Below are 72,089 nucleotides of genomic sequence, written 5' to 3'. Positions count from 1 at the left end.
TTATTTTTTATCCCTTTAAGGATTGGGATGAACTAGGTATTAAGTGTTTTTGGGACTTGTTTATCTCAGGATCTCTTGCGTCATTTGACCAATTGTCAAATAAATTAGCACTCCCAAAATCATATTTTTACAGATACCTTCAAGTTAGAGATTTTCTACATTTCCAATTAGCTACTTTTCCTATAGGTCCTGATAAAAATTTACTGGACGATCTTTTAAATTTAAAACCTTTTCTTAAAGGTTCTATTACCGGTATCTATAACTTGTTGATTGATTCTAGGCAAGACTTTTAAAATAAACTTAAAAAAGCTTGGGAGAATGACCTATAATGTCAGATTACTGATGATAGATGGAATAAAATTCTTAAATGGGTAAATAAATCATCTTTCTGTGCTCATCATTCTCTTCTACAATTTAAAGTGGTTCATAGAGCTTACATTTCTGAACAGAAGCTCTCCGGTTTTTACCCGAATGTTTCTCCACTTTGTAATAAATGCAACTCTGCTGATGCCTCTTTAATTCATATGTTTTGGTTTTGCCCTAGAATTGAAAAGTTTTGGCGGGTAGTATTTCATACCTTCTCTCAACTTTTTAGGGTCCAATTTGACCCAAATCCGCTTACTACCTTGTGTGGTATTATTGCAAATGGAGATATAACTTTAAATACTCCTAACCTACAGGTTTTAGTTTTTACCTCCCTTTTAGCAAGAAGAGCATTCTTGCTTAAATGTAAGGAGTCTACCCCTCCTACACATCTTCAATAGCTACATGATATTATGTAGTATTTAAATTTAGAAAAGATCTGCTGCTCAGTCTGAAATTTGAAACAATCTTTTAATGATATTTGGGGACCTTTCCTAAATTACTTTTTCCAATTTATAAATATACTTTTACGTATATTTTTCTCTTCTTAAGTGAATATGTTTTTTTTCTAATTATCCATTGTCATCCATCAGCTTTTTTCTTTGGTAGTTGGTAGGGGGTTGATTTTTTTTATATATATAAAAAATTTCTTTTATGATGTATGACCTATTTTTAAGTTTTTGATTACAGAGTGGTATACCTTTATGTATTATGCTATAACAATTTTATTACAAGATATAAATGTATACAAGTTATGTTGAAATGTATCCATGTGTTGCACTCTGTAAATTTTTTTTCCTCTGAATAAAAACATTGTAAAAAGAAAGAAGGACCTGTTGGTTGAGTGTAATAACTGTTCCTGAACCTGGGGTTGAGGCTCCTGAGGCTCATGCACCTTCTTCCTGATGGCAGCATTGAGAAGAGAGCATGGCCTGGGTGGTGGGGGTCCTTGATGACGGATGCTGATTTCCTGCGACAGCACTCCGCAGAGATGTGCTCGGTTGTGAGGGGAGTTTTACCCGTGATGTGCTGGGCCATATCCACTATGATGTGCTGGGCCATACTACTGAGGACAGAGAGTTCCTGCTTTCTTGTAATTGCACTTGTGTCCCGGGCTCGGGACAGATCCTCTGAAATGTTCACACTGTGGAATTTAAAGTTGCTGAACGTCTCCACCTTTGAGCCCCGATGAGGATTGCCTCATGGGTTCCTGTTTCCTCCTCCAAAGTCCAGAAGCAGTTCATTGCTCTTGCTCTCATTGAATGAGAGGCTGCTCTTGGACCATAAGACCATGAGGGACAGAAGCAGAATTAGGCCATTTGGCCCATCAAAACTGCTCTGCCACTTCATCATGGTAAATCCATTTTTCCTCCCGGCCCCATTTTCCTGCCTTCACTGCGTATCCTTTCATGCCCTGACCGATCGAAAGTCCATCAACGTCTGCCTTAGCAAAAGGAAAAGCAGCATCCGTCATCAGGGCAAGATGAGGTGAGGCACCACCCATCCATTTCTGTCCCTCCCCCTCTCCCCACTCTCTAGCCTACAAACCTCACTTTCACTGCTTACCATTCTCTTCTCTCTCTCCCTCCCTCCCCTTCCTCAACTCTCTCCCTATCTCTCACACTCTCCTCCCCTCTTCCACACTCTCTCCCCACACTTCCCACTCTCCCAACTCTCTGCTTCACTCTTTCCTCCCCAGTATACCCCATTCTCCTACTCTTGAACCCTCTCTTGCCACATTCTTTCTTTCACTCTCTTCCCTCCCTCTCCCCCTTCCCTTTTCCCCTTTCTCCACCCCTCTCCAGTCTCCCCCACTCTCCCTCTCACCCCCTATCTCCCCCTCTACACCCCCTCTCACAGATAAATGATTCTGTGCTCTGTTTACACTTGTTTAGTAGATTGTTCGTATTGATTGTATCGGCATTGGCTTCGTTCAGTGACCCCAGCTTTCCCCCAGACTGCATATCCTTCATCCATGCCTTTATAGTACACTGAGAGAGAAAGAGAGAGAGGAGGGAGAGAGACAAAGAGAGGGAGAGAAAGAGAGAGAGTGAGAGGGAGAGAGAAACAGAAAGAGAGGGAGGGAGAGTGAGAGACAGAGAGACAGGCAGAAAGAAGGAGAGGGAGAGATGGAGAAAGGGAAACAGACAGGCAGAGAGAGAGGGAGAGGGAGAGATGGAGAGAGACAGGCAGAGAGAGGAACAGAGGGAGAGACAGAGAGAGAGGCAGACTGAGGGAGAGAGACAGAGACAGAAAGACAGAGAGAGAGGCAGACTGAGGGAGAGAGACAGAGACAGAAAGAGAGAGTGCAAGAGAGACAGACAGAGAGTGGGAAAGAGACAGAGACACGCAGAGGGAGAGAATGAGACAGAGACAGAGAGGGTGGGGAGAGAGTGAGGGAGGGAGGGAGAGAGAGAGAGAGAGGAACAGAGAGTGAGAGGGACAGACAGAGACAGAGAGAGAGGGGAAGATGGAGAGAGACAGGCAGAGAGAAGAACAGAGAGTGAGAGACAGACAGAGGGTGGGGAGAGAGTGAGAGGGAGAGACAGAGAGAGAGGGAGAGAGACAGAGAGAGAGGCAGAGGGTGGGGAGAGAGTGAGAGGGAGAGACAGAGAGAGAGGGAGAAAGACAGAGAGAGAGGCAGACAGAGGGAGAGAGACAGAGACAGAGAGGGAGAGAGACAGAGAGAGAGAGAGGGTGGGGAGAGTGAGCGAGAGGAGGGAAAGAGAGACAGGGAGAGACAGACAGAGAGAAAGAGAGGGAGAGAGGGAGTGAGAGATTGAGATAGAGGAAGAGGGAGACAGACAGAGAAGGGAAGAGAGAGAGGTTGTGGAGAGTGAGAGACAGACAGACAGAGAGAAAGAGAGAGAGAGTGAGAGAGAGCATGAGAGGGAGACAGAGAGGGGGAGAGAGAGAGAGTGAGAGGGAGAGAGAAAGAGAGAGGAGTGGGACGGATAGGGAGAGGGAGATGGAGAGGGTGAGAGTGAAATTCCTCTCCTGTCTGGTTCCATTTAGTCTTGTTTTTCCATCTTCCCGGTATCTCCTGCTTCTCAACTTCCACCGAGCTCATTATCTGTTCTATCTCTCCTTCTACACACTTATTTCTCCCCACATCTTATTATCCCTTAGTCTCCCTCCTCCCCACCCCCTCCATTTCACCAACACAATAGAGCTGGTTACTGACAACAGGAAGTCAGCCGGGGCGATGCAGACATTCCTGTTTACATCAACGGCAGAGGATAAGGGGGTTGAGAGCTCCAATCTCCTGAGAGTGAACACCACTGACAGCCTGTCCTTGTCCAGCCACAAGGACACTATCGCCAAGAAAGCTCAGCGGCCTCTCTGCTTCTCTGAGAGGTTGAAGAAAATCGGCGCCTCCTGGACGAACATCATCTGTTTTTACAGAACACATCCTGTGTGGAAACTAGTCGTGTTGTCACGGCAACTGCGCTGTCCACCACCGGAAACACTGCAGAGAGCTGTGAACAAGTTCAGTACATCATGGAAACTATGGACTGTTTACACATCTCTCTGCCTCAATAAAACAGTCCACATTATCAAAGACCCCACACACGTTGAACATTCTGACTTCCTGAGAGATGGGCCACTAACTTCACAATCTCCCTAATGCAGTGTTGTGATTAAATGGTCTGTATGATTCGTTAAGTTAATTAATTGTCCCCTCACATTTCGCGACCCCGAACACCCAGTCTCGAGAAGATGAATTGATCTCTATGGACGGGCTGCGAATCAAAAGTTAGCTCTGTACCTTGATTAATTGAAAGCAAATGTCCCAATTTACGCTCACCTCTGCTCCCCTCTTCTCTCTCCCCCCCCCACTGCCTGTCACTGTCTCTTTCTCTCTCTTCCCCCTCTCTTTCACGTCCCTTTACCCCTCTCCTTCCCCCTCTCTTACCTCCTCACTTACCCTCTCTCTCCCCCCTTCTCCGCACTCCTCCGCCGCCTGTTCTGTAGCACACTAAACGGAAACAAACAGGCCTCTCCTGGAAACCAGAAGCCTTTATCTTCTGAGAGAACGTTGAATCTTTCCAACCGACGAGAAATTATACAACATCTGTAATCCACTGAGTTTGTAAAACCGTCATCACAGTGCGGGGTGAGGGAGGGGTGCTGGTCTGGACGGGTGGGTGGTGGAGACAGCAAGCTACAGGAAAGGGGGTATTGGGGAGAAAACGAGAGGCAAGCGAAAGGTTAGGCATAAACGGAGTAAGAGACAATAAGGGAAAGATGCAGGTTAGTGACTGTGTCGGGAAGAATGTTTGAAGGAAAGACTGGGAGGGTGCAAAAGAATAAAGAAGAGGAAAAGAGGAGATAGAGAAGTTGAGGAATTGTACATGTATAGAGAGAGTGAGAGAGACGGAGAGAGAGGGAGAAAGAGGAACAGAGAGTGAGAGAGAGAGAGACAGAGGGAGATCAAGAGACAGATACAAAGGCAGAGGGAGCGGAAGAGAGAGGGGGAGGGAGGGAGACAGAGGGAGAAAGACAGAGAGAGGGAGCAAGAGACAGAGACAGGCAGAGGGAGAGAGAGAGAGGGAGCAAGGGAGAGAGGGAGATAGAGAGAGAGACAAAGAGAGAGGGAGCAAGAGACAGACAGGCAGAGGGAGAGGGCTAGAGAGAGGGAGAGAGAGAGAGAGGGAGGGCAAGAGAGACAGAGGGAGAGGAAAAGAGAGAGGGACAGAGAGATAGACAGAGAGAGAGGGTGGCGAGAGAGTGAGAGAAAGAGGGAGACAGAGAGAGGGAGGGAGAGAGAGAGGGAGAGAAGGAAAGCAAGAGACAGGCAGAGGGAGAGGAAAAGAGACAGGCAGAGCGAGAGGGTGGGGAGGGAGAGACAGGAACAGTGAGAGAGAGACAGAGACTGAGAGAAAGAGACAGAGAGAGGCAGAGCGAGAGGGTGGGGAGAGAGGGAGATAGACAGAGCGGGGGAGAGAAACAGAGTGAGAGAGAGGGGGGAGAGAGGCAGAGAGAGAGGAAGTGAGAAAGAGAGAGGGAGGGAGAGAGAAGGGAGAGCAAGAGAGAGAGGGAGAGAGACAGAGAGAGTGGGTGGGGAGAGAGGGAGAGAGAGGGAGAGAGAGAGAGAGGAACAGAGAGAGACAAGAGGCAGACAGAGGGTGCGGAGAGAGTGCGAGACAGAGAGAGGGAGAAAGACAGCGGGAGAGAGAGAGAGACAGAGAGGGAGGAAGAGAGACAGAAAGAGAGAGAGGGATAGAGAGTGAGAGAGAGAGACAGAGGGAGAGATGGAGAGGGAGAGAGACAGAGAGAAAGGGAGAAAGAGGGAGTGTGGGAAGAGAGTGAGTGAGGGGGAGAGAGAGTGGGGAGAGTGTGAGAGAGAAAGAGAGAGTGAGAGAGATAGAGAAAGGGGGAGCGAGGCAGAGAGGAACAGACAGAGAGACAGAGAGGGTTGGAGAGGGAGAGATAGCGAGAGAGAGAAGGAGAGACAGAGACAAGCAGAGAGCGAGAGTGTGGGGAGAGTTAGACAGAGGGAGATAGACAGAGGGTTAGAGAGACCGAGTGAGAGAGAGAGAGAGAGAGACAGAAAGAGAGAGGCAGGGAGAGAGAGACAGAGACAGGCAGAGAGCGAGAGTGTGGGGAGAGAGTTGGACAGAGAAGGAGATAGACAGAGGGGTAGAGAGACCGAGTGAGAGAGAGAGATAGAAAGAGAGAGGCAGAGAGAGAGGGAGGAAGAGAGAGAGAGGGAGAGAGGGAGAGCAAGAGAGAGAGGGAGACAGAGAGAAGAACAGAGAGGGAGAGAGAGGGGGGGGAGAGACAGAGAGAGAGAGTGGGTGGGGAGAGAGGGAGGAATAGAGAGAGACAAGAGACAGAGGGAGGGTGTGGGGAGAGAGTGAGACAGAGAAAGGGGCGGAGAGGGAGAGAGAGACAGAGAGAGAGGGCGTGCAGAGAGTGAGAGAGAGAGGGAGAGAGAGAGAGAGAGAGAGGAGAGAGAGAGAGGAAGATAGACAGAAAGAAAGAGTGATACCGAGTGAGAGAGACAGAGAGAGAGGGGGAGAGAGAGAGAGAGAGAGAGACAGAGGGAGAGATGGAGAGGGGGGGGAGACAAAGAGAGAGGGAGTGTGGGAAGGGAGTGAGAGAGTGAGAGGGAGAGAGAGTGGGTGGGGAGATTGTGTGAGAGAGAGAGAGAGGGAGATAGACTGAGGGGGAGAGAGACAGAGAGAGAGTGAGAGTGAGAGAGACACAGAGGGAGAGAAGGAGAGGCAGGCGGAGAGAGAGAGAGTGTGGGGAGAGAGTGAGAGACAGAGAGGGAGATAGACCGAGAGTGAGAGAGAGATAGAAAGAGAGAGGCAGAGAGTATCAGAGTGAGAGAGAAAGAGAGAGGGAGGGAGGGAGAGGGGGGAGAGAGAGAGGGAGAGCAAGAGAGAGAGGGAGAGAGATAGTGGAACAGAGAGAGAGAGAGAAACAGACAGAGAGAGAGGGTGGGAGAGAGTGAGGGAGAAAGACAGCGGGAGAGAGAGAAAGAGAGGGAGAGATGGAGAGGGAGAGAGAGGGTGGGAAGTGAGAGAGTGAGAGGGAGAGAGAGGGTGGGGAGAGTGTGAGAGAGACAGAGAGAGGGAGCTAGACAGAAGGGGGAGAGAGGCAGAGAGAAACAGAGAGTGAGAGAGAGAGGCAGAGAGGGAGGGAGGCAGAGGGAGAGAGAGAGGAGAGTGAGAGAGAGGGAGAGAGAGAGAAACAGAGAGTGAGAGAGAAACAGAGTGAGAGAGACTGAGGGACAGCAAGAGCGGGGGAGAGAGAGAACAGAGTGAGAGAGAGGGAGAGCAAGAGAGGGGAGATGAAAGAGAAAGAGAGGGAGAGCGAGAGACAGACAGACAAGAGGGAGAGGAAAAGAGAGAGAGAGGGAGAGCGACAGACAGAGAGAGAGGGTGGGCAGAGACTGAGAGAAATGGAGGGAGAGAGAGTGACAGAAAGAGAGAGGGAGAGAGAGGAACAGAGTGAGAGAGACAGTGACTGAGAAAAAAAGTGGGAAACAGAGAGAGTGAGAGGCAGAGAGAGAGGGTGTGGTGAGAGAGTGAGACCGAGAGAGGGGGGAGCGGAGAGACAGAGGGTGAGGAGTGAGAGAGAGAGAGGGAGTGAGAGAGAGAGCAGGAGAGAGACAGAGAGAGAGTAAGAGAGTGAGAAAGAGAGAGGTGCAGAGAGTGAGAGGGTGAGACAGAGAGAGAGGGACAGAGGGAGAGAGACAGAAAGAGAGAGAGGGAGAGAGGAACAGAGAGTGAGACATAGAGGGAGAGATGGAGAGAGAGGGAGAGTGAGAGACAGAGAGAGAGAGGAGAGTCAGAGAGACAGGCAGAGAGAGAGGGTGGGGAGAGAGTGAGAGAGACAGAGAGAGAGGAAGACAGAGAGATGGTGGGGAGAGAGGGAGAGACAGAGAGAGAGAGAGAGACAGAAAGAGAGAGGAGAGAACAGAAAGTGAGAGGGGGGAGAGATGGAGAGACAGAGTGGGAGAGACAGAAAGGTAGAGAGAATGAGATGGGGAGAGTGAGTGAGTGAGAGACAGAGACAGAGAGGGGAGAGAGAGGGTGTGGAGAGAGTGAGAGAGAGCGACAGCGAGTAGAGAGAGTGTGAGAGAGAGGGAGGGCGACAGAAAGAGAGAGAGAGAAAGAGTGAGAGAGAGAGAGATGGAGACGTATAGGGAGATGGAAAGGGTGAGAGTGAAATTCCTCTCCTGTCTGGTTCCATTCAGTCCTGTTTCTCCAACTTCCCAGTAACTGCTGCCTCTCAACTTCTCCGAGCTCTTTACCTGTTCTATCTTTGACAGTAAAACAGCTGAGGGGTTTGACAGTGAATCAGAGTCACCAGAAGTTGAGTAAATCCGTGTCCTGCGGAAGCGACAGCAGATAAAGCCTTTCGGCTGGATGGGGAGGGCGCGGGAGGAATATGTTTCATATGAGTGATGTAGGATTCAGGAAGGTAGGGAGTAAGCAGAGGGTGAGGGGTCAGTGTGAGAGTGGTGTAAGGCGGAGGGAGTGGGGAGTAATGGAGGAGAATAAGGGGAGGGATAGTAGAGTTTGGGATGAGAGAGGAGAGAGAGAGGAAGGTGAGAGTGAGAAAAGTAAGAGAGAAGGACGAGTTTCGGGGAAAGCGCGGAAATAGATCCTTCAGTCCGTCTGGACAGTTCCACCCGTGTTCACAGAGCCAGTGCTGTTTGCACACGGTTGGAATTTACTCCAGTAAACCTTCTTCACCCGCGTGTCGGGTCGGAGCTGGAGAGCTTTGTGACCTGGTATCAACACTCCCCACCCCCTCCATTTCACCCACACAATAGAGCTGGTTACTGACAACAGGAAGTCAGCCGGGGCGATGCCGACATTCCTGTTTACATCAACGGCAGAGGATAAGGGGGTTGAGAGCTCCAATCTCCTGAGAGTGAACACCACTGACAGCCTGTCCTTGTCCAGCCACAAGGACACTATCGCCAAGAAAGCTCAGCGGCATCTCTGCTTCTTCCAGAGGCTGAAGAAAATCGGCGCCTCCTGGACGACCATCATCTGTTTTTACAGAACACATCCTGTGCGGAAACTAGTCGTGTTGTCATGGCAACAGCACTGGCCACCACCGGAAACACTGCAGAGAGCTGTGAACAAGTTCAGTACCTCATGGATGTATGATTCGTTAAGTTAATTAATTGGCCCTCACATTTCGCGACCCCGCACTCCCAGTCACGAGGTGAAGAATTAATCTTTATGGGCGGCTTGCGAATCAAAGGTTATCACTGTACTTTGATTCATTGAAAGCAACTGTCCTCTCCTCACCTCTCCTCTTCTCTCTCCCCCCTCTCTCATTCTTTGTGCCTATCCTCTCTCTCTTTCTCTCGCTCTCTCTCCCTCTCTCTCTTCCCTTTCTCTCTACCCCTCTCCTTTCCCCTCTTTTTCCCCCTCTCTTACGTCCTCACTTACCCTCTCTCTCCCCCCTTCTCCACACTCCTCCACCGCCTGTTCTGTAGCACACTAAACGGAAACATACAGGCCTCTCCTGGAAACCACAAGCCTTTATCTTCTGAGAGAACATTGAATCTTTCCAACCGATGAGAAATTATACAACATCTGTAATCCACTGAGTGTGTAAAACCGTCATCACAGTGCGGGGTGAGGGAGTGGTGCTGGTCTGGACAGGTGGGTGGCCGGAGACAGCAAGCTGCCAGCAAAGGGGGAATTGGGGAGAAAGATCGGCAAGCGAAAGGTTAGGCAAAAACGGAGTAAGAGACTACAAGGGAAAGATGCAGGTTAGTGACTGTGTAGGGAAGAATGTTTGGAGGAAAGAGTGGGAGGGTGTAAAAGAGTACGGATGAGGATAAGAGGAGACAGAGAAATTGAGGAATTGTATATATATATATATATAGAGAGAGAGAGAGAGAGAGAGAGAGAGAGAGAGAGAGAGAGAGAGAGAGAGAGAGAGAGAGAGAGAGAGAGAGAGAGAGAGAGAGAGAGAGAGAGAGAGAGAGAGAGAGAGAGAGAGAGAGAGGAGAGAGAGAGAGAGAGAGAGAGAGAGAGAGAGAGAGAGAGAGAGAGGAGAGAGAGAGAGAGAGAGAGAGAGAGAGAGAGAGAGAGAGGAGAGAGAGAGAGAGAGAGAGAGAGAGAGAGAGAGAGAGAGAGAGAGAGAGAAAGAGAGAAAAAGAGGGAGAAAGAGGGAGAAAGAGGACAGGACTGTGGAGCAGAGTAGAGTACCGGGACACAGGTAAACATCATCTTTGAACTGTCCCACGCTCACCTTGAAATCACATCCTCTGGTAATTGAGATGTTCACCTGGTGAACAAACAATGTTGGTTCTCTTCTCTCAGATCCCTACTCAGCGTCAATCTGCCTCTGGTCTCCCCTCAGCCCCATCGCTACAGAGCAAACAACTGAAGCCTCTCCAACCTTTCATTCCCTCTGATCCATGAGACAACCCCTCCATTTCCAGAACATTAACTCTCACCCGATCCTCCCTCCGCTGGAACATGGTTAGAGTTCCTCCTGTTGTCAACCAACGGCCAGCGGTTCTGTGCTGGCGATAGAGTCACCCCGGATGGTGAGATGTGTCCAGGTGCCAGGGACAGGGATGACTCCGATCAGGCCCCTGGCATTCTAAAGGGGGAGGGCGAGCAACCAGACTTGTTGGTAAATATTGGCACCAATGACAGTTAAAAATGTCAGCAGGCCCTAAAAAAGATATTTTGTGAGTTAGGTAGGGGGTTTGGGAACCGATGTGCTACCGCCGAGGATGAGGTCTTTGGTTTGTAGACAGAGACAGTATGTTGTGAGACTGCTGGCAATGAAAGGCTGCTGATAGGGCAACCTGGCAGTCGACAGGATGAGTTGCAATGGAAAAGACGCACAGAATCTAAAAGGCTGAACACAGGACTGAAGGTATTACATCTGAATGCGCGCATTGTACAAACTGACGTGGAGGAAGAGCTGCGGACTGGCATACATGAGGTTGTGGGCATCACTGACAGCGTGGCCCTGTTGGTAAACATAACAAAATCAAACCATCAGAAAGAGCCAGCATAGGGTCGGAAGGTGCTGAGTCGCTGTGGGGAGAGCTGAGGAACTGCAAGTGCAAAGAAACCCTGGTGGAAGGTTTGTGCAGACCCCCAAACAGTAGTAAGGACGTAGTCTACAAACTACAACGGGAAACAGAAAATGCAAGTCAGCAGGTCAACGTTACAATAGTCATGTGGGATTTCAGTACACAAATAGATTGGGAAAGCCCGGTTGGTGCTGGATGCCCCGGGGGAGAATTTCTAGAATGCCTGCGAGGTGGCTTCAGAGAGCAGCTCGTGGTTAACCCCACTATCGCCAAATCATTTCGGTTCCTCGCGGCCCGGTAGAACATGCATTGCGGCCTGGTGGCTGGGGACCACTGCACTAAGGGATCTGCTATTCTGGTTAGGGTGTGATGCAATGAACCGGGATTGAATTTGCAATTTGAGAAGGGGAAGCACAACGGAGATGCAGTGTTGAAGTGGAATGAAGGAAACTGCAGAGGCATGAGAGAGGAGCTGGCCAAAAGTGATTGGAAAAGACCTTTGGCACCGATAACGTCAAAGCAAGACTGGGTGGAATTTCGGGAAGCAATTCAGAAAGCACAGGATATACACATCCCAAAGAGACAGAAGTGTTCAAAAGGCAGAAAGTCCATAAGACCATGAGGTGCTGGAGCAGGTTAGGACATTCGGCCCATCGACTCTATTTCAATATATCAGCATATCATCCTGGTTGATCCAATTTCGTCCCAGACCCAATCTCCTGTCTTCTCCCCGTATCCTTTCACACCCTGAACAATCAGTAATATATGACCTTCTGTAGTAAATGTACAGAGAGACGGCCTCCACCGTTGCCTGTGGCAAAGAATCCCATAGATTCTCCACTCTGGCTGAAGAAACTCCTCCTCATTTCCATTCTAACAGGATGCCCTCCGTTATGGCTCATCCGGTCTTCCAGCAATCACAGGAAAAATCCTGCCCACATCCACTCTATCATGGCTCCTCCTTCAATGAGTTCACCCCTTATTTTTCTGAATTCTGGCCCAGAGACATCAATGGTGATATGACAACCTGTTCAATACTGGAACCATTTTCGTGCCCCTCCTCTGAACCCCCTCGAGATTCAGCACATCCTTTCTAAGACAAGGAGCTCAAACCTGCTCAAAATACAAGTGAGGCCTCACCAGAGCTTTTTAAAGTTCCAACATTTCGTCCTTGCTTTTACCTTTTAGTCCTCATGAAATGAATGCTCTGAATACCATCTGCCGTTTCCAGTCCTAATCTGTCTAGCTCCTTCTGTGGCCTCTCTACGTCCTCAGAACTACCTTTCCCTCCATCTCTGTTCCTCTGCAGATTTTGCAGCAAAACCATCAAATACATCATCCAAGTCATTGCCATATAGCAGAGAAGAATGGGTCCCATCACAGACCCCTGTGGAATGCCACTGGACATCTGCAGCCAGACAGAAAACGCTCCATTTATTCACAGGTTCTGCCTCCTGTTAATCAGCCACTGCTTTATATGTGCTGGGCTCTTTCTGTAATACCATGGGCTCGTAGCGTGTTAAACAGCCTCATGTCTGCAACCTTTTTAAAGGCCTGAAATTCAAAACACACAACATCAACCGATTGTCTTTTGTCTATCCCGCTTGTTATTTCTTCAATGAATTTCAACAGATTTGTCAGGAAACTATGCTGACTCCGGCCCTTTTTATCATTTGCCCAAAGAGCACTGAGACATCATCCTTAACAATCGAATCCAACATCTTCTCAAACACTGAGGTCAGACCAGCTGGCCTTCAGTTTCCTTCCCTCTGCCTCTCTCGCTTCCTGAAGAGTGGAGTGACACTGTTGTACTCCCCTTTCTCCGGAATCCCTCTTCCCTCTGCCTCTCTCGCTTCCTGAAGAGTGGAGTGACACTGTTGTACTCCCCTTTCTCCGGAATCCCTCTTCCACAACACACTTGCCCTTACTCGTCACTTATTCCCTATTCTTCCTCATCTCTCTTCATCTCCCCACTCGGACTTCTACCTCTTTCAATCCACACTCTCCCTTCTCTCTCTCTCTCTCTCTTTCCCCCTACAATCCCAATCCACACTCTCCCTTCTCTCTCTCTCTCTCTCTTTCCCCCTACAATCCCTTTTCTCTTTTACTACCCCGTCTCTTCATATCCACTCCCCGTCTCTCTCCCGGTCCCCACACTCCCTTCTATTGCCCTCTCTCCCTCTCTCTCACAGGCCCCACTCCCCCTTCTTTCCTCTCCCCACTCCCCCGTCTTTCTCCCCAATCTCACTTCGTTCTCTGCATTACAGGGGCAAATCTAGCTGCAACAAGACCACCCAGACCGCCCCACCCAGCCAGACCATGCCCACACCAACCCACCCTCTGCACCTCCCTTACCTGAAACTGCCTGAGGGCAGAACTCAGAGATTTCCTGAGACAGGAAATGCCCCACCTCAGCCACCAAGGCGCCTCACCACAGGGGTGGCAGACCTTCTCCCCCCCCCCCATAGGATGAAGGCCAGGGCCCCCGGAGCATTTGGTCTCTTGCCACCTCCCGCCCGGGGGACCTGAGGCTACATATACCTGTCGTAGTACACTGGGGAATGGGAAACACGCAGAGGTGGATGGCATTTAGAGAACCATGGTCTGATCAGTGACAGTCAGCATGGCTTTCTGAAGGGAAGATCATGTCTAACAAGCCTGATGGAGATTTTTTAAGAGGTGACCAGGCATATAGATGAGGGTAGTGCAGTGGATGTGATCTACATGGATTTTAGTAATGCATTTGACAAGGTTCCACACGGTAGGCTTATTCATAAAATCAGAAGGTATGGGACCCAGGAATGTTTGACCAGGTGGATTCAGTATTGGCTTGCCTGCAGAAATCAGAGAGTTGTGGTGGAGGGAGTACATTCGGATTGGAGGGTTGTGACTAGTGGTGTCCCACAAGTTTCAATTCTGGGATCCCTAATTTTCGTGATTTTTATTAACGACCGGGATGTGGGAGTAGAAGGATGGGTTGGCAAGTTTGCAGAAGACACAATGGTTGGTGATGTTGCAGATAGAGAAGAGGATTGTCAAAGATTGCAGAAAAACATTGATAGGATGCAGGAGTGGGCTGAGAAGTGGCAGATAGAGTTCAACCTGGAGAAGTGTGAGGTGGTACACTTTGGAAGTACAAACTCCAAGGCAGAGTACAAAGTAAATGGCAGGATACTTGGAAGTGTGGAGGAGCAGAGGGATCTGGGGCTACATGTCCACAGATCCCTGAAAGTTGCCTCACAGGTAGACAAAGTAGTTGAGAAAGCTTATGGGGTGTTAGCGTTTATAAGTCGAGGGATAGAGTTTAAGAGTCGTGATGTAATGATGCAGCTCTGTAAAACTCTGGTTGGGCCACACTTGGAGTACTCTGTCCAGTTCTGGTCACCTCACTATAAGAAGGTTGTGGAAGCACTGAAAAGGGTACAGAGGAGATTTACCAGAATGCTGTGTGGTTTAGAGAGTATGGATTATGATCAGAGATTCAGGGAGCTAAGGCTTTACTCTCTGGAGAGAAGGCTGATGAGAGGAGAAATGATAGAGGTATTGTTGATATTAAGGGGAATAGATAGAGTGGAGAGCCAGCGCCTCTTCCCCAGGGCGCCACTCAATACAAGAGGACATGGTTTTAAGGTAAGGGGAGGGAAGTTCGAGGGGGACATGAGAGGATGATTGTATACTCAGAGAGTGGTTGGTGCGTGGAATGCACTGCCCGAGTCAGTGGTGGAGGCAGATACACCGGTGAAGTTTAAGAGACTACTCGACAGGTATATGGAGGAAGTTAAGTTAGGGAGGCAGAGTTTAAGGGTCGGCACAACATTGTGGGCCGAAGGGCCTGTACTGTGTTGTATTGTTCTATGTTCTATCTATTTCTCGCTGGAATCTCTCTTTTAGTTTAATTGTTTATTGAAGGCACGACACAGTACAGAAAACGTAATGCATTACATTTTCCTCCATTTTGCTTTGATACCTTACCCCGAAACACCACAACGTCATCAGTGGGGTCTTCTGGGAGTTGTAGTCATAGTCCTCGCTCGCTCCCTGTCAAAGCATGTTTCGTCAGCCACCACAGACGTCACCGAAACAGACCCACCGAGGCGCGAAGGGGAATCACACCCGTCCTTGTGGGCGCCGAGGCCGGCGATACCGACAGAAGCGACTCGCTGATCTCCGCCATGGCGATGGAGCGGAAGAGGAGGGGCTGGTCATGGGCCGATTTCCTCCAGCCTATCGTAGCTCAGACGTAACACTGACCCCTGCTGTCATTGGCTGCAGTGCCTGTCGGTCAAATGGGAACTCAGAGGGTGATTAGTTTATGTGAACGTCAGTCAGCCTTCCTGTCTTTATGAGTTTGGATTTGGATTTATAACGGGACAGGAAGCAAATTGGGAGAAATGTGAGTTTTTATGTGATGGTGCATCAGTCTCCGAGTTACATTATTAATAATAAAAGGGCAAAGGCCGTGGTGAGGAAGGAGGTGATTTACTGGAGGTTATATGGAGATAATATTGGAAGGGATATCAAACTTGGAATTGTTTGGGATATGATTTAGAAAATGGGGGGATTTGTGGGGATCATAATATTCCTGTGTTGATTATTGAGGGCAAAATGATTGTTACTGAAACAGGGAAGGTTGGGTTACTGGCTGGGTCATTTGATGAGATTCATAATCAGGATAATTTAAGTGAAGAAATTAAACAATATAGGGATATGTTTTTTCAGTGAATACCCTGATGTGTTGGAAGTCTGCTGCAGCAATGATAGTATCACAGATGGAGAGATTTCTTTGTATGAATTTAAGAAGTCTATTAATAATGCAGGTCAGGTGTCTCCAGGAAAGAGTGATATTTGAAATTGTAATTGTATATAATTTGCATTTGTAAAATATTAAATATTTGAATTGTGCATCCACTTTCCTCATGGAAAATGGAAATAGTAGTGCCTGAAAACCTGGTAGATCCCCATTTGATCCTTCTAGTTAAGGGCCTATATCGTGAAAGTCTCATTTATGTAAACTTATGGAATGTATGGTAATCAAGCGCTTGAGTTATATTTTGGAAAGAGTGGTGATAAAGTGTTTTATTAGAGTGGATTTTGGAAGTGTGAAATGACATTAGATTCAGTTTTAGGTTTGGAAGATGATATTCGGAAAGCACAATTAAATAAAGATGTTGTAATAGCAGTATTGAGACTGAAAAGGGAAATGATATGGTAGAAAGGACTTTTGATTAAATTAGGAGTAAGGGGGTCATTGTATTTTTTTCTGAGTTTTTTTTTGTATGGACTGTCCAAGTAACGGTCGGCATGTTTGTGTCTATGAGATAGAGAATGGGGGGGTGGAGTTTCAAGATGGCGACGTAAACATCTGCCTTTTAGGCGCTCTTCACTTTTCTAACTATAATCACCCTTTAATCTAATCTTTTCGAATTTAATCAAATGAGTTGATATTTTCGATTGACTTTTTTTTTCTTTTAAAACTATATTTGATCTAACTTTGCCGAACTTAAAATGGCTACAAGTAAGAAATCGTCTAAGGAGCCGTTATCTGTTGAAACAATTTCTAATCTTCTGGACACTAAACTTGCAGGTTTGGATAACAAGTTGCAAAGTAAAATGGCAAGTTTAGAAAGTAAAATGGCAAGTTTGGAAAACACGTTTACCACGAAAATGTCTGAACTTGAAGGAGCTGTTAAATCGCTTGATACTAAGTTTCAGTCGCAGGCATCGGTTATTCAGCGGCATGAAGATAAGTTGGCGACTCTTGAAAAATTAATTGTTGAAAAAGTACGTACAATTGAAGTGTTGGATAAGAAGGTACAATCGACTCTTAAGACTGTAGATCAGTATAAGTTTAAAATTTCTGATCTCGAAAATCGATCTCGCAGACAGAACTTGCGTATTATCGGGTTTCCCGAAAAAGTTGAGTCCGGTGATTTAACTGAATTTTTCTCTAATTTACTATGGGAAATTTTCGGTGATGAGGGTTTGCAAACTAAACCTGTTATCGACCGCGCTCACAGAGTTGCGAGGTTTTCGTCTGTGCCTGATAAACCACGAGCGGTGATTGTTCGCCTTCATTATCCTCGTGAGAAAGAGCTTTTAATTCGATTAGCTCGTAAAAAAGGTATGATTTCCTACAAAAACTTTCAGTTTCGAATAGTCGAGGATTATTCTTTTGAAGTAATGAGAGCCAGGATCGCTTTTAAACCAGTGATGGCAGAGATTCATTCCATCGGACTTAAACAAGCTTTAATGTATCCAGCAAAGCTTAGAATCGTGCTGCCCGACTACAGTCAACGATTTTTCAACACTCTGGAAGAAGCGAAGAAATTTGTTGGAGAACTTCGATCTTCTACTGCAACTTGAACTATGTGTTATGTGGAAGATTTTTCGGAGAGAGGATATCTTTCTATTTTAAGTTTTAACCTATGAAGTTGGGTTATAACTTTTTATTTTTTGATCTATGGGTTCGGTTTTTTTTTACTAGCTTCATTGTTTATAGATGTTTTTTTTTTAATTTTGATAATATTCTTTTTTTTCTTTCTGTTTTGGTTATATACGTTTATATTTTGCATTAATGATTTATCTTTTTTTTTAAGTTGTTTATTTTTCCCGTAAGATTCTGTTTTTTTACAAGCATTTATCTGTTTGCCTGTACTCAGATATGGGACGAATGTTTTGGACTTTTAGTTTTTTTTATATATATGCTGTACTGTACTATATCCCTTTCTTTTTAAATGTTATTTTGTCTTTTAACAGATTGCTGAACTCACATTTGTATTTAGTAATATGGTTTTTTCAAAATGGCGTTTCTTCTTCCCATAAGTCTTTGCTCTTGAAACGTCATCTTGTATTTGAATATGGGATTTTTTTTTAAAGGTATACTACACTTTTAAATTTTGACGTTTATACCTTTTTTTTATTAATGATTGTTGTATTATATTAGTTTTTTTTTTATTATTCTGATTGATATATATATTTTTTTTTGCAACTCTATATTTTAATTTGGGTGATATATAGTTTTCTTCTAATCTTTTTTTTATAGAGCTGCCATCTTGAAATGGGGGTAATATTAGTATTAGATTATGCGCCTGCCGCTTGGCTTTCTTTCGAAGGGTGGGGGGAGGGGGTAGGGATCTTTTTTCACGCTTTTGCTTTTTATTTTTTTGCTTTTAGTTTATGGGCCGACTTTAAATTACTAATATTGTTGAGGTGTCATGTTCTCCGGCTGCTCCTGAATCAATTTTCCTCCTTCCTGAATTGTGGGTTATGTGTCTTTTTAACCTTTTATGATACACACAATTAATATTGGTATGATGGATAGATCTGTTAACTTTATCTCCTGGAATACTAATGGTTTAAATCATCCGATTAAACGCAAAAAAATATTTAAAGTATTCCATAGACTGAATGCTAATATTATCTTTGCACAGGAGACCCATATCAGGAGGGAGGATAATCAACGTTTTTTTAGGTTCTGGAAGGGTCAACAATTTCATTCGAATTGTACCGCCAAAATTAGGGGTGTGTCTATTTTTATAGATCCCTCAATATTGTTTACACATCATGAAATTATCTCTGACCCACAGGGTAGATTTTTGTTGATAACTGGTTTACTTTTCCATCAGAAAGTTGTTCTAGTTAATATTTATGCTCCAAACTTTGATTGCCCTGAATTTTTTAGACGTTTATTTACCTCTCTTCCTAATCTAAATGAATATATGTTGATAATGGGTGGAGATTTTAATTGTTGTTTGAATCCTTCGATGGATAGATCTAAACCTATTCGCACTCTTCCGAATAGATCAGCCCTACTTATTAATTCATTTTTGGTTGACTCGGGAATTACAGAAATATGGCGGTTTTTGAACCCTAAAGATAAAGAATTTTCTTTTTTTTCACATGTATATCATAGCTACTCTAGAATTGACTATTTTCTTATTGATCATCGGTTATTAACGGATGTTATTGATTGTAAATATGATTCTATTACTATTTCGGATCATGCACCTTTGAAGTTATCTATTAAGATTTCGGACTATTCCAATAATACCAGATCTTGGAGACTTAACGCTACTTTGCTTCAAGACCCAGAATTTATTACTTATATAAAACAGCAAATTGACTTGTTCTTTTCTACAAACTGTACTGAAGAAATCGACAGAGGAATACTTTGGGACTCTTTTAAGGCTTTTATTCGTGGTCAAATTATCTCATATTCTGTTGGTAAAAGAAAACAAAGATATTTAGATATTGCTTTATTGGTGGATAAAATTAAGGAAATTGATAAGATTTATTCCGTGACTCCTACCAAAGAACTTTATAAGAAGAGAGTTGAGCTTCAAATGGAACATAGTTTACTATTATCTTCTTCAATTGAAAATCAATTAATTAGGACCAGGGCTCAATTTTATATTCATAGTGACCGTACTGGTAAACTGTTAGCTAATCAATTAAAGGTTATCTCGACTAAGCGACAAATTATTAAAATTCGCAAATTAGACGGTAATTTAACTACTGATCATAAAGAAATTAATAATACCTTTCAAGATTTTTATAAATCTTTATATCATTCAGAATTTGATGGTGACCAGTCCATGATAGATAATTTTTTTAACAATTTGAATATTCCTAAATTGACTGATGAAGATCATAGTCTGTTAGATGCTCCTATTTCTATAGTGGAAATAGGAGAGGCTATTTCATCAATGAACTCAGGGAAGGCTCCTGGTCCTGATGGTTATATAGTAGAATTTTTTAAAACTTTTTCTTCTTTGCTTTCTCCTTGGTTATGTGAAATTTTTAATGATGCGTTTGCTAAGAAGAGATTACCTCAATCTTTTTATGAAGCTAATATTTCTCTAATTCTTAAAAAAGATAAAGATCCTACTTTATGTACATCTTATCGCCCTATATCATTATTAAATGTAGATTCTAAGATTCTTACAAAAATTTTAGCTATTAGATTAGAAAAAGTACTGTCTCAGATTATTTCAGAAGATCAAACTGGTTTTATGAGGAATCGGTATTCCTTTTTTAATGTAAGAAAATTGATTAATATAATTCATACTTCACCACCCACAATCCCAGAATGTGTTATTTCATTAGATGCTGAAAAAGCTTTTGATAGAGTTGAATGGATATATTTATTTAATACATTGAGAAATTTTAATTTTAGTCCTAATTTTATATCATGGATTAAATTAATATATCATAAACCTGTTGCTTCTGTTTTTACGAATAACCACAGATCCTCTTTTTTTCAATTATCTCGTGGTACGAGACAGGGTTGTCCCTTAAGTCCTTTATTATTTAATATTGCATTAGAACCTTTAGCTATTGCTATTCGTGAATCTCCTAATATTTTTGGTATTACCCGTAATGAGAAGTTATATAAATTATCTCTTTATGCTGATGATTTGCTGTTATATATTTCTGACCCTGATAGGTCTATTCCTGCTATTTTATCCTTGTTGGTTCAATTTGGTACTTTTTCTGGTTATAAACTAAATTTAGATAAGAGTGAATTATTTCCTTTAAATGCACAAACTTTATTGACTGATAGGACACCATTTAAAGTTGTTACTGATAACTTCACTTATCTAGGTATAAAAATTACCAAGAAATATAAAGATTTATTTAGAATGAATTTTCTACCTATGCTTCATCAAATTCATCAACTTACTACAAGATGGTCTCCCTTGTTTTTATCATTAATTGGTCGGATTAATGCTGTCAAAATGATGATTTTACCGAAATTTTTATATTTATTTCAAGCCCTACCAGTTTTTATTCCTAAGTCTTTTTTTGATAGCATTGATTCAAAAATTTCTTCATTTGTGTGGCAAAATAAAAACCCTAGGTTAAGTAAAAAGCAATTACAAAAATCAAAAAAAGATGGTGGTTTAGCTTTACCTAATTTTAGATTTTATTATTGGGCAAATAATATTCGTAATTTATTGTATTGGAAATTGGATTTGGATTCACCACTGTGCCCACAGTGGGTAAATTTGGAATGTAATGAGGTAAAGGGATATTCTCTATTCTCTGTTCTTGGTTCTTGTCTTCCTGCGGATTTAGTTAAATTTAATAAACAAATATTTAATCCTGTTATTAAACATACATTACGAATTTGGTTTCAATTTCGTAAGTTCTTTATTTTGAAAAACTTTGTTCTTGATAGCCCTATCTTATTTAATTTCTTTTTCAAACCTTCCTGGACAGATCAAGCTTTTAACATATGGAAAAGGAAAGGTATAAAATGTTTTCGTGATCTCTTTTTTGAAGATACTTTGATGTCATTTGATCAACTTTCTAATAAATTTGAATTACCTAAATCTAATTTTTTCAGATATTTACAAATTAGAAATTTTTTACATAAAGTTTTACCATCTTTTCCTAATCCAACTTTGATGGACACTACAGATTTGATCTTTACCTTAAATCCTTGTCAGAAGGGATTAGTAGCTTTTATTTATAATATGATTATGAAGATACAACCAGAAATATCAGTTAGAATTAAACAAGAATGGGAAAAAGAACTTCAATATAACATATCAACAGATAAATGGGAAAAAATTTTGCAAATGGTTAATTCTTCTTCTATATGTGCTAAACATGCTTTAATACAATTTAAAATTGTACATAGAGCTCATATGTCTAAAGATAAACTTGCTCGATTCTATTCTCATATTAACCCTCTATGTGACAGATGTCATTTAGCAGTGGCCTCATTGACCCATATGTTTTGGTCATGTCCCACTTTACATAATTATTGGAAGGATATATTTACTACTATTTCCTCAATTTGGAATATAGATTTACAACCTCATTTTATTACTGCAATATTTGGTATACCAAATGAAGATGGCAATCAGTTTTCCCCCTCAATCAGACGAATGATTGCTTTTGTAACATTAATGGCCAGAAGGTCTATACTACAAAATTGGAAAGAAGTAAATCCTCCTACTACATTTCAGTGGCTTTCTCAAACTATTTCTTATCTGAGTTTGGAAAAAATTAGAAGCACTATTTTTGACTCATCAATTAAATTTGAAGAAACTTGGAGACCGTTTATTCGACATTTTCATATGAATTAATTTGGCCTTTTCCGGACCTTTCTGCTTATTCATGTTCAGGTATGGAGTTCCGGAGTTCTTTGACACTATCTTATACTTGTAAACTGTTATTATTGCCTATGTTAGTTTAGTTTAGTGTTTTATTTTTTTTTAATATATATTTTTTCTCACATATTTTTTAATATTTTTTTTTTCTTTTTTAATGGTTGTTTGTTTTTTTCATATAATCATGTGGACTTGATTAAGGTATTCTCTTTTGTTGATGTTTAGTAGGATATTATTATCTTATCAATGTGATTTCAAGTCTATTGTATTTATAATTTACTTATTACTATGTTATTTTTTTTGTGTATATGTGAAAATCAATAAAAAGATTGAAAAAGAAAGAAAGAGATAGAGAATGGAATCCCACAAGGCAGTATTTGTAGCCCTTCATTATTTAATATTATGATTAATGATATTTTCTGTGAGATGGGAAAATGGGATTCCCTGGGTAAATCACAATATACAGATGACTTAGCTTTATGGATTTGAGGTATTAACTGCAATTTACAATTAATAGATCAAACAGTGGGCAGATTGATGAGGATTGTAAACTTTCAGTCGTTAAAACACATTACGTGGTTTACAAACAGCATTAATAGACTTGCACTTGATTTTAACTTATGGGATTAATGTCTCGAGGAAGTGTCAGTGGTAAGATTTCTCAGTATGTGGATGAATAATAAGCTGATGGGGAAGCACCTGTCAGTAAAATAATTGATAAATATAAAGGAGCTTTAAATCTCCTCAGACATCTATGTGGGTATTCTTGGGTGCAACATGAAAATCTTTGTTGACCAATTATATTTGTTTAATTTGATCTGTTCATGATTATGTCTGTGTGGCTTGTGGATCACCTTCATCTTCAAATTAAAAGTGTTTGTATGTGATACAATTACAGACTTTTAATTGTGTTCTGGTGCGGTAATGTTGTCTCCTGCTTTGGCTTTACTGATTGCAATGGGACAATTGCCCTCAAAGTAACAGAGGTTCAAGTTGATGTCAACATACTGGATTAATTTGCGGGTCAAGGAAATGATCATCCTGTTAAAGTTGTGCTAGAGGACGGTTGGGAACATCACTAGAAGAGTGTTTTTTGTTTTGGGTGGCTGGGTTCTTACCATGCTGCGAATATGGGTGTATTTGATGACACAGTATGTCCCACTGTAGCGTTCTCTGTAACCCCACATTGTTTTTTCCATTGACTTCAGGTGATTTTACTTTTTACACGATCGGATTCGGTTCTGCCTGAGAGTCTGTTGGTCATCAGTATATTAATGAAAGTTATTATCATACAGTAACCATTTTTACAGATGAATCAAAAGATAATTTAATTGGGGATGTTGGTGTGGCTGTTTTTGTGTGCCTGAATAGCAGGTAATGATAAAGAAATGACTTATAGCCATTTATCAGCATAGAAAGCAGAATTCTTTGCCAACAGTTTAGGCTTACAGTGGATGGAGGAAATTGGTCCTTATAATTTGCTCAGAATACATTTCAGTTTTGATGAGTCTTAAACAGGTCATTCTGGCAGTAGGTCAGATTGACTGTTGGAAACTTGACAAACGGTATTTCATATATAAAGTTTGATTTATATGTCTGCACATTATGGGGCCCTGCACATCACACTGTTGAGGGAAATGATGATGTTGACTGTTTAGCACCAAAAGCTGTTAAATGTTAAGCTGTGGATATAGACCTTCCACTTAGCAAATTAGAAGCTAAAGGGTTGGTAGTGTTAAGAATTAGGGGCTTATGGCAAGACGTAGGATAATGGACGTAAAGACAGACACCTTTCCAGAATACATAAACCTGTTGGGTTTATAGAAGAAGGGCTTAAAACAACTGAAGGAATGATATTCACATGACAGAAATATCCACACTATGCTTAATTATGCCTTGTAACTAATTGGAAAACTTCATTCTGTGTCGTGTACATTTTGTCATTATGAAACCGTCGAAACACATACTATTTCAATGTGAAGCGTACAAGGCTGAAGAAAAATCAAATGCAGTCTTCAGTACAATCTTTGCGAGGGTAGATAGTTTTCAAATAAAAGCTATTAAATTATGGGACTGACTTTAAATCAATTCACAGTTTGAGCTGGAAAAGGCACGTAATAATTGTGTTAAAGGTAAGGAAATAACATAAAGGGTAGCAAAGGTGAGTGGGCTGTTGGATTACTGAGATGCTCTTTTTATTTATTTATTAAATTTTTAGAAAATTACAAAGAATAAATGTAATGAAAAATTAGTATGAAAAAGAAAAATAATATTAGTCCTCCTCCCCATCCCCACCTTAACCCTTATCTAAAGAAAGAAATAAAGAAGAAAAAGATTGCCTCGATATTGGAGGATACCCACATCCTCCATGGAGTTCAAAATAATTTTAATATTTATTCTTACTTTCCCCAATTACATTATAATTTTATCTTCAAAGGACCTATATATTTAATCCTATCTTTTGTAGGTATGGGAGCCAAATTTTGAAAAATATATCATATTCATTTCTTAGATTATATGTAATTTTTTCAAGTGGAATACAACTATATATTTCATTATTCCAATAATCCATAGTTAAATATAACTCAGATTTCCAAGTAATTGCGATAACTTTTTTAGCTACTGCCAATCAATATTTATAATTTTTTTCTGATACATATTCAATTTAATTTTCGGTATTGTCCCTTCAATATCTCCTAATAAAAATAATATTGGACTATTTGGGAGTTGAACTCCAGTACTTTGTTCCAATAAAAGTCAGATATATCGAAAATGGTTGAATTTTAAAACAAGACCAAGTAGAATGTAAAAAAGTACCAATTTCTTGATTACATCGAAAGCATTGGTCAGACATATTTGAATTTAATCTATTTATTTTCTGTGGTGTTATATATAATTGATGTAAAAATTATATTGTATTAATCTAATTTGAACATTTATTGTATTTATCATACTATCAGAACATAATTTTGACCAACTTTTTCCAACAATTTTAACATTCAAATCAGTTTCCCATTTTTGTCTTGATTTATGAATTCCAGATTCAGTCTGTTTTTGAATCAAATTGTACATACAAGATGTAATTTTTTAAATTTTTCCTTTTTGAATTAATATTTCTATTTCACTAAGTTTTGGCATCAACATTGTTTGACCCAGCTTTTCTCGTAATTGTCCTTTAATTGAAAATAAGAGAAAAGAGTGTTGTTTGATATTTTATATTTATTTTTTCATTGCTCAAACGACATCAATACAATTACATATATATTTAATCCCCTTTTGGAACCAATTATGTAAAAGTTTATTATCCATTGTAAAAGGAATAAGCCTATTTTGAATTAAAGTTTATTTTTGCTAATAAAGATTTCTTTATCTTATCGTCCATATTTACCTTATTCCATAAATCATTCAAGTGTCTTAATATAGGAGATTCTTTTTTTTTCCGTATCAATTTGGATTCCCATTTATATGTAAAATCTTCTGGTATGTTTTCTCCTATCTTATCTAATTTTATTCTAATCCATGCCGGGTTTTTTTTTCATCAAAAAAAGATGCAATAAATCTAAGTTGAATTGCTTTATCATAATTGTTAAAATTTGGAAGTTGTAACCCTCCTAAATCAAATTTACATCTCAATTTTTCCAATGATATTCTTGACATCTTTCCTTTCCAAAGAAATTTCCTTACATATTTATTTAGTTCTTGAAAAAACTTCTGCGGTAATTGTATTGGTAAAGTTTGGAATATATATTGCAATCTATGGAATATATTCATTTTTACAGCATTAACTCTACCTATTAATGTTATTGGTAACATCATCCATTTATCAAGATCCTCTTTTATTTTTTTTTAATCATGGCAAATAATTTTGTTTATATAAATTTTTTACATCATTGTCAACTCTGATACCTAAATATTTTATCCCATTTATTGACCATCGAAATTGAGTTACTAATCGACATTGATTATAATTTCCTTTTGTAAGGGGTAAAATTTCACTTTTATTCCAATTTAATTTATACCCTGATACTTTCCCGTATTCTTCCAATTTAAAAGATAATCTTTGCAAAGATTGTAATAGGTTTGTAAAATAAATCAAAACATCATCAGCAAATAAATTAATTTTATATTCTTCTTGATTAACTCTAAAACCGCCAATATCTGAATCTGTTCTAATTAATTCAGCTAATGGTTCTTTTGCCAATACAAATAAAGCAGGTGATAACGGGCAGCCTTGTCCAGTTGACCTCGTTAAGCAAAATGGTGTTGAAATCTGAGCATTTGTAACTACTTCAGCTTGAGGATTAGTATTTAAGGTTTTAATCCATTGTATAAAAGATTTTCCTCGCTCATATTTTTCCAATACCTTAAACAAAAAAATCCCATTCCAATCTATCAAATGCTTTTTCTGCATCCAAAGCAAATGCCACACTCATTTCCTCTCTTTTTTGTGCCAGATGAATTATACTAAGTAACCAGGTTAGATTATCCATTGATTGTAATAAAATCTGTTTGATCCATATGCATTAATTTTGGTAAATATTTAGATATTCTATTAGATAAAATTTTTGCTATTATCTTATAATCTGTATTCAACAAAGAAATAGGCCTATATGATGTTGGTTTTAGAGGATCTCTTTTTTTGGCAATACAGTTATGATCGCTGTTAAAAAAGATTGTGGGAGTTTATGCATTCTTTCCACTTGGTATATTAATTCCATAGAGGGAGGAATTAATATATCTTTAATTTTTTTTATAAAATTCAGGAGGAAAACCATCTTCTTCTGGGGATTTGTTACTCTCAAGTGATCCTACAGCTTCTTCAACCTCTTTTAATGTAAAGGGCATATCTAATCCTTTCTGTTCTTCCAAATTAAATTTCGGAAGGGTTATTTGTGATAAAAATTTATCCATCTCAGTAATCTTATTTTGTGATTCTGATTGATATAGTTCAGTATATAAAAAAAAATAAAGTTTCATGAATTTCCAAAGGTTTATCAGCAACCTTATTTACACTTGTTCTAATTGCATTTATTGTTTTAAAAGCCTGTTCTGTTTTCAACTGCCAAGCAAGAATTTTATGTGATCTTTCACCTAATTCGTAATATTTCTGTTTAGTTCTCATAATTACTTTTTCTGTACGATATGTACGATATTATATTGTAGTTCTTTATTAACAAGTTGTCTTTGTTTTTGTTCTGTCATATATCTTTGAGATTCTTTTTCTAACTTTATATCTTTTCCCAATTTTCCTTCTTAATTTTAGATGTATAACTTATAATCTGACCCCTTAAATATGCTTTCATCGCTTCCTATAATACAATTTTACCCTCAACTGAATGTAAATTTGTATCCAAAAAAAATTGAATCTGTTTTTTCATAAAATCACAAAAATCTTGACGTTTTAATAAAATTGTATTAAATCTCCATCTAAGCTTTATGTCTATTTGAATAAAATGAATAATCTCTTTCTCTTGGATTAATTTTCCTCCATATATCAATCAGGTTTAAATCTTTCATTAATGATAAAGTAAGTTTTATTTCTTTTAATTTTGTAACAACTGTAGTTGACCTTTCCAAAACTGGATCTAAACAAAAATTAAAATCTCTGCCTATTAATATTTTATCATTTGCGTCAGCCAAGTTCAAAAAATCTTCTTGTATGAATTTTGCATCATTTTCATTTGGTGCATAAATGTTCATAAAATTCCATAATTCTGAAAAAATTTGACAATGTATAATCTCGTATCTCCCCACAGAATCAATTATTACATTTTGTATTTTAATTGGTAAAGATTTATTAACCGAAATTGCAACTCCTCTCGATTTTGAATTAAATGAAGTTGCTATAACATTTCCAACCCAATCTCTATTTAATTTCTTATGCCTGTGAACTTACTGAACACATCCTTGCCAGAAAAAAAAACTTATCCCAATCCACTCTTCCTAGATCCTTTTTCATTTCCACAAAATTGGCCGTTCTCCAATTTTACCAGAACATTAAGCTGCCAGTTCTGCCCCTCACTAATAGCAGTAATGTCGTTATCCCACGTGTCAACCCAAGCCCTAAACTCATCTGTTTTACCGACAATACTCCGTGCATTGAAATAGATGTTCCTGAGAATATGTATATCATCTGCTTTTTTTTTCATTTCCGTTTATACATGCAGTCCTCTCATGTTCCTTATCCTCCTGTACCTCACTATCTGCTCTGACACTCTGGTTCCCCTCCCTCTGCAAATCTAAATTAAATTCCCCGGAGCAGCACTGGCAAATCTACCCGCAAGAATTTTATTCCCCCCCCCCCCGCCCAGTTTAGGGGCAAACCGTCCCGTCGGAACAGGCCCCACCTTCCCGGGAACAAAGCCCAATTGACCAGAAACATGAAGCCCTCCCTCCTGCACCATCTCCTTAGCCACGTATTTAGCTGCACTCTCCGCACATTTATATTTACAGGGACATTACTCCTGACGCCGGTCCCGGGACCCGACCCGTTTACAGACCCGGAGCGGAACCGGAGCAGATTCTCAGCCACTGGTTTCCATCCCAGGGCGCGAAGAGAGGATAAAGTTTCCCCGGGAATTTATTCCCAGTGAAGGTGTGGAGATGGGACTTGGTCTCCGCGTTGTAAAATGAAACTGTCCCGGACTCGTAACTGAGATAAACTCCCACCCTCCCGGGGATGGGACGGGCAGCGAGACGGGACTCGGGGGAGGGGTGACCGGACACGTCATAATCCCGATATAACACGTCATAACTCCGCCTGATGACCCAGAATCCGGTCTCCGGACTCAGACTGACCCATTCCTCCCTCTCCACAGACTCTGCGGCGACTCCCAGACACCAGACCCGATTCCCCGTCACCTCCACCTCCCAGTAATGTCTCCCCGATGTGAATCCCTCCGATCCCAGCACACAAATCCAGTGTGTGAATCTCTTCCCGGTGTCAGGGAGATTCCTCCAGGTCCCGGTCCATCTCACACTCTTCCGATCCTCAGACACCTCGAGACCCGGATGCGCCGTTTCCACATCCAGGGTGACAGAGACTGGGGGGAGAAGCAGAGAATTAGAGAGTCCCCGGGGATCGGGGGGAGACTCGGACAGCGCGGTCCCGGGGATCGGGGGGAGACTCGGACAGCGCGGCCCCGGGGATCGTGGGGAGACTCGGACAGCGGGACCCCGGGGATCGGGGGGGAGACTCGGACAGCGCGGTCCCGGGGATCGGGGGGAGACTCGGACAGCGCGGTCCCGGGGATCGGGGGGAGACTCGGACAGCGCGGCCCCGGGGATCGGGGGGAGACTCGGGCAGCGGAGCCCCGGGGATCGGGGGGAGACTCGGGCAGCGCGGTCCCGGGGATCGGGGGGGGGGGAGACTCGGACAGCGGGGCCCCGGGGATCGGGGGGAGACTCGGACAGCGGGACCCCGGGGATCGGGGGGAGACTCGGGCAGCGCGGTCCCGGGGATCGGGGGGGGGGGAGACTCGGACAGCGCGGCCCCGGGGATCGGGGGGAGACTCGGGCAGCGCGGTCCCGGGGATCGGGGGGGGGGGAGACTCGGACAGCGCGGCCCCGGGGATCGGGGGGAGACTCGGGCAGCGCGGTCCCGGGGATCGGGTGGAGACTCGGACAGCGCGGCCCCGGGGATCGGGGGGAGACTCGGACAGCGCGGCCCCGGGGATCGGGGGGAGACTCGGACAGAGCGGCCCCGGGGATCGGGGGGAGACACGGACAGAGCGGCCCCGGGGATCGGGGGGAGACTCGGGCAGCGCGGCCCCGGGGATCGGGTGGAGACTCGGACAGCGCGGCCCCGGGGATCGGGGGGAGACACGGACAGAGCGGCCCCGGGGATCGGGGGGAGACTCGGACAGCGCGGCCCCGGGGATCGGGGGGAGACACGGACAGAGCGGCCCCGGGGATCGGGGGGAGACTCGGACAGCGCGGTCCCGGGGATCGGGGGGAGACTCGGACAGCGCGGCCCCGGGGATCGGGGGGAGACTCGGACGGCGCGGCCCCGGGGATCGGGTGGAGACTCGGACAGCGCGGCCCCGGGGATCGGGGGGAGACTCGGACGGCGCGGCCCCGGGGATCGGGGGGGGGGGGAGACTCGGACAGCGCGGTCCCGGGGATCGGGTGGAGACTCGGACAGCGCGGCCCCGGGGATCGGGGGGAGACTCGGACAGCGGGGTCCCGGGGATCGGGGGGAGACTCGGACAGCGGGGTCCCGGGGATCGGGTGGAGACTCGGACAGCGCGGTCCCGGGGATCGGGGGGAGACTCGGACAGCGCGGCCCCGGGGATCGGGGGGAGACTCGGACAGCGCGGCCCCGGGGATCGGGGGGAGACTCGGACAGCGCGGCCCCGGGGATCTGGGGGAGACTCGGGCAGCGAGGCCCCGGGGATCGGGGGGAGACTCGGACAGCGCGGCCCCGTGATGGGGGGGAGACTCGGACAGCGCGGTCCCGGGGATCGGGGGGAGACTCGGACAGCGGGGCCCCGGTGATCGGGTGGAGACTCGGACAGCGCGGTCCCGGGGATCGGGTGGAGACTCGGACAGCGCGGTCCCGGGGATCGGGGGGAGACTCGGACAGCGGGGCCCCGGGGATCGGGGGGAGACTCGGACAGCGAGGCCCCGGGGATCGGGGGGAGACTCGGACAGCGCGGTCCCGGGGATCGGGTGGAGACTCGGACAGCGCGGTCCCGGGGATCGGGGGGGAGACTCGGACAGCGGGGCCCCGGGGATCGGGGGGAGACTCGGACAGCGAGGCCCCGGGGATCGGGGGGAGACTCGGACAGCGCGGCCCCGGGGATCGGGGGGAGACTCGGACAGCGAGGCCCCGGGGATCGGGGGGAGACTCGGACAGCGGGGCCCCGGTGATCGGGGAGGAGACTCGGACAGCGTGGCCCCGGGGATCGGGGGGAGACTCGGACAGCGCGGCCCCGGGGATCGGGGGGAGACTCGGGCAGCGCGGCCCCGGGGATCGGGGGGAGACTCGGACAGCGCGGCCCCGGGGATCGGGGGTGGGGGCGGACTCGGACAGCGCGGCCCCGGGGATCGGGGGGAGACTCGGGCAGCGCGGCCCCGGGGATCGGGGGGAGACTCGGACAGCGCGGCCCCGGGGATCGGGGGGAGACTCGGACGGCGCGGCCCCGGGGATCGGGGGGAGACTCGGACAGCGCGGCCCCGGGGATCGGGGGGAGACTCGGACAGCGCGGCCCCGGGGATCTGGGGGAGACTCGGGCAGCGGGACCCCGGGGATCGGGGGGAGACTCGGGCAGCGCGGCCCCGGGGATCGGGGGGAGACTCGGACAGCGCGGCCCCGGGGATCGGGGGGAGACTCGGACAGCGGGGTCCCGGGGATCGGGGGGAGACTCGGACAGCGCGGCCCCGGGGATCGGGGGGAGACTCGGACAGCGGGGCCCCGGGGATCGGGGGGAGACTCGGGCAGCGGGGCCCCGGGGATCGGGGGGAGACTCGGACAGCGCGGTCCCGGGGATCGGGGGGAGACTCGGACAGCGCGGCTCCGGGGATCGGGGGGAGACTCGGACAGCGCGGTCCCGGGGATCGGGGGGAGACTCGGACAGCGCGGTCCCGGGGATCGGGGGGAGACTCGGACAGCGCGGCCCCGGGGATCGGGGGGAGACTCGGACAGCGCGGCCCCGGGGATCGGGGGGAGACTCGGACAGCGCGGCCCCGGGGATCGGGGGGGAGACTCGGACAGCGCGGCCCCGTGATGGGGGGGAGACTCGGACAGAGCGGCCCCGGGTATCGGGGGGAGACTCGGACAGCGGGGTCCCGGGGATCGGGGGGAGACTCGGACAGCGGGGCCCCGGGTATCGGGGGGAGACTCGGACAGCGGGGTCCTGGGGATCGGGGGGAGACTCGGACTGCGCGGCCCCGGGGATCGGGGGGAGACTCGGACAGCGGGGACCCGGGGATCGGGGGCAGACTCGGACAGCGCGGCCCCGGGGATCGGGGGGTGACTCGGACAGCGCGGCCCCGGGGATCGGAGGGAGACTCGGACAGCGCGGCCCCGGGGTTCGGGGGGAGACTCGGACAGCGCGGCCCCGGTGATCGGGGGGAGACTCGGGCAGTGGGACCCGGGGATCGGGGGGTGGTGGAGATCTCAGGCGCGGTCGGGTGGCCGACACGAACCTTTGATTCGACAAAAGCAGATGTCTCCACAAGGGTTTTCCGCTGAACAGGGGAAACATCCTCGCTCACTCCTGCCTGTTGACCCCTGAAAGAATTTTGTGTTTCCATGAGATCTCCTCTCATTCTCCGAAACTGGGAAAAGAGAACATAGAGCAGTACAGCACAGGAACAGGCCCGTCATACAATGTTCACTTTCATTTGTGAGTGGGAACTGGGGCAGTGTGATGGTTTGAAACAGTAAAGGAGGTGATGATGGGAACCGGTAGGGGAGAGATGAATGGCAGATTGAACCAGGAGGGGGTGGGGTGGAAACCCTGTGGGTGATCTGTGTGTGTAGACGTAATGAGAAGCTAGAGGGGGCAAAGATGGCAGATCAGGATGACTTTGTCCCCTTTCCCAGAGCCCCATCCCCCGCAGCCCCTCATTAGGACAGGGGATGAATTTACAGGAACCCTTAAGCAACACAGGTCTGGATGAAGTGTTTCAGTCTGAACCGTCGACTGTTTACTCTTTTCCATAGAAACTACCCGGCCTGCTGTTCCCCCAACAATTTGTTTGTGTTACTCTGCTTTAAATATATTCAATTATTTGGCCTCCACAGCTGCCTGTGGCAGATTCACTATCCTGTGGATAAAGGAATTCCTCCTCATCTCTGTCCTAAATGGACATCCCTATAGTCGGAGGCTGTGCTTACCGTTCCCGACCCACCCACATCCTCCCAATATCAACTCTCTCCAGACAGGTGTCAGAGAGATCTGGCGAGACCCTTCATCAGGACCTGTGCAGCTTGGATTACCAGCATCTGTAGATTTTCTCCTGTTTGATTTTTAATGCAGGAGTTAATAAGTAAACTTCTTGATTGGCCAGAGTCTCAAAAGTTATGGGGAGGAGACTGGAGAATAGGGTTGAGAGGGATGATAAATCAGCCATTCTTCTGAACTCCAGTGAGTACAGGCCCAGAACCATCAAACACTCCTCAAATGTTAACTCTTTCATTCCCGGAATTATTCTTGTGAATCATCTGCACCCCCTCCAATGCCAGCACATGATTTCCGATGGAAGGGACCCAAAACTGCTCACAGTACTCCAAGTGTGGTCTGACCAATGCCTTATAAATCCTCAGAATTACATCCTTGCTCTTGTACTCTAATCCTCTCGAAATGAAAGCAAACATTGAGTTTGCCAATCTTACCACTGACACAAACTGCAAGTTAACCTTCAGGGAATCCTGCACAAGGACACCCATGTCCGTTTGCACCTCTGATTTTTGAATTTCGCCCTGTTTACAGAATTGTCTATGCCTTTATTCCTTCGATCAAAGTCGTACCTGCCTAAGTTTGTACCTGTCAAACTCTACCTGTACTACAAGATCCCTATTCCGTATACTGGTGCATTCAAATAAGACCATAAGACAAAGCAGCAGAAGCCGGCCCTTCGGCCCTTCGAATCTGCTCCGCCATTTTATCATAAGCTGATCCATTCTCCCATTTAGTGCCACTCCCCCACCCTCTCACCATGACCTTTGATGCCCTGGCTACTCAGATACTTATCAATCTCTGCCTTAAATACACCCAATGACCTGGACTCCACTGCCGCAACAAATTTACAGATTCACCACCCTCTAGCTAAAAAAATTTCTTTGCATCTCCGTTCTGAGTGGGCGCCCTTCAATCCTTAAGTCATGCTCTCTCGTACTAGACTCCCCCACCATGGGAAACAACTTTGCCACATCCACTCTGTCCATGCCTTTTAAAATTCAACATGTTTCTGTGAGGTTCCTCCTCATTCTTCTAAACTGCACGGAGTTCAGTCCAAGAATGATCAAATGTTCCTCAGATGTTAACCCTCTCATTCCCGGAATCATTCTGGTGAATCTGCTCTGAACCCTCTCCAATGTCAGAACATCCTTTCTTAAATAAGGAGCCCAAAACTGCACACAGTATTCCAAGTGAGGTCTTACCACTGCCTTATAGAGCCTCAACATCACATCCCTGCTCTTATATTTTATTCCTCTAGAAATGAATGTCAACCTTCTTCACCACCGACTCAACCTGGAGACTAACCTTAAGGGTATCCTGCACGAGCACCCTCAAGTCCCGTTGCATCTCAGAACTTTGAATTCTCTCTCCACTTAAATAATAACCATACACTTTTCAACATTGTATTTCATTTGCCACTTCTTTGACCATTCTCCAAATCTATCCAAGTCTCTCTGCAGACTCTCTGTTTCCTCAGGTGGGGGAGTTTCCACCTACCTTTGTATCATCAGCAAACTTAGCCACAAAGCCATCTTTTCCATAATCCAAATCGTTGATATACAACGTAAAAAGAAGTGGCCCCAACACGGACCCCTCTGGAACACCACTTTTAACCGGCAGACAACCAGAATGGGATCCTTTATTCCCACTCTCTGTTTCCTCCCAATCAGCCAACGCTCTATCGACAGATGTAACTTTCCCGTAATTCCATGGGCTCTTATCTTGTTGAGCAACCTCATGTGTGGCACCTTGTCAAAGGCCTTCTGAAAATCCAAATACACAACATCCACTGCATCTCCCTTGTCCAGCCTACTTGTAATCTCCTCAAGAGATTTCAATGGGTTTGTCAGGCAGGATTTTCCTTTAAGGCAACCATGCTGAGTTTGGCCTATCTTGTCATATGCCTCCAGGTACTCCGTAACCTCATTCTTGACAATTGACTCCCACCGATGTCAAGCTAACAGGTCTATAATTCACTTTTTGCTTCCTTGCCCCTTTCTTAAATACCAGAGTGGCATTTACAATCTTCCACTCCTCCGGAACCATGTCAGAATCTATTGACTTTTGAAAGATCATTGCTAATGCCTCCGCGATCTCCACAGCTACTTCCTTCAAAACACAAGGGTGAATTCCATCTGGTCCTGGAGATTTATCTACCCTGAGACTATCCAGCTTCCTGAGTACTTTCTCTGTCGTAATTGTGACTGCGCACACTTCTCTTCCCTGACACCCTTGAGTGTCCGGTATACTGCTGATATCTTCCTCAGTGAGGACTGATGAAAATACTCGTTCAGTTCCTCAGCCATCTCCTTATCTCCCATTACAATTTCTCCAGCATCATTTTCTATCAGTCCTATATCCACTCTCACCGGTTTTTTACTCTTTATATACTTGAAAAAGCTTTTGGTATCTTCTTTGATATTATTTGCTAGCTTTCTTTCATAGTTCATCTTTTCCCTCTTAATGGCCTTCTTAGTTTCCTTTTGTAAGCTTTTAAAAACTTTCCAATACTCTGTCTTCCCAGTAATTTTTGCTTCCTTGAATTCCCTCTCCTTTGCTTTTACTTTGGCTTTCACTTCTCTTGTCAGCCACGGTTGCATCTTTTTCCATTCGAAAATTTCTTCTTTTTTGGAATATATCTGTCTTGCATATTCCTCACTTCTCGCATAAACTCCAGCCACTGCTGCTCTGCTGTCCTCCCGCTAGTGTCCCTTCCCAGTCAAATTTGGCCAGTTCCTCTCTCGGCCACTGGAATTTCCTTTACTCCACTGAAATACTGACACATCAGATTTCTGCTTCTCTTTCTCAAATTTCACAGTGAAGTCAATCATGTTAAGATCACTGTCACCTAACAGTTCCTTCACCTCAATCTCTCTAATCACCTCTGGGTCATTACACAATATCCAATCCAGTACCTCTGATCCCCTAGTGGGCTCAACAACAAGCTGTTCTGAAATAGCATCTCGTAGACATTCTACAAATTCTCTCTCTTGAGATCCAGTGTCGACCTGATTTTCCCAATCCACTCGCATGTTAAAATCCTCTCAATTATCATAACACTGCCCCTCTGGCAAGCCTTTTCTATTTCCTGTTGTAATTTGTAGTCCACATCGCTGCAGCTGTTAGGAGGCCGGTAGATAACTGCCATCAGGGTCCTTTTACCCCTGCGATTTCTTATCTCAACCCATAAAGATTCTGCACCTTCCAATCCTATGTCACCTCTTTCCCATCCCCCTGCCAAATTAGTTTAAACCCTCCCTAACAGCTCTATTAAACATTTCTGCTATGATATATATCCCCTTTGGGTTCAGGTGTAACCCATCCTTTTTGAACAGTTAATACTTCCCCCAAAAGAGATCCCAATGATCCAAGAATCTGAAGCCCTGCCCCCTGCACCAGTCTCTCAGCCACACATTCATCAGCCTGATCCTACTATTCTTGCCCTCGCTAGCACATGGCACAGGTAGCAATCCTGAGATTACTACCCTGGAGGTCCTGCTTCTCAGCTTCATTCTTAACTCCCAGAAATCTCTCTTCAGGACCTCCTCCCTTTTCCTCTCTATGTCATTGTTACCATCATGTACCAAGACAGCTGGCTGCTCGCCCTCTCCCTTCAGAATATTCTGGACCCGATCCGAGACATCCCGTACCCTGGCACCTGGGAGGCAGCCCACCATGCGGGTATCTCTATCAGGCTCACAGAATCTCCTGTCTGTTACCCTGACTATGGAATCCCCTATGACTACCGCATTCCTCTTCTCCCTCCTTCCCTCCTGCACAACAGCGCCAGGCTCAGTGCCAGAGACCCGCTCACCGTGGCCGTCCCCTGTCAGGTCATCCACCTCAACAGCATCCAAAACGATATACTTGTTGCTGAGGGGGGCAGACACAGTGGTGCTCTCCACTACCCTGGCATTTCCCTTCCCTCTCCTGACAGTCACCCAGTTTTCTGACCCCTGTAGGCTAGGGATGACTACCTCCCTGTAGCTCCTGTCTATCACCTCTTTGTTTTCTCTAATAAGCAGTAGGTCATCAAGCTGCTGCTCCAGATCCCTAACACGGTCTCCGAGGAGCTGAATCTCGGTTCACCTGGTGCAGATGTGGCTATCAGGGAGGCTGGAGGTCTCCCAGGATTCCCACATCTGACACCCTGAACAAAGCACTAACCCTGCAGACATGCTACCTAATTCTACAGGAATGAAACAAAGAAAGATAGGTCTACTCACCCACTTACTTCACCAAGCACATGAACTTTTTAAACCGTTAGCTAATGTGCCCTGCTGTTCCCCCGTCCGTCCAGGCCGATTTGCCAAGGGGAGAAAAAGAGTCGGTTCCTCGCTCTCGGCTCTTCCCGTTACCGCCTGAGCCCGTTGAGCCAAAGCCCTACACTCTGCTGCCACCCACTCCGCTGCCCGCTGTATAGGGTGGTCATCTTTTTAAACTCTCCGTGCTGTCCTGCGCAGTCTCGCCGTTCTAGTACGCAAAGTTTTTTTTTTACACTGCCTTCCTTCAGAATTTAGCTCCCACGCCGCCCTTCTTGTCCCAATCTAAAAAACCACCTTCAGTCGTGTATTCATCAGCCTATTCCACACTGTCCACATGAAATTCAGCAAGGCCTTTGATGTCGATGATAGACCACACTTGGAGCATTGTCTGCATTTCCGGTTCCCGAATATGGGGACGATGTCATTACACTGGACAGGAGGCTTCAGGAGGATGTTACCAGGACTGGGGGCTTGGGTTAAAAGCAAAGAGTGAGTAAGCGTGGGCTATTCAGCTGTAGTGTAGGATGTTCAGGTGTGACCCCTTATCAAGGTAAATAATTCTAAGGAGCTTAAATAACGTTCTTTTTCCAAGAAATGGGAGTACAGAACCAAAGGCCTCCGATTGAAAGTGAGATGGGAAATTGGGTAACATTCTCAGAGAGAGGGAGGTTGGTGAACGGAATTTGCCCTCAGACGCTGTCGAAACAGGTAAAAAATAACATATTTTAAAATAAATACACAGATGGGAAATGGTTAGAGGGATGGGGGGTGTGGCAAATACACACAAATGGGCCATGCTCAAGAAGACATCTTAGTCTTGCAAATTGATGAAGTGGGCTGTGAGTTCAACATCCATCAAACCCTCCCAGATCATCCTCCTGAGGAATCTCACCCCGGAGTCTGTCTGTGAAGTGTTGATGTGACGTCACGTCAGAGGGCAGCTCAGTGACACAGAACAGACAGACTGGGTAAGGACGGCAGATTTCAATCCTAAATGGGAATTTGTGCCTATTTCTGTTGCCGTGTGTCACACTCTGTTAGTGTGTGTGTGTGTGTGTGTGTGTGTGTGTGTGTGTGTGTGTGTGTGTGTTGATTGTGGTAAATATCCGTGTGGAGTGTATACACATTGAAGGAGAGTGTGCACATTGAAGAATTTGTATGTTACAGTGTGTCATCACATGTCTGGTGTGTGTTGACAATGAGTCACACGTGATTGAGTTGTTTAAATCAATAAATGACTGTCTCTGAAGAGTCTGGTTTCCAGGTTACTGAGGGAAATAACAACGTACATTGCTGAGGCTCTGACTACAATCTGCCAGTCCTTCCTGTGTATGTGTGTGAGGGAGCTTTGCCAGGCCGGTTATGCTGTGTGTGCTTCTCCCGAGATGAAATCTTGACCCATGTCAATGCTTGTTGGTGTGTCCGAGCTCATTCTCACAATGCTTCAATGTAGTGGTCTGATCACCATGAGACATAGGAGCAGAATTAGGCCATTTTCCTATCGAGTCTGCTCCGCCATTCAATAATTGCTGATCATTTTTTCCCTCCTCAGCCCCACTACCTGGTCTTCTCCCCGTAACCTTTGATGCTGTGTCCAATCTAGAACCTATCAAGCTCTGCCTTAAATACACCCAACAGGTTCCACAAATTCAACAGCTGCTGGCACAAATTTCTCCACATGTTTTAAATAGATTCCCCCTCTGTCTTGAGGCTGTGCCCTCTTGTCCTAAACTCCACCACCATGGGAAACATCCTTTCCACATCTACTCTGTCTAGGACTTTCAACATTCGAAAGGTTTCTAGGACTTTCAACATTTGAAAGGTTCCAATGAGATTCCCCCTCATCTTTCTAAATTCCAGCGAGTACAGACACAGAGCTATCAAACTTTCCTCGTATGATAACCCTTTCATTCCTGGAATCATCCTTATGAAATGAACCTTCTGCAATGCCAGCACATCTTTTCTTAGACGAGGAGCCCAAAATTGTTCACAATACTCAAGGTGAGTCTTCACCAGTGCCTTATAAATCCTCAGCATCACATCCCTGCTCTTGAACTGAATGCTATTTGAACCGATTGAATTCAATGCTAACATTGGATTTGCCTTCCTCACCAGTGACTCTACCTTCAAGTTAACCTTTAGAGAGTTCTGCAGAATGACTGCTAAGTCCAATTTCGTCTCAGATTTTTTGATTTTTTCCCCATTTGAAAAAAAAATCTGCACATTATTTCTACGACCAAAGTGCAGGACCATGTATTTTCCAACATTGTATATAATTTGCCAATTTCTTTCCCATTCTCCTCATCCATGTCCTTGTCCAGCCTAACTGTTTCCTCAACACTACCGGCCCCTCCGCCAATCTTCGTATCATCTGCAAAACCTGGAAACAAAGCCATCTACTCTAGGACAAGAGGGTGTGACTTCATGATTGAAGGACGTCCTTTTAGAACTGAGATGTGGAGAAATTACTTTAGTCAGTGTGTGTGGAGAATCTGTGGAATTTGTTGCGACATGTGGCTGTGGAGGCCAAGGCATATTTAAGGCAGAGATGTACCGGTTCTCATTTAGCCAGGGCATCAAATGGTATGGGGTGAAAGCAGGGGAGTGGGGATGTCTGGAAGAATTGGGTCTTCCCATGACTGAATATTGGAGCAAACTCAATGGGCCGAATGGCCTATTTCTGCTCCTACATCTTATTGTCTATTCCATCAGCTAAATCTTGATATACAGCATAAAATGAAGGTGTCCTAACACTGACCCCTGTGGAACACGACTCACTGGCAGCCAACCAGAAAAGGATCCCTTTACTTTCATTCACTGCTTCCTACCAATCAGCCAATGTTCCAACCATGCCTGTAACTTTTCTGTAATACCATGGCCTCTTAACCTGGTTACCACCTTCATGCGTGGCACTTTGTCAAAGGCCTTCCGAGATTCCAAATATACAACATCCACTGCTTCCCCTTTATCGATCCTGCTTGTAATCTCCTCAAAGAATCCCAACAGGTTTGTCAGGCAGGATATTCCCTAACGAAGCCATGCTGACTTGTCCTATCTTGTCCAGGGTCACCAAGTATTCCATAGCCTCAGACTTAACAACTGACTCCAATTTCTTCCCAACCACAGAGGTGAGGCAAACTGGTCAATAATTTCCTTTCTGCTGCCTTCCTCCTTACTTAAAGAGTCAAGTGACATTTGCCATTTTCCAGTCCTCTGGCACCATGCCAGGGTCCAATGATTTTGAAAGATCATTTGGAATGCCTCCATAATTTCTACTGCAACCTCTTTCAGAACACTGGGGTGCAGTTCATCTGGTCTGGGTGACTTATGTACCTTTAGGGCTTTCAGCTTTTTGAGCAGCTTCTCCCTTGTAACAGTAACTGCACTCACTTCTCTTCCCTCGCACTCTTCAACACCGGGCACAGTGCTGGTGTCTTCCACGGTGAATACTGGTGCAAAATATTTGGCTTATCTGCCATCTCTTTATCCTCTGTTATTATGCATCCAGCCTCATTTTCTAGCTGTCCTATATCCACTCTCATCTCTGTTTTATTTTTTTACAATACTTGAAAAATAATTTGATATTGTTTGCTATCTTGTTTTCCAAAGATAGGTGTGTAAAAAGGGCCTGAAGGATCATTGGATACCAGAGTCACTCCAACCACAACCTGTACCAGTTGCTACCATCCGGGATACGGTACCGCAGCATAAAAGCCGGGAGCAACAGGCTCCGGGACAGCTTCTTCAACCAGGCCAGTTCAATTCAAATCAATTTCTTGTTTATTTTTTCCCACCCAATCATCCTTTTAGTTCCCCTCTGTAGATATTTAAAAGCTTCCCAATCCTCTCCCTTCCGAATAATTTTTGTTTAGTTGTATGCCCTCTCCTTTGCCTTTACATTAACTTTTCTTCCCTTGTCAGCCATGGTTGTACTATTTCACCATTTGAGTATTTATTTATTTTTGGAGTACATCTATCCTCATTTTCCCAGAAACTGACACCATTTCTGCTCTGCTCTCATCCCTGGCAGCATCTCCTTCCAATTTGCTTTGGCCAACTCCTCTCTCAGACCACTGTAATTTCTTTTACTCCTCTGAAATACTACATTGTCAGGCTTTACTGTCTCCTTATCAGATTTCAAGTTGAACTCGGTCATGTTGTGAGCTCTGCCTCCTAAGGTTTCTTTTCACTACTCACCTCTGGTTCGATACATAACACCCAATCCAGTAGAGCTGTTCCCCGAGTAGGCTCAACGACAAACTGCTCTAGAAAGCCATCACATTGCATTCAACAAACTCACTCTCTTGAGATCCTTTACCAACCTGATTTTCCCAATTGCCCTGCATGTTTAAATTTCCCATGATTATCATAACAATGTCCTTTTCATCAGCCTTTTCTATTTCCAGTTGTAATCTGTGGGTGCCAACCCACTGACTGTTGGGAGGCCTGTATATGACTGGTGTCAGTGTCATTTTTACTTTTGCAGTTCCTTACCTCAACCCACAAGATTCAACATCTTCCAATCCTATTTCACATCTTGCTACTGATTTACCAGCAGAGCCACACCACCCCCTCACCCGACCTTCCTATACCACCAATACATTGTGTAACCTTGGACATTCAGATCCCAACTACAACCATGATTCCGTGATGGTCACAACAACATCACAACACCAGTTCCTCTGGTTGGATCCAAACTTATGCACTGGTGTGTTAGTGCATTCGCCTGGGATTGGAACACAGTGGTTCATCCGCCAGTCCCGTGTATTGATTGTATTGTGACCCTGTGCTGGTGTGTCCAGGGGTCGGACATCTCCAGCTGACCATGTGACAGTGATGCCTCCCAGTCAGTGGGGTTGATGTGGAATAAACTTCAGTTCCCCTTCAGCCCAGTATTACAGACAATCTTTGCCTCAAATTGGAACTAAATTGATCTTCATAAACAAGGAGAAATGAATCTTTGTAAGTTTTACCTCGATTAATAGCATCAAGCGTTTCTCTCAGCACTGTGTTCAACAAATAGAGGTGATCGAATTTTTCAACCGGTAGGGTCTCATCTGTCACTGACAATTCCTGGACATCGTCATTAATCCTGTAAATATTAAACTGCTGGTTATAAATTGCTATTCTGAACTATTTTCAAATCCATTCAGTGTTTCAGTAAAGAGCCTGTCCTACCTTCTGTTCCGACGAACTTCCTCCTGAAATAAATAAAACACAAATCTGATTAGACTTGGACTTACTGTCCACATCCTGAATTTCATCCAAATCATTACAAAGTGTTGAAAATTCCCACTCCCACAATCACTCAGACACACGGACAATACAGAACCATGGGGTAAATGACAGGGAAAGTTTCTGAATGTCAGACCATTACTGAGAGGAAGAAACTTACAGGGAAGACAGGACAGGCTGTGCATTATCATCTGGATATGACGTCAGTGTGATAGGATGGAGGATTTTAAGATCAGTGATGTATCTGATTGTGTGCAGGTGGAGGAAGTTCCTCTATTTATGGGGAGACTCGTGGGGAGATGTAATTCCAGATGGATTTTAACAAATTCCAAAAGAAATTTAGAGAGGAGGATGTGAAACTTGCTGCCACAGGAGTGGATGAAATGGAACAGCAGAGTGACTGTAATGGGGAGGCTGGATAAACACGTGAGGGACCAGGGAGTTCGGGGCACTGTTGCTGGGTGTGGTGAGTAGGTGGCAGGGGGCTTGTGAAGCAGGGAAACTGATAGAAGATGGACCTAATGGCCTGTTTATGATAGAGAATGGGATATAATCCCATGCGAAATATATCCAAAAAATAAAGAGACAGTGAAAGTTTCCATAATCTGATGGAAACCGGATATGGAGGATAAGTCTAACGTGTGGGTCAAATTCTTTGTTCTCAGTGATTGACAGAGAGACCCTCACACCCTCCGCACCAGACACACTCACAGCCTGTGACTGGAACCGGGTGTTAATGGGAGTTTCAGAGGATATTTAATGCGGTAATTAAGGAAACAGTCAGCAGCTCTGTGTTATGACCGGAGTAAATAATTTCAGAGAGTTTGCATTCTGTCCTGGGATGTACAGAAGTTGTGGAAGCTGAGTTTTGGGACAATAGACAATTGGTGCAGGAGTAGGCCCTTCGGCCCTTCTAGCCAGCACAGCCATTCACTGTGATCATGGCTGATCATACACAATCAGTACCCTGTTCCTGCCCTCTCCCCAAATCCCTTGACCCCACGATCTATATGAGCTCTATCTAACTCTCCCTTGAATGCATCCAGAGACTTAGCCTCCACTGCCTTCTGGGGCAGAGCATTCCACATATCCAGCACTCTCTGGGTGAAAAAGTTTTCTGCATCTCTGTTCTAAATGGCCTACCCCTTATTCTTAAACTGTGGCCTCTAGTTCTGGACTCACCCATCAGCGGGAACATGCTTCCTGCCTTCAGCGTGTCCAAACCCTTAATAATCTTATTATTATAAGACAATAACAACCCTGAATAGATGCATCAATGGTCTGGTGAGAAACAGTTTGCTGCCATTTGTAAATGTTGTGTGTAGGAGCAACACGTCTGTTTTCTGTCTGCATTGTATTCTGCGTTACGTGTTTATTATGGTAACTCGTCACGTGAGTGGGGACGTGGTAAAACTGAAGGGAAAAGGTTACGTATCTGTACTTTGTTCTGGGCAGTTTTGAGCTGGGGACGTGCGGATGTCATTCTGTACTTGACCGCTGTGTTGCAGCTTACTTTACAATGAATTACCCTGAAGTTTCATCGCTTCAAGATTGTATTTTGCTAATGAAGGACTGAAAGCGTACCTTGGACATTTTGAAATGTCATTATTGGAGTGATGGGAGGGCGCATCATGCAGGTATAACAACTTGTGTGAGGACACCAGCAGCGGCAATTGATTTGTTAGAATTGGCCCCTGTGCTGTGTTTATTTCAAATATACCACTGTTCATTTAGTGCCTTTTGACAGAAACAAATTGAAATATAATCCCTCACCTTGAGAAACATCACACTGTCGTTCTGATCCATCTGTTCCTTTAACTTAGTGACTTCCTCATGAATAATCCTTATATTCTCTTGAAGAGCCAGAAGATTTTTCTCCATTGCGTTGAGAATCCTCTTCTCCTCTTCCCTGAGATCCCTGAGTAAGCTCTGCTCTTTCTCAGTGATAATCTGGCGCAGTTCAGCAAACTGGGATGAGATTTGGGACTGAAGGCTGTGTGACTGTTCCTGTCGAATGAAAGGTGAAGAATAATATACTGCATTGCTGTGCTCTGTTTCCTTTTGTCGTTCAGTTCGGTCTATTGGAGTCCATGCTACTTCTGAGTGCATTCCCGTCAACACCATTCCCTCACGTTTTCCTGAAACCTATTCTCACTTATTGACCCATAAACTCCCATCTGATTCACACACACCCTCCCCACCTTCACAGGGTTAACGGTAATTAGCCATTCATCCGGCATGTCCTTGGGATGTGTCGGAATCTCTCGTGGTCACAGGGGGAGCATGCAAACTCCACACAGACAGCACCAGAGGTCAGGATCGAACCCAGGTCACTGGAGCTGCGATACTCGGCTGTTCTGCATTAAATGGAGCAAAACTCGACAGTAATATCAGAAATTCCGCTCAGGAAGCCTCACCTGAACTCCGGAAATCTTCTCTTTCTGTTGCTGCTCCTTTTCCTGGAAGTCTGATTCCTTTTTTGTGAGAGAGTCTAAGGAAGATTTTAGCTGATCCTGGAAGTCAGAGAGTGAAGGAAATTGAGACAAAGATGCTTCAAAAGAAACAGGTGATCAAACCCGATTATCACACAAAATGCCGGAGGAACTCAGTGAGTCAGGCAGCATCTATTCAGGGGAAATAAACAGCCGGTGTTTCGGGATGAGACCGTTCATTAGCACTGGGAAGGAATGGACAGAAGCCAGAATAAAAAGGTTGGGGACAAGAACCAGCTGACAGGTGACGGGTGAGACAACGTGAGGGGGAACGTGGGGGAGGCTGATGAAGTGAGAAGCTGAGAGGGGACAGGTGGAAGAGGTAAAGAGCTGGAGAAGAAGGAATCTAATACGAGAAGACAATCGACCATGGAAGAAACGGGAGGAACTGAGCTGTTTGCGGCCCTCAATGGTGACGAGGGAGGAGGTTAGGAGTCAGGTGTAGCACTTGTCCCGCTTGCAGGTGTCGGTGAAAGTTGCAAAGATTGATGTGTTGGTTATGGAGTCTCGTGTGATGCTATGTAGGACAAAGGAAATGTGTGAAGTATTGAACTAACGTTAGTTTTTACCATGTATTTTTTAACAGCTTCTTTAATCGGCCGGAAGCGGTGCACTCGGTGTTCCTCCGCCACTGCACAGATCATACAGATCAGTGTCTTGTCTGTTTCACAAAACAGCTTCAGTTCTTCCTCATGTTCCTCGCAGTGACGTTTACTTTCCTTCCCTTTCAGATTCAGGCTTAGATTCCGAACTTTCTGTGTCAGATTTGCTAAGGCCCGATTCACCCTGAGGGTGCGGTCAGCAAACTCCTCTCTACATTCCGGGCAGGAGTTTCTCTCCTCCCTTTCCCAATACTGTGTGATACAAGAGCGACAGAAGTTGTGTCCACACTCCAGTATAATCGGATCGGTGAAGAAATCCAGGCAGACGGGACAAATTACCTCCTCGCTCAAACTCTCGGTCTCTCCTTTCGAAGCCATGTTAACTCCAGCACTTCCTGATTCAGAATGCTTTCACTTTCGGGGAGTTGCTGATCCCCTGCAGTACCGCGATTGTCCACTACGCGCGCTGCAGACTCGGGGAATCACACAACACACACACAATGCTGGTGGAACACAGCAGGCCAGGCAGCATCTGTAGGGAGAAGCACTGTCGACGTTTCGGGCCGAGACCCTTCGTCAGGACAGCTGGTGTGGTATACTGTGTCCGGTCTTCCCGGTGTGGCCTTTTATATATTGCTGAGACCCGACGCAGACTGGGAGACCGTTTCGCTGAACACCTACGCTCTGCCCACCAGAGAAAGCAGATCTCCCAGTGGCCACACATTTTAATTCCACGTCCCATTCCCATTCTGATATGTCTATCCATGGACTCCTCTACTGTCAAGATGAAGCCGCATTCAGGTTGGAGGAACAACACATGGGTAGCCTCCAACCTGATGGCATGAACATTGACTTCTCTCATTTCTGTTAATGCCCCTTCTCCCCTTCTTACCCCATCCCTGACATATTTAGTTGTTCGTCTTTTTTTTTCTCTCTCCCTCTCCCCATCACTGCCTGTTCTCCATCTCTTTCCGGTGCTCCCTTCCCCTTTCGTTCTGCCGAAGCCTCCCGTCCCATGATCCTTTCCCTTCCCCAGCTCTGTATCCCTGTGGCCAATCACCTTTCCAGCTCTTAGCTTCATCCCACCCCCTCCGGTCTTCTCCTATCATTTCGCATTTCCGCCTCCCCCTCCTACTTTCAAATCTCTTAATATCTTTCCTTTCGGTTAGTCTTGACGAAATGTCTCGGCCCGAAACGTCGACAGTTCTTCTTCCTATAGATGCTGCCTGGCCTGCTGTGTTCCACCAGGATTTTGTGTGTGTTGCTTGAATTTCAGCATCTGCAGATTTCCTCGTGTTTGCTCAGGGAATCAAAGTGGTTTTGCTGGATGTGTTCAGTGGAAATTCTGGCCTTTTCTATGTTGAGTGTGGGATCAAACACACATTAAAGAGACAACAGATACGAAAACGCATCCATGGACTGTCTAAGCCCGGCTACGAGCGGAGGACGGTTGGCCGTATGGCTGGCAACCCCATCTTGTAAAATTCCAGTGCGACAAAAACGTCAGCTGAATCTCCAAAGGCCTCATCCATGCGGTCGGAAGGACATTCCCCTGGAAGACGATTGAAGTCCTGAGATGAAAGGAGAAGCCATGTGCCCCCTGGGGTGGTTCACTACTACCATAACTGTGAGGCTTCCTCAGCCAACCCGGCCTCTCCCTGTCCAGTGTAGAGGACCCCTGTAGTTCCAATGGTGTCCCTGTCGTCTGGAATGTGTCAGTAGGCAGCATTCCTGTACGACTGGGCTTCGCAAACTTTTTTTAATGCCAAGGACCAATACCAGTAACCGTGGATCTCAGGTTGGGAACCGCTGCTCTCCAGACATCTCGATGTGATGGCAGGCCAACAGGTTTCGGGCGTCTTTCCCCGAGTTGATGATCTTCCAGCAGCAATCGCTGTCTATTTCCAGAGCATCCTGGGAACAGCCCGAGGATCAGTGAGCCTTCTGTCACACACAAACACACACAGCTGGGCTCAGACATACATCACTCTCACATTCCTCCCTTTGTGACACCCTACTTGCTCCGTAGCCCCCGGTATGAAGCTCAAACTGTTGCAAACCTGCCCTTTAAATTCATGGCTGAGGCTGTGTTGTGTCTGTTCACTGTTTGAGTTTGATATTAAATGAAGAGCATTGAATGGGAAGGAAGGTTTGAATAGAAGAATAAAGATCTCCTCTGAAGGTATATGGGGTCCTGGTGAGAGCGTACATGGAACACTGTGCACAGGTCTGGTCTCCCTCCTGGAGTCAGCCTGTGGGATGAAGAGAAGATTTCAGAGATTGATTTGGGGGGTGCGGTAGTGTCCTCAGAGAGATTACATTGACTGGGCCTGTCTCAAAATTGGAGAAATAAGAGGTGGTCTGACTGAGACAGACACAGTCTCACAGGGTATTGACAGGGTGGGGCAGGAATGGCGTTTTTCTTCACTGGGTGTTGAATAAGGTCACAGACTCAGAATCCGATGTCGTCTGACAGGTCGCAGATGAGGAGTGCAGCGAATCTTTGGATTTTTTCCCCACAAGGTTTCTAAATTCACAAGGAATATTGAAGGGCGGAGCGAAGATGGGAACATTGCAAGAAAGTGTCCCTGAGGTCAAAGATCAGCCATTATCGGAGTGAAAGGCCGAACTGGCGCAACGGGCCGAAAGGCAACCCCTGCTACTGTTTCTTATTTCCTAAATCACGAGTTTACCTTTGCGCCTTGTTCTCCCTTGGCCTTCCGCCTGTCGGATTGCACAGGGGAGCGGTGAGAGCTCCGGAGATCCATCAGCAGCCGCTGCGGTTATTTCATGCTGTTGTTATTTTATCGGTGTTTCTCTGTTTTTGCACAGTTTGTTACCTTAAGCACTCTGGCTGATCTTTCACTGCCTGCTTCTGTTATGGTTACTATTCTATACTTTTTCTAAGTATGTCCGCAGGAAAATGCTTCTCGGGGTTGAATGTGGTGACTTATCTGGACTCTGATAATAAAATTTATTTTTGAAATTTGAGTTTCGGGGATTTTCCTTTAATTCTGGGAACAAACTGTGACTGACATCTCCAGCTCCCAGTAGCAGCCCGTTCTCACACACATACAGCCAATCAGCGATCACCGCTGGGAGAGGGATGCTGCCATTGGCTGAGGGGTGTCAGTGGGCGGGACGCTGTTTGGACCGGGACCGAGTGGGCCGGAGACCGGGAGCTGCGCCTCGGGTTTCGGCTGCACCACCGGCGGGTCGTGAATCCTTTCGAAGGCAGAGCTGAAGCGACCGGCGGAGATTCCGTGAGATGTTTCAGCTGCACGGAGGGCGCCCGGCCTTTCCCCGCCGAGGATCGGGGCCTGTTGTCTGGAGTTGTCTCCCAGACCCGTCCCGTCCTGCTGGGAGACGGGAGCTGCCCCGCTGCGGCTGCCGGTGGATCTCCGGAGCTCTCACCGCTCCCCTGTGCAATCCGAACGGCTGAAAACCAAGGGAGAACAAGGCGCAAAGGTAAACTCGTGCTTCAGAAAATAACCAACAGGAGCATGTCTGGCCATTCGGCCCTTTGCGCCTATTCCACCCTTTCCTCAGAATAGTCCTTTTTAAATCTTTTTATTGATTTTAAACAAACATAAATGAAACATGAATACAAAGAGCTTGAGAGTACATAATTAATAGGTTAAGGTAAAAATACAAATAGATGATAATAACCTCCGAAACTCATGGTGGTTACAAAAAATGGAGAAAATAAGAAACACCCCCCCCCCCAAAAAAAATGGAAAAAATCCTAACCGACATGGGCCATTGCATTATATCAATTATACACAGTAGCGTCAATAACTCCGCACCTCCACCCAAACAATTAAGGACAATAAAAGTCAGGTTCAGGAAAATTCAGTTTAGCTCATATGAAAATGTTGAATAAATGGTCTTCAAGTTTCTTCATATTTAACTGAAGGGTCAAAGACAACACTTGTAATTTTTTTCTAAACTCGAACAAGAAATAGTTTGAGAAAACCACTGAAATATAGTTGGAGGACTAATTTCTTTCCAATTCAATAGGATAGATCTTCTAGTCATTAATGTAACAATTGCAATCATCCGCCAGGCTGAGGGGGGATAAATGACTATTATCCACCATTGTTAAATGGAAAATTGCAGTAATAGGATGCGGTTGCAATTTCCTATTCAGAACTGTTGAAATAATACCAAAAATATCTTTCCAATAATTTTGCAAACAGGGGCAAGACCAGAACATGTGGGTCAATGAAGCAACTTCAGAATGACATCTGTCACTGGTTGGATTAACATAAGAATAAAATCGAGCGAGTTTATCCTTGGACATGTGAGCCCTATGAACAACCTTAAATTGTATTAGGCATGTTTAGCACAAATAGAAGAAGAATTGATTAATTGTAAAATATTCTCCCACTGCCCTGTGGGTATAAGACAATGAAGTTCTTTTTCCCATTCCTTCTTAATTTTTTCTGATACTCCTGGCTGTATTTTCATGATCATATTATAAATGATGGCAACTAAACCCTTCTGGCAAGGATTCAGAGCCAGAATTTTTTTCTGTAATGTCCATTGGACATAATTTCAGAAAAGGCTAACATTCAAGAAATTTCAAACGTGCAAGTATCTTAAAAAAAAATGAGTTTTAGGCTGGATAGCTGTTCAAAGGACATAAAACTGTTATCTAAAAATAGATCACAAAAACATGTTATACCTTTTGCTTTCCATAACACAAAGGCTTAGTCCATAAAAGAGGGCTGGACAAAAAGTTAGATATAATAGGGGTTGATAAGATAAACTTATTCAAGCTGAAGAATTTACGAAATTGAAACCATATTCTTAGGGTATGTTTAACTAGGGTTAGTTATTTGTTTATTTGATTTAGATAAAGCAAAAGGAGGCAAAGATCCTAAAATAGAAAACAATGAGAAGTCTTGTACAGATTTACACTCCAAGTTTACCCATTGTGGGCAAGGTACTACGACCAATGCTCGTGTCCATGATATTAACTATCGGATGTTAACTGCCCAGTAGTAAAATCTTGGGTTTGGCAAAGCCAAACCACCTTCCTACTTAATCTTCTGTAAATATTTCTTACTTAATCTAGGATTTTTATTCTGCCACATGTATGAAGATATTTTGCAATGAATAATATCAAAAAAAGATTTAGGAATAAAAATTGGTAATGCTTCGATTAAATATAAAAATATGGGTAATACTATCATCTTGATAGTATTAATTCGACCAACCAATGACAGAGATAATGGGGAACACCTGGTAACAAGTTGCTTGATTTGTTCAATTAAAGGTAAAAAATTAACTTTAAATAAACCCTTATGTTTCTTGCTAATTTTAATACCCAAATAAGTAAAATGATCTGTGACAACTTTAAATGGTAAGTGTTTATAAATTGGAACTTGCATATTTAATGGAAATAATTCACTCTTATTAAAATTCAGCTTGTAGCCAGAAAAGCTAACAAAACTGAGCAAGCAAGGATGAAATAGCAGGAATAGATCTCTCAGTGTCAGATATGTATAGTAACAAATCATCAGCATATAATGATATCTTATAAGTCCCTTACCCACGGGTAATACCAAAAATATTAGGTGATTCACGAATGGCAACGGCTAAAGGTTCCAAAGCAATGTCAAATAATAGAGGACTTAAAGGGCAACCTTGCCTGGTCCCACGGGACAACTGAAAAAAAGGAGATCTTTGATTATCGGGAAGAAGTGAAGCCAAAGGTTTATAATACATTAATTTAATCCATGATATAAATTTCAAGCTAAAATTAAAATTCTGCAATATATTAAATAAATATAGCCATTCAACTCTATCAAACGCTTTTTCAGCACCTGAAGAAATGGCATTCTAGTATTTTAGATGAAGAAGTATAAATTATATTAATTTATTTTCTAATGTTAAAAGATGTATAACAGATTTTAATAAATCCGGTCTGATCTTCAGAGATAATTTGAGGTAATACATTTTCTCATGTAGTGGCCAAAATTTTGGTAAAAATCTTAGAATCCGTATTCAGCAAGGATATTGGCCGATAGGATGCAAATTCAGTGGGGTGTTTATCTTTTTTAACAATTGGATTAATGGAGGCACCATAAAAAGATTGTGGTTATTTACCTACAGTTAACGCATCTTTAAAAATTTTACAAAGCTAAGGAGCGAGTATAGAAGAAAAGGACTTTAAACATTCAGCAGTTTAACCGTCCGGACCAGGGGCTTTACCTGAATTCATTGAAAAAGGGAGTGGGTTCCCCTTTCCAGACCCTGCCCGGGGACTTGTGCCACTTCTCAGGGTTAAATATGGAACCTCTCGGACAGGGACAGGGAGTGGGTTCCCCTTTCCAGACCCTGCCCGGGGACTTGTACCACTCCTCAGGGTTGTATATGGAACCTCTCGGACAGGGACAGGGAGTGGGTTCCCCTTTCTAGACCCTGCCCGGGGACTTGTGCCACTCCTCAGGGTTATATATGGAACCTCTCGGGCAGGGACAGGGAGTGGGCTCCCCTTTCCAGACCCTGTCCCGGGACTTGTGCCACTCCTCAGGGTTCTATATGGAACCCCTCGGGCAGGGACAGGGAGTGGGATCCCCTTTCCCAGGCAGATGCCCGAAGGAGCCACCAGAGGGGCTGATGTAATACAAGCCATGGCACGGTGGGTCGCTGAGGTAAGGGAACCCATTTGAATGACAGCCCGACTGCACGCGGATTTTGGTGAATTTACCCGATAACTACAGAAAAAAGGAGAATCCCTTGCGTACATTATAGCTCGTTTTAAGGATACGTGAGAGTCCAATGCCGGCAAACCGCTGGATCGATCAGTATGTCCAGCTGGCAGTGTAGACTTTTCTAAACTGTCTCAGGCCCAAGCCTGCCCACTCCTTTAAGTTAACTAATCTCAATTCACTGTGTCAGACCTGGCCCCAGAGTGACATAAATTCTGATGAACATGGAGCACAATTGACTCTTTAAAGGGACTGTGGAAAAGCGAGAGTGTGCACAGAGATCCGGTACTGAAGAGATGGAGTTCGGGTCCCGACGAAGAACCCAGAACGGGTGACAGGATCGTGCGGACGGTGCAGATGAAGAGGACACTTGGCTAAGGACAGAAATTGGATTTGTAGAAAGAGGGGACATTGGGCCAGAGATTGTCGCACTGCAATCACAGACAATAATAATAAGAGGCCGGAAGAGAGACCGGATGACAGTGATACTCGACAGAGTACCACATTTACTTTCCACAATCCCTTTGGTCCCGGATAGGGCAGGCCAGATGGGACGGATCACAGTGATACTCGACAGAGTAGCACATTTACTCTCCACAATCCCTTTTGTCCCGGATAGGACAGGCCAGAGGGGACGGATCACAGTGATACTCGACAGAGTACCACATTAATTCTCCACAATCACTTTGTTTCCAGATAGGGCAGGCCAGAGGGGATGGATCACAGTAATAATCGACAGAGTAACATATTTACTCTGCAGAATCCGTTTGGTCCCGGTTAGGACAGACCAGATTGGACGGATCACGGTGATAATTGGTAGTGTGCCACATTTACTCTCCACAATCCCTTTGGTCCCGGATAGGGCAGACCAGAGGGGACGGTGATACAGGCGGCTGTGATCAGGCTCACCACACAGGCAGGCTCTTTTCTCACTGCTGTAATCGGGTAGAAGGTACAAGAGCCTCAGGACTCGCCCCACCAGGATCAGGAACAGTTACTACCCCTCAATCATCAGGGTGTGGAACAACACAGGATAACTGCACTCATCTGCTGTCCATAGAGATGCTCCCACAACAAATCATCGTACTGGGACTGTCTCAAAATGAGTGAAATCAGAGGTTGTTTCACTGAGACAGATCACATTCCTGTCTCAGAATTAGAGAAATACAATCTCACAGGATATTTACAGCGGAAGGGCTGGAATGATGTTTCCCATAAGGTGTGGAACCAGCGCTCACAGACTCAAAATCCGAGGAGAACTCAGCAGGACTGAGATGAGGAGAAATTTCCTCACCCAGAGTGCAGTGAATCATTGCAATTATCTCCACAAGGTTTCTAAATTGAATAGGTATATCCTGGGGCTCAGCAGTGATGGGAAGTTGCAGGAAAGTGGTGCTGAGGTCAAAAGACAAGCATGTTCTGAGTTGAAGGGCAGTAGAGGTGCAAGGGGACGAATGGCCACACCTTCTCTATTTCTTATTTTCTGAAACACGAGTTTACCTTTGCGCCTTACTGTTTCTTGTCCTGTCAGATTGAACAGGGAGAGCTGAGAGCACCGGACATCTATCGGCAGCCGCTGCGGTTATTTCATGTTCTCGTTGTTTATTTGCATTGACGAAGTCTGTTGTCTTCTGCACTCTGGCTGATCTTTCAGTGATCCAAATATAGTTACCGTTCTGTAGCTTTGCTCTGTGTGTTTGTAGGTGTTGTATGTGGCGACTTATATGTACTCTGTTAGTTTTTGGAATAGTCGCTTGGGGAATCTGAGGTGGAGGAGTATTTGGGGCTTATTTAAAACTATACATAGATATTATCCAAATAGTGTTTATTTGACGGGTTAATTCTGATATTGAAACTAACTGTTATTTTTGTGGTTTATAACCAGAGGATTTATTTCATCTGTTTTGGGATTGTGAATATGTTAAAACATTTTAGGTTGATGTTTGTCAATTTAAAGATCAATATATTAATGTGGATTTTACTTTTTGTTTTGAAAATGTCTTATCTGGGTTTACTAATAACACCAAATCTCATGGGGATCATTTCTCTGTCACAAATATTTTGAGCGGCTTTCCTTGTTTATTTGTATATTTAAAGTTAATGGTTATATATTCGTTGCTGCTTTTGTGTGCTTCCCTGGCTTTGTTAGCATATGTTTAGTGTTTCTGTTTTTGTTTGTTTTCAATAAAAAGTTAAAATATTAAAAAAATAATACAATTTACCTTGAACTTTGAGCCTCGGGGAACTTGCTTTGACTCTGTTATCAAACCTTGACTGACATATCCAGCAACCGGCAGCAGCCCGCCCTCAGACACACTCACAGCCAATCGGAGATCACCACTGGGAGACTCTGGCCTCCATTGGCTGAGGAGTGTCAGTGGGCGGACCGAAGTTTGGAACCGGGAACGAGTGGACCCGGTGAGAGACCCGAGATTGGGAGCAGATCCCCGGGTAAAGGCTGCAACAGCGGCCGGAGTTTTGAATCCTTCCGATGGCGGAGGTGAAGATTCGGGCGGAGATTCCGTGAGATGTTTCTGCCACACAGGGGGAGCCCGGTCTTTCCCCGCCGTGGATCGGGGCCTGTTGTCCGGAGTTTCCTCCCAGTCCTGTCTCCTGCTGCTGGGATACGGGAGCTGGCCCGCAGCGGCTGCCGATGGAGCTCCGGTGTGTGAGCGCTCCCCTGTGCAAAAGGACAGGCTGAAGGCCCAGGGAGAACCAGGCGCAAAGGTAAGCTCGGACTTCAGAAAATAAGTAACAGGAGCAGGCCAGGCCACTCGGCCCGTTGCGCCCATTCCAGCCTTTCCTCAGAGTAGTCCTTTCTTTTTAAATCTTTTTATTGATTTTAAACAAACATAAATGAAACATGAATACAAAGAGCTTGAGAGTACATAATTAATAGGTTCAGGTATAAATACAAATAGATGATATTAACCTCCCAAACTCATAGTGGTTACAAAAAATGGAGAAAATAAGAAACCCCCCCCCCCAAAAAAAATAAATGGAAAAAATCCTAACCGACATGGGCCATTGCATTATATCAATTATACACAGTAGCGTCAATAACTCCGCACCTCCATCCAAATAATTAAGGACAATAAAAGTAAGGTTTAGGAAAAGTCAGTTTAGCTTATATGAAAATGTTGAATAACTGGTCTCCAAGTTTCTTCATATTTAACTGAAGGGTCAAAGACAACACTTGTAATTTTTTCTAAACTCGAACAAGAAATAGTTTGAGAAAACCACTGAAATATAGTTGGAGGACTAATTTCTTTCCAATTCAATAGGATAGATCTTCTAGTCATTAATGTAACAAATGCAATCATCCGCCAGGCTGAGGGGGGATAAACGACTATTATCCACCATTGTTAAATGGAAAATTGCAGTAATAGGATGCGGTTGCAATTTCCTATTCAGAACTGTTGAAATAATACCAAAAATATCTTTCCGGTAATTTTGCAAATAGGGGCAAGACCAGAACATGTGGGTCAATGAAGTGACTTCAGAATGACATCTATCACTGGTTGGATTAACATAAGAATAAAATCGAGCGAGTTTATCCTTGGACATGTGAGCCCTATGAACAACCTGAAATTGTATTAGTCATGTTTAGCACAAATAAAAGAAGAATTGATTAATTGTAAAATTTTCTCCCACTGCTCTGTGGGTATAAGACAGTGAAGTTCTTTTTCCCATTCCTTCTTAATTATTTCTGATACTCCTGGCTGTATTTTCATGATCATATGATAAATGATGGCTACTAAACCCTTCTGGCAAGGATTCAGAGGTAGAATTTTTTCTGTAATGTCCATTGGACATAATTTCAGAAAATACTAACATTCAAGAAATTTCTAACTTGCAAGTATCTAAAAAAGAAGAGTTTTAGGCTGGATAGCTGTTCAAAGGACATAAAACTGTTATCTAAAAATAGATCACGAAAACATGCTATACCTTCTGTTTTGCATAACACAAAGGCTTGATCCGTAAAAGAGGGCTGGAAAAAGAAGTTAGATATAATAGGGCTTGATTATACAAGCCAAAGAATTTACGAAACTGAAACCATATTCTTAATGTATGTTTAACTATAGGATTAGCTATTTGTTTATTTGGTTTAGATAAAGCAAAAGGAAGCGAAGATCCTATAATAGAAAACAATGAGAAGTCTTGTACAGATTTACACTCCAAATTTACCGTTTGTACTATGACCGATTCTTGTGTCCAAAATATTAACTATCAGATGTTAACTGCCCAGTAGTAAAATCTTGGGTTTGGCAAAGCAAAACCACCTTCCTTCTTAGGCTTCTGTAAATATTTTTTACTTAATCTAGGATTTTTATTCTGCCACACATACGAGGGTAGTTTGGAGTCAATAATATAAAAAAATTAGGAATAAAAATTGTTAATGCTTGGAATAAATATAAAAATATGGGTAACACTATCATCTTGTTAGTATTAATTCGACCAACCAATGACAGATAATGGGGACCACCTGGTAACGAGTTGCTTGATTTGTTCAATTAAAGGTAAAAAATTAACTTTAAATAAACCCTTATGTTTCTTGGTAATTTTGATACCCAAATAAGTAAACTGATCTGTGACAACTTTAAACGGTAAGTGTTTATAAATTGGAACTTGCATATTTAATGGAAATAATTCACTCTTATTAAAATTCAGTTTGTAGCCAGAAAAGCTACTAAACTGAGCAAGCAAGGATGAAATAGCAGGAATAGATCTCTCGGGATCAGATATGTATAGTAACAAATCATCAGCATATAATGATAACTTATAAGTCCCTGACCCACATGTAATACCAAAAATATTAGGTGATTCACGAATGGCAACAGCTAAAGGTTCCAAAGCAATGTCAAATAATAGAGGACTTAAAGGGCAGCCTTGCCTCGTACAACAGGACAACTGAAAAAAAGGAGATCTTTGATTATTTGTAAGAACCGAAGCCAAAGGTTTACAATACATTAATTTAATCCATGATATAAATTTCAAGCTAAAATTAAAATTCTGCAAAGTATAAAATAAATATAGCCATTCAACTCTATCAAACACTTTTTCAGCATCTAAGGAAATCACATTCTGTTATTTTAGATGAAGAATTATAAATTATATTAATTAATTTACTAATGTTAAAAGATGAAGAACAGTTTGTAATAAATCCAGTCTGATCTTCAGAGATAATTTGAGGTAATGCATTTTCTAATCTAGTGGCAAGAATTTTGGTAAAAATCTTAGAATCCGTATTCAGCAAAGCTATTGGCCGATAGGATGCACATTCAGTGGGGTCTTAATCTTTTTTAAGAATTGGAGAAATGGAGGCATCAGAAAAAGATTGTGGTTATTTACCTATGGTTAACGCATCTTTAAAAATTATAGAAAGCCAAGGAGCGAGTATAGAAGAAAAGGATTTAAAAAATTCAGCAGTATAACCGTCCGGACCAGGGGCTTTACTTGAATTCATTGAAAAAGGGAGTGGGTTCCCCTTTCCAGACCCTGCCCAGAGACTTGTGCCACTCCTCAGGGTTATATATGGAACCTCTCGGGCAGGGACAGGGAGTGGGTTCCCCTTTCCAGACCCTGCCCGGGGACTTGTGCCACTCCTCAGGGTTGTATATGGAACCTCTCTGGCAGGGACAGGGAGTGGGTTCCCCTTTCCAGACCCTGCCCGGGGACTTGTGCCACTACTCAGGGTTGTATATGGAACCTCTTGGACAGCGCCAGGGACAGGGAGTGGGTTCCCCTTTCCAGACCCTGCCCGGGGACTTGTGCCACTCCTCAGGGTTATATATGGAACCTCTCGGGCAGGGACAGGGAGTGGGTTCCCCTTTCCAGACCCTGCCCGGGGACTTGTGCCACTCCTCAGGGTTATATATGGAACCTCTCAGACAGGGACAGGGAGTGGGTTCCCCTTTCCAGACCCTGCCCGGGGACTTGTGCCACTCCTCAGGGTTATATATGGAACCTCTCAGACAGGGACAGGGAGTGGGTTCCCCTTTTCAGACCCTGCCCCGGGACTTGTGCCACTCCTCAGGGTTATATATGGAACTTCTCAGACAGGGACAGGGAGTGGGTTCCCCTTTTCAGACCCTGCCCCGGGACTTGTGCCACTCCTCAGGGTTATATATGGAACCTCTTGGACAGCGCCAGGGACAAGCCATGAGGTAAGGGAACCCATTTGAATGACAGCCCGACTGCACGCGGATTTTGGTGAATTTACCCGATAACTACAGAAAAAAGGAGAATCCCTTGCGTACTTTATAGCTCGTTTTAAGGATACGTGAGATTCTAATGCCGGCAAACCCCTGGACAGATCAGTATGTCCAGCTGGCAGTGCAGACTTTTCTAAACTGTCTCAGGCCCACTGCCCACTCCTTTAAGTTAATTAATCTCAATTCGCTGTGTCAGACCGGGCCCCGGGTGACATAAATTCTGATGAATGTGGAGCGCAATTGACTCTTTAAAGGGACTGGGGAAAAGCGAGAGTGTGCACAGAGAACCGGTAGTGAGGAGATGGAGTTCGGGTCCCGACGAAGAACCCAGAACGGGTGGCAGGATCGTGCGGACGGTGCAGATGAAGAGGACACTTGGCTAAGGATTGAAACGGGGTTTGTAGAAAGTGGGGACATTGGGCCAGAGATTGTCGCACTGCAATCACAGACAAGAATAATAAGAGGCAGGATGAGAGCCTGGATGACAGTGATACTCGACAGACTAACACATTTACTCTCCACAATCCCTTTGGTCCCGGATGTGGCAGGCCAGAGGGGACGGATCAGAGTGATAATCGACAGAGTACCTCATTTACTATCCACAATCCCTTTGGTCCCGGATAGTGCAGGCCAGAGGGGACGGATCACAGTGATACTCGACAGAGTACCACATTCCTTGATATCCCTTGATAGGGGAATCAAGGGATATGGGGACAAGGCAGGGACTGGGTATTGATAGTGAATGATCAGCCATGATCTCAGAATGGCGGTGCAGACTCGAGGGGCTAAATGGTCTACTTCTGCACCTATTGTCTATTGTCTATTTACTATCCACAATCCCTTTGGTCCCGGATGGGGCAGGCCAGAGGGGACGGATCAGAGTGATAATCGACAGAGTACCTCATTTACTATCCACAATCACTTTGGTCCCGGATAGTGCAGGCCAGAGGGGACGGATGACAGTGATACTCGACAGAGTACCACATTCCTTGATATCCCTTGATAGGGGAATCAAGGGATATGGGGACAAGGCAGGGACTGGGTATTGATAGTGAATGATCAGCCATGATCTCAGAATGGCGGTGCAGACTCGAGGGGCTAAATGGTCTACTTCTGCACCTATTGTCTATTGTCTATTTACTATCCACAATCCCTTTGGTCCCGGATAGGACAGGCCAGAGGGGACGGTGATACAGGCGGCTGTGATCAGGCTCACCATACAGGCAGGCTCTTTTCTCACTGCTGTAATCAGGTAGAAGGTACAAGAGCCTCAGAAGTCGCCCCTCCAGGGTCAGGAACAGTAACTACCCCTCAACCATCAGGCTGTGGAACAACACAGGATAACTGCACTCGCTTGTACATAGAGATGCTCCCGCAACAAATCATCGTACTGGGACTGTCTCAAAATGAGTGAAATGAGAGGTGGTTTGACTGAGACAGATCGCATTCCTGTCTCAGAATTAGAGAAATACAATCTCACAGGATATTTACAGCGGAAGGGCTGGAATGATGTTTCCCATAAGGTGTGGAACCAGCGGGCACAGACTCAAAATCTGAGGACAACTCAGCAGGACTGAGATGAGGAGAAATTTCCTCACCCAGCGTGCAGTGAATCATTGCAATTATCTCCACAAGATTTCTAAATTGAATGGACATATCCTGAGGCTCAGGGGTGATGGGAAGTTGCAGGAAAGAGGTGCTGAGGTCAAAAGTCGAGCATGTTCTGAGTGAAGGGTGGAAGTGATGCCGGGGGCTGAATGGCCATGCCTTCTCATTTCTGATTTTCTGAAACACGAGTTTACCTTTGTGCTTCATTGTTTCTTGTCCTGTCAGATTGAACAGGGAGCGCTGAGAGCACCGGACATCTATCGGCAGCCGCTGCCGTTATTTCATGTTCTCGTTGTTTATTTGCATTGGCGAAGTTTGTTGTCTTCTGCACTCTGGTTGATCTTTCAGTGATCCAGATATAGTTACCGTTCTGTAGCTTTGCTCTGTATGTTTGTAGGAGTTTGTGGCGACTTATATGTACTCTGTTAGTTTTTGGAACAGACGCTTGGGGAATCTGAGGTGGAGGAGTATCTGGGGCTTATTTAAAATTATACATAGATATTATTCAAACAGTGTTTATTTGACAAGGGTTAATTCTGATATTGAAACTAACTGTTATTTTTGTGGTTTATATACAGAGAATTTATTTCATCTGTTTTGGGATTGTGAATATGTTAAAACATTTAGGGTTGATGTTTGTCAATTTATTAATGTGGATTTTACTTTTTGTTTTCAAAATGTCTTATTTGGGTTTACTAATAACACTAAATCTCATGGGTATCATTTCTCTATCATAAATCTTTTGTTAATTTACAGCAAATTATATATCCATAAATGCAATCACAGCAAAAAAAACCTTCATTTATATTTGTTACGTCAGATTTCAAACTATACGTTTATAGTCTGAGAATTTCCCGTAACCAGAAAGCTGTAAAGACTGTACAAATCTGTGAATGTTTTGGGTTATCTCTGTAAATGTTCCTGTTTTGTGACTCCTCTTAGATACAGTTCCTTCTGCCCAACAGTATTTAGAGCGGATTTCCTCGTTTATTCGTATATTTAAAGTTAATAGTTATATATTTGTTGCTGCTTTTGTGTGATTCTCTGCATTTGTTAGCATATGTTTAGTGTTTCTGTTTTTGTTTGTGTTCAATAAAAAAATTTAAAAAATTGAAAATAATAATAAAATTTACTTTGAACTTCGAGCCTCGGGGAACTTGCTTTGTTTCTGAGAACAAACTGTGACTGACATCTCCGGCTCCCGGTAACAGTCCGCCCTCGGACACGCTCACAGCCAATCAGAGAATACCACTGGGAGAGGCTTGCCTCCATTGGCTGAGGAGTGTCAGTAGGCGGGACGCTGGGCGGACCGAAGTTTGGAACCGGGAACGAGTGGACCCGGTGAGAGACCCGAGATTGGGAGCAGCTCCCCGGGTAAAGGCTGCAACAGCGGCCGGAGTTTTGAATCCTTCCGATGGCGGAGGTGAAGATTCGGGCGGAGATTACGAGAGATGTTTCAGCCCCACAGGGGGAGCCCGGTCTTTCCCCGCCGTGGATCGGGGCCTGTTGTCCGGAGTTTCCTCCCAGTCCTGTCTCCTGCTGCTGGGATCCCGGAGCTGGCCCGCAGCGGCTGCCGATGGAGCTCCGGTGTGTGAGCGCTCCCCTGTGCAAAAGGACAGGCTGAAGGCCCAGGGAGAGCCAGGCGCAAAGGTAATCTCGGACTTTAGAAAATAAGAAACAGGAGCAGGCCAGGCCACTCGGCCCGTTGCGCCTATTCCACCCTTTCCTCAGAGTAGTCCTTTTAAAAATCTTTTTATTGATTTTAAACAAACATAAATGAAACATGAATACAAATAGCTTGAGAGTACATAACTAATAGGTTCAGGGTATTAACCTCCCAATCTCATAGTGGTTACAAAAAATGGAGAACATATGAAACCCTCTCCCGCCCCCCAAAAAATGAAAAAAATCCTAACCGACATGGGCCATTGCATTATATCAATTATACACAGTAGCGTCAATAACTCCGCAACCTCCATCCAAATAATTAAGGACAATAAAAGTCAGGTTTAGGAAAAGTCAGGTTAGCTAATATGAAAATGTTGAATAAATGGTCTCCAAGTTTCTTCATATTTAACTGAAGGGTCAAAGACAACACTTGTAATTTTTTCTAAACTCGAACAAGAAATCGTTTGAGAAAACCACTGAAATACAGCTGGAGGACTAATTTCTTTCCAATTCAGTAGGATAGATCTTCTAGACATTAATGTAACAAATGCAATCATCCGCCGGGCTGAGGGGGGATAAACGACTATTAACCACCATTGGTGAACCGAAAATTGCAGTAATAGTATGCGTTTGTAATTTGATATTCAGAACTGTTGAAATAATACCAAAAATATCTTTCCAGTAATTTTGCAAATAGGGGCAAGACCAGAACATGTGGATCAATGAAGTGACTTCAGAATGACATCTGTCACTGGTTGGATTAACTTAAGAATAAAATTGAGTGAGTTTATCCTTGGACATGTGAGCCCTATGAACAACATTAACTTGTATTAGGCATGTTTAGCACAAATAGAAGAAGAATTGACTAATTGTAAAATTTTCTCCCACTGCTCTGTGGGTATAAGACAGTAAAGTTCTTTTGCCCATTCCTTATTTTTTTCTGATACTCCTGGCTGTATTTTCATGATCATATTATAAATGATGGCTACTAAACCCTTCTGGCAAGGATTCAGAGCCTGAATTTTTTCTGTAATGTCCATTGGACATAATTTCAGAAAAGACTAACATTCAAGAAATTTCTAACTTGCAAGTATCTAAAAAAATGAGTTTCAGTCTGGATAGCTGTTCAAAGGACATAAAACTGTTATCTAAAAATAGATCACGAAAACATGTTATAGCTTTTGTTTTCCATAATACAAAGGCTTAGTCCTTAAAAGAGGGCTGGAAAAAGAAGTTAGATATAATAGGGGTTGATTATTCAAGCCAAAGGATTTACGAAATTGAAACCATATTCTTAATGTATGTTTAACTGTAGGATTAGTTATTTGTTTATTCGGTTTAGATAAAGCAAAAGGAAGCGAAGATCCTAAAATAGAGAACAATGAGAAGTCTTGTACAGATTTACACTGCAAATTTACCCATTGTGGGCAAGGTACTATGTCCGATTCTTGTGTCCAAAATATTAAATATTGAATATTAACTGCCCAATAGTAAAATCTCAGGTTTGGCAAAGCAAAACCACCTTCCTTCTTAGGCTTCTGTAAATATGTTTTACTTAATCTAGGATTTTTATTTTGCCACACATACGAGGATATTTTGGAGTCAATAATATCAAATTAAGATTTAGGAATAAAAATTGGTAATGTTTGGAATAAATATAAAAATTTGGGTAATACTATCAACTTGATAGTATTAATTCAACCAACCAATGACAGAGATAATGTGGACTACCTGTAACAAGTTGCTTGATTTGTTCAATTAAAGGTAAAAAATTAACTTTAAATAAACCCTTATGTTTCTTGGTAATTTTAATACCCAAATAAGTAAAATGATCTGTGACAATTTTAAATGGTAAGTTTTTATAAATTGGAACTTTCATATTTAATGGAAATAATTCACTCTAACTAAATTTCAGTTTGTTGCCAGAAAAGCTACTAAACTGAGCAAGCAAGGATGAAATAGCAGGAATAGATCTCTCAGGGTCAGATATGTATAGTAACAAATCATCAGCATATAATGATAACTTACAAGTCCCAATACCAAAAATATTAGGTGATTCACGAATGGCAACGGCTAAAGGTTCCAAAGCAATGTCAAATAATAGAGGCCCTAAAGGGCAGCCTTGCCTCGTACCACAGGACAACTAAAAAAAAGATCTTTGATTATTGGTAAGAACCGAAGCCAAAGGTTTATAATACATTAATTTAATCCCTGATATAAATTTCAAGCTAAAATTAAAATTCTGCCACGTATAAAATTAACATAGCCATTCAACTCTATCGAACGCTTTCTCAGCATCTAAGGAAATGACTCTGCTATTTTAGATGAAGAAGTATAAATTATATTAATAAATTTTCTAATGTTAAAAGATGAATAACAGTTTTTAATAAATCCGGTCTGATCTTCAGAGATAATTTGAGGTAATACTTTTTCTAATCTAGTGGCAAGAATTTTGGTAAAAATCTTAGAATCCATATTCAGCAAGGATATTGGCCGATAGGATGCACATTCAGTGGGGACTATATCTTTTTTAAGAATTGGAGAAATGGAGGCATCATAAAAAGATTGTGTTTTTTTACCTATGGTTAACGCATCTTTAAAAAGTTTACAAAGCCAAGGAGCGAGTATAGAAAAAAAGAATTTTAAAAATTCAGCAGTATAACCATCCGGACCAGGGGCTTTACCTGAATTCATTGAAAAAGGGAGTGGGTTCCCCTTTCCAGACCATGGCCGGGGACTTGTGCCACTCCTCAGGGTTATATATGGAACCTCTCGGACAGGGACAGGGAGTGGGTTCCCCTTTCCAGACCCTGCCCGGGAACGTGTGCCACACCTCAGGGTTATATATGGAACCTCTCGGACAGGGACAGGGAGTGGGTTCTCCTTTCACAGGCAGACGCCCGAAGGTGACCGGGAGCCACCAGAGGGGCTGATGTAATACAAGCCCTGGCACGGTGGGTCGCTGAGGTAAGGGAACCCATTTGAATGACAGCCCGACTGCATGCGGATTTTGAGAATTTACCCGGTAACTACAGAAAAAAGGAGAATCCCTTGCATACTTTATCGCTCGTTTTAAGGATACGTGAGAGTCCAATGCCGGCAAACCCCTGGACAGATCAATGTGTCCAGCTGGCAGTGCAGACTTTTCTAAACTGTCTCAGACCCAAGCCTGCCCACTCCTTTAAGTTAACTAATCTCAATTCGCTGTGTCAGACCTGGCCCCGGGTGACTTAAGTTCTGATGAATATGTAGCACAATTGACTCTTTAAAGGGACTGTGGAAAAGGGAGAGTGTGTACAGAGAACCGGTAGTGAGGAGATGGAGTTCGGGTCCCGATGAAGAACCCAGAACGGGTGGCAGGATCATGCGGACGGTGCAGATGAAGAGGACACTTGGCTAAGGACAGAAACGGGTTTTGTAGACAGAGGGGACATTGGGCCAGAGACTGTCGCACTGGAATCACAGACAAGAATAATAAGGGGCAGGAAGTGATCCTGGGTGACAGTGATACTCGACAGAGTACCACATTTACTCTCTGCAATCCCTTTGGTCCCAGATAGGGCAGGCCCGAGGGGAAGGATCACAGTGATACTCGACAGAGTACCACATTTACTCTCTGCAATCCATTGTAATGTCCATTGGACATAATTTCAGAAAAGACTAACATTCAAGAAATTTCAAACTTGCAAGTATCTTAAAAAAAAATGAGTTTTAGGCTGGATAGCTGTTCAAAGGACATAAAACTGTTATCTAAAAATAGATCACAAAAACATGTTATACCTTTTGCTTTCCATAACACAAAGGCTTAGTCCATAAAAGAGGGCTGGACAAAAAGTTAGAAATAATAGGGGTTGATAAGATAAACTTATTCAAGCTAAAGAATTTATGAAATTGAAACCATATTCTTAGTGTATGTTTAACTACGGGATTAGTTATTTGTTTATTTGGTTTAGATAAAGCAAAAGGAAGCAAAGATCCTAAAATAGAAAAGAATGAGAAGTCTTGTACAGATTTACACTCCAAATTTACCCATTGTGGGCAAGGTACTACGACCAATTCTCGTGTCCAAGGTATTAACTATCGGATGTTAACTGCCCAGTAGTTTGGCAAAGCCAAACCACCTTCCTACTTAATCTTCTGTAAATATTTCTTACTTAATCTAGGATTTTTATTCTGCCACATGTATGAAGATATTTTGCAATCAATAATATCAAAAAAAGATTTAGTAATAAAAATTGGTAATACTTCGATTAAATATAAAAATATGGGTAATACTATCATCTTGTTAGTATTAATTCGACCAACCAATGACAGAGATAATGGGGACCACCTGATAACAAGTTGCTTGATTTGTTCAATTAAAGGTAAAAAATTAACTTTAAATAAACCCTTATGTTTCTTGGTAATTTTAATACCCAAATAAGTAAAATGATCTGTGACAACTTTAAACAGTAAGTATTTATAAATTGGCACTTGCATATTTAATGGAAATAATTCACACTTATTAAAATTCGGTTTGTAGCCAGAAAAGCTACTAAACTGAGCAAGCAAGGATGAAATAGCAGGAATAGATCTCTCAGGGTCAGATATGTATAGTAACAAATCATCAGCATATAATGATAACTTATAAGTCCCTTATCCACGGGTAATACCAAAAATATTAGGTGATTCACGAATGGCAACGGCTAAAGGTTCCAAAGCAATGTCAAATAATAGAGGACTTAAAGGGCAGCCTTGCCTCGTACCACGGGACAACTGTAAAAAAGGAGATCTTTGATTATCGGTAAGAACCGAAGCCAAAGATTTATAATACATTAATTTAATCCATGATACAAATAACAAGCTTAAATTAAAATTCTGCAACGTATAAAATAAATATAGCCATTCAACTCTATCAAACGCTATTTCAGCATCAAAGGAAATGACATTCTAGTATTTTAGATGGAGAAGTATAAATTATATTAATAAATTTTCTAATGTTAAAAGATGAATAACAGTTTTTAATAAATCTGGTCTGATCTTCAGAGATAATTTGAGGTAGTACTTTTTCTAATCTGGTGGCAAGAATTTTGGTAAAAATCTTACAATCCGTATTCAGCAAGGATATTGGCCGATAGGATGCACATTCAGTAGGGTCTTTATCTTTTTTAAGAATTGGAGAAATGGAGGCATCATAAAAAGATTGTGGTTATTTACCTATGGTTAACGCATCTTTAAAAATTTTACAAAACCATGGAGCGAGAAAAGAAGAAAAGGATTTTAAAAATTCAGCATTATAACTGTCCGGACCAGGGACTTGACCTGAACTCATTGAAAAAGGCAGTGGGTTCCCTTTTCCAGACCCTGCCCGGAGACTGTGCCACTGCTCAGGGTTATATAAGGAACCTCTCGGACAGGGACAGGGAGAGGGTTCCCCTTTCCAGACCCTGCCCGGGGATTTGCTTGCACTCCTCAGGGTTATATATGGAAACTCTCGGGCAGGAACTGGGAGTGGGTTCCCCTTTCCAGACCCTGCCCGGAGACTTGTGCCACTCCTCAGGGTTATATATGGAACCTCTCGGACAGGGACAGGGAGTGGGTTCACCTTTCCAGAACCTGCCCGGGGACTTGTGCCACTCCTCAGGGTTATATATGGAACCTCTCGGACAGGGACAGGGAGTGGGTTCTCCTTTCCAGACCCTGCCACGGGACTTGTGCCACTCCTCAGGGTTATATATGGAACCTCTCAGACAGGGACAGGGAGTGGGTTCCACTTTCCAGGCTCTGCCCGTGGACTTGTGCCACTCCTCAGGGTTATATATGGAACTTCTCGGGCAGAGACAAGGAGTTGGTTCCCCTTTCCCAGGCAGATGCCCGAAGGTGACCGGGAGCCACCAGAGGGGCTGATGTAGTACAAGCCATGGCACAGTGGGTCACTGAGGTAAGGGAACCCATTTGAATAACAGCCCGACTGCAGGCGGATTTTGGTGAATTTACCCGATAACGACAGAAAAAAGGAGAATTCCTTGCGTACTTTATAGCTCGTTTTAAGGATACGTGTGAGTCCAATGCCGGCAAACCCCTGGACAGATCAGTATGTCCAGCTGGCAGTGCAGACTTTTCTAAACTGTCTCAGACCGAAGCCTGCCCACTCCTGTAAGTTAACTAATCTCAATTCGCCGTGTCAGACCTGGCCCAGGGTGACATAAATTCTGAGGAATATGTACTCTTTCAAGGGATTGGGGAAAAGCGAGAGTGTGCACAGAGACCCGGTAGTGAGGAGATGGAGTTCAGGTCCCAACGAAGAACCCAGAACAGGTGGCAGGATCGTGCGATGGTGCAGATGAAGGGGACACTTGGCTAAGGACAGAAACGGGGTTTGTAGAAAGTGGGGACATTGGGCCAGAGATTGTCGTACTGCAATCACAGACAAGAATAATAAGAGGCTGGATGAGAGCCTGGATGACAGTGATACTCGACAGAGTACCACATTTACTCTCCAGAATCGCTTTGGTCCCGGATAGGGCAGGCCAGAGGGGACGGTGATACGGGCGGCTGTGATCAGGCTCACCACACAGGCAGGCTCTTTTCTCACTGCTGTAATCAGGTAGAAGGTACAAGAGCCTTAGGACTCGCCCCCACCAGGGTCAGATACAGTTATCTGGCTGCGGAAGAACACAGGATAACTGCACTCACTTGCTGTCCATCGAGATGCTCCCCGAACGAATCATAGTACTGGGACTGTCTCAAAATGAGTGAAATATGAGGTGATTTGACTGAGACAGATCACATTCCTGTCTCAGAATTAGAGAAATACAATCTCACAGGATATTTACAGCGGAAGGGCTGGAATGATGTTTCCCACAAGGTGTGGAACCAGCGGTCGCAGTCTCAAAATCCGAGGACAACTCAGCAGGACTGAGATGAGGAGAAATTTCCTCACCCAGAGTGCAGTGAATCATTGCAATTATCTCCACAAGGTTTCTAAATTGAATAGACAAATCCTGAGGCTCAGCGGTGATGGGAAGTTGCAGGAATCTGGTGCTGAGGTCAAAGGACAAGCATATTCTGACCGAAGTTTGGAATCGGGTACGAGTGGACCCGGTGAGAGACCCGAGATTGGGAGCAGCTCCCCGGGTAAAGGCTGCAACAGCGGCCGGTGTTTTGAACCCTTCCGATGGCGGAGGTGACGATTCGGGCGGAGATTCCGTGATAAGTTTCCGCCACACAGGGGGTGCCCGGTCTTTCCCCGCCGTGGATCGGGGCCTGTTGTCCGGAGTTTCCTCCCGGTCCTGTCTCCTGCTGCTGGGATACGGGAGCTGGCCCGCAGCGGCTGCCGATGGAACTCCGGTGTGTGAGTGCTCCCCTGTGCAAAAGGACAGGCTGAAGGTCAAGGGAGAACCAGGCGCAAAGGTAAACTCGGACTTTAGAAAAAGGAAACTGGAGCAGGCCATTCGGCCCGTTGTGTCTGTCCTGCCTTTCACGCAGAACATGCCGCGGAGCAAGCAGGGTGCCACAAAGAGAGGAATATGAGAGTGTTGTATGTCTGAGCCCAGCTGTGTGTGTTTGTGTATCAGAATCAGGTTTACTGCATCTGTGGTGAAATTTGTTCCTTTGTGTCTGCAGTACAATGCAATATTTACTAATAAAAACCACAGATTACAATTAGAATGTGTAAAATTATATTTAGAATGTAGTGCAAAACGAGCGGGAAAATACTGAGGGGGTGTTGATGGGTTCATTGTCCATTCGGAAATCTGATGGTGGGGAAGAAGCTGTTCCTAAACCAGTAAGAGTATCTTCAGGGTCCTGTACATCCTCCTTGATGGTCGCAATGAGAAGAGGTCATGTCCTGGGTGATGGGGGTCCTTAATGATGGATGCCACCTTTTTGTGGCATCATCTTTTGAATGTGTCCTGGATGCTGTGGAGTCCAGTGCCCATGAAGGAGCTGGCTGAGTTTACAACTTTCTGCAGCATTTTCTGATCCTGTGCAGTGGCCTCTCCACACCAGGCAGTGATGCAACCAGTTAGAATGCTCTCCACAGTACATTTGTAGAAATTAGCAAATGTCTTTAGGGACAGACCGATCCCCCTCAATTTCCGAATTAAGTATAGCCGATGTTGTGCCTTCATTGTAACTGCATTCAATATGCTGGGCCCAGGATAGACACACAGACGTGGTGTAGAGAGAGTAGAGCAATGGGCTGAGCACACATCGTTGAGGTGTGTCGGTGTTGATTGTCAGCAATGAGGAGATGTTATTTCTGATCCAGACAGACTGTGGTCTCCTGGTGAGGATCCAGTTGCAGAAGGAGGTACAGAAGCCCAGGTTTTGGAGCTTGTTGATTACAATTGAGGGTCTGATTGTGTTGAATGCTGAGCTGTAATCAGCAGCCTGACTTGTGTATTGCTATTGTCCAGGTGATCTAAGGCTGAGTGGAGAGTCAGTGAGATTCCATCTACTGTAGATATATTGTGGCGATCGGCAAATTGCAGTGGGTTTGGGTCCATGCACAGACAGGAGTTGATTCTAGTCATGACCAACCCCTCAAAGCACTTCATCAATGCTGTGTGTGTGTGTGTGTGTGTGTGTGTGTGTGTGTGTGTGTGTGTGTGTGTGTGTGTGTGTGTGTGTGTGATGCTGCAGCTTTGTAAACTTCAAAGGAAGGAGAGGCACTGCCGTGCTTTCTTCGTAATTGCACTTGCAGTGCTTATAAAAAGTATGCGGCCATCTTGGAAATCATCATCTTTTATTGTTTTACAACATTAAGACAGAGTGGATTTAGATTTGTTTTATTCACACTAATCAGCAGAAATAAAAAACTCTGTTGTGTCAATGTGAAAATAGATCACCAAAAAGTGAAAAAAGTAATTACAAGTATAAAATAGAAAATATTTGAGTGCATCAGTATTCACCCCCTACATGTCAGTATTCTAAACCTTGCAATCCCATTTCACCAGTTAGAAGATTTGATTTCATTTTTACATACAGAACCTCCCCACCCCTCTGCCTACCTGCCTGTCCATTCAGTACAATCTGTATCCTTGCTCATGAAGCTCCCAGCTATAATCTTCCTTCAGCCACCATTCAGTGATGCCCACAATGCCAATCTGTAACTGTGACACAAGTTCATCTCCCTTACTCCATGTATTGCACGCATTCAAGTAGAAAACCTTCAGTTCCGAATTCATCACCTTTTTCATTTTCTCACCCTTTTGCATTGCAACTCATCCCGCCCACCGACGTTTTGCCCTATCGTCAGCCTCTCAATGGTGGCAGTCTCAGTACACACTGCTGCTGTTTGAAGACTAACAACATTCTCCTCAGCCCATCACTCCAGTTCAGATCTGCTGCCAAATTAATTTAAAACCTCTCGGACAGCTCTGGCAATCCTACCCGCATGGATATCAGCAGACACTGACCCTCCCCCCACCGAGTTCAGGTGTAAACAGTCCCTGTTGTACAGGTCCTATGTTCACTAATGATCCCGGAATCAGAAGCCCTGCCCCTCGGCACCAGTTTCACAGCCACACTGTCATCTGTCAGATCATCCTGTTCTTACCCTCACTGGCACGTGGCTCAGGCAGAATCGAGGCATCACTACGCCTGAGGACTCTTTTCAGTGTTCTACGTCACTCCCGAATACGTTTGTATATCTATTGAGGACCGCACCTTTCCTACCTATGCGATTGGTCCAATATGCACCAATATTTCTTGTGGCCACAGTTGCCGGCTCCTTCTGCTCCCCTCCCCTGTGTGATCAATTGGAGACCCCTCAGAGGTCATTGAAGTAGCTGCAGACGTCCAACAGCGGCCTCGATAACCACCTGCCGAGGCTCTCTCTGCATCGGCTGTTGTTTCCACACCCGGAGGGGCCGGGACGGAAAGGCTCCCCGAATTAACACCTGATAGCCGGGGACAGACACTGCAGATAACAAAATCAAAGGGAATAAGATCTGAGCCAGCAGATAGATATTTCGGGGAAATTTCAGACAGTTTCCCCAAATAATGGTGGGAGGAATCTCAATTCCTAAGCCCTGGACCCCGATGACTTATGGAGTATAATTAGTGATGCTTGTGACCCGCCAGAAAAACCAGTGGTGTTCCATAAATGGCTCACACAGGCTTGCCAAACTCTCCCGACCCTGCCCGGGGACTTGTGCCACTCCTCAGGGTTATATATGGAACCTCTCGTATAGGGACAGGGAGTGGGTTCCCCTTTCCAGACACTGCCCGGGGACTTGGGCCACTCCTCAGGGTTATATATGGAACCTCTCGTACAGGGACAGGGAGTGGGTTCCCCTTTCCAGACCCTGCCCGGGGACTTGTGCCACTCCTCAGGGTTTTATATGGAACCACTTGGGCAGGGACAGGGA

The 72,089-nt window shown here is 44.4% G+C and overlaps 1 protein-coding gene across 1 annotated transcript; it reads right to left on the bottom strand.

Annotated features, from left to right (window-relative positions):
• Window positions 1-24,356: 24,356 nt before the first annotated feature.
• Window positions 24,357-45,934, bottom strand: LOC132385752 (E3 ubiquitin-protein ligase TRIM39-like). The gene is made up of 7 exons (XM_059957977.1): window positions 45,489-45,934; window positions 44,845-44,940; window positions 44,201-44,434; window positions 42,371-42,393; window positions 42,166-42,284; window positions 32,170-32,301; window positions 24,357-29,063 (listed from the first exon to the last, which is right to left on the bottom strand). Exons 1-7 carry the CDS (start codon window positions 45,897-45,899, stop codon window positions 28,513-28,515), a joined length of 1,566 nt encoding a protein of 521 aa, XP_059813960.1. The 5' UTR covers window positions 45,900-45,934; the 3' UTR covers window positions 24,357-28,512.
• Between the last annotated feature and the right edge of the window lie 26,155 nt (window positions 45,935-72,089).

This window comes from Hypanus sabinus (assembly GCF_030144855.1).
Source record: "Hypanus sabinus isolate sHypSab1 chromosome X2 unlocalized genomic scaffold, sHypSab1.hap1 SUPER_X2_unloc_17, whole genome shotgun sequence".
NCBI lineage: Eukaryota > Metazoa > Chordata > Chondrichthyes > Myliobatiformes > Dasyatidae > Hypanus > Hypanus sabinus.
Note: the sequence above shows the minus strand (reverse complement) of the source record. Positions and strands in the feature narration are given on the sequence as shown.

What these genes read in the sequence shown, in the direction of transcription:
- LOC132385752 (XM_059957977.1), bottom strand. Translation starts at nt 45,899, where the DNA reads ATGGCTTCGAAAGGAGAGACCGAGAGTTTGAGCGAGGAGGTAATTTGT. An exon ending in AGAAGATTTCCGGAGTTCAG is followed by an intron (nt 44,435 to 44,844) that starts GTGAGGCTTCCT and finishes TTCATTCGACAG; the next exon opens with GAACAGTCACACAGCCTTCA. An exon ending in CTGCTTTTGTCGAATCAAAG is followed by an intron (nt 29,064 to 32,169) that starts GTTCGTGTCGGC and finishes TTCTCCCCCCAG; the next exon opens with TCTCTGTCACCCTGGATGTG.